Raw genomic sequence first — 56,385 nt, 5'->3', positions numbered from 1 at the left:
CTTCTTGGGTTTCGCCAACTTTTATCGGCGATTCATCAGGAATTTCGGCCAAACAGCCATGCCCCTTACCGCATTGACCTCCACCAAGGAACCCTTCAGGTGGAATCAAGACGCTCAGGTAGCCTTTGACTCACTTAAGTCTCGTTTTGTCTCTGCACCTATTTTGTCTATTCCAGATCCTGAACTCCAGTTCGTTGTAGAGGTTGATGCTTCTGATGTCGGGGTCGGCGCAGTCTTATCCCAACGGTCTCCTCGTGATGGGAAGGTGCACCCCTGTGCCTTCTTTTCTCACCGCCTCAGTCCTGCAGAACGTAATTACGACATCGGCAACAGAGAGCTGTTAGCGGTGAGATTGGCTCTGGGCGAGTGGCGCCATTGGCTGGAGGGAGCGGCGCAGCCTTTCTTGGTCTGGACGGATCACAAGAACTTGGAATATATTCGTTCAGCCAAGAGACTGAGCTCGCGCCAGGCCCGCTGGGCACTCTTCTTCGGTCGTTTTAACTTCACCCTCTCGTACCGGCCCGGGTCTAAGAATCTCAAACCCGATGCCCTCTCCCGCCAGTTCGAGGCCGATGGGAGAGTTCTACCCAACGAGACCATTCTCCCTAGGGGAGTGGTGATTGGGTCCCTCTCCTGGGGCATCGAGCGACGGGTGATGGAGGCCGGTCGAGGGGTGCAAGTTCCAGCAGAGTGTCCAGGGGGCAGGTTGTCGGTTCCGGCTGCGCTGCGCTCCGAGGTCCTTCGGTGGGGTCACTCATCCAGACTGGTTTGCCATCCCGGTACTCGGGGAACGACGGTAGCCATCCGCCGACGTTTCTGGTGGCCGTCACTGGCCGAAGATGTCAGACAGTTCGTGTTGGCCTGCCCGACTTGCGCTCAATGCAAGACATCCAATTGTCCCCCCGCTGGTCTGCTCCGGCCCTTACCCATTCCCTCCCGCCCGTGGTCCCATGTCGCTCTTGATTTCGTCACAGGGCTTCCCCGGTCAAGTGGCAACACCGTGGTTCTCACAGTGGTGGATCGCTTCTCCAAGGCGGTTCATTTTATTCCTCTTCCCAAGCTCCCCTCCGCCCGGGAGACCGCTCAACTGATGGTGGACCACGTCTTCCGGCTCCACGGGTTGCCGGTCGACGTGGTTTCTGATAGGGGTCCTCAGTTCACCTCCCGGTTCTGGAGAGAATTTTGCAGACAGATCGGGGCCTCTGCGAGTCTGTCTTCAGGTTTCCATCCCCAGACCAACGGGCAATGCGAGCGGGCCAACCAGGATCTCGGTCGTATGCTCCGCTGTCTGACATCCAACAACCCGAGTTCCTGGTGCTCTCAGCTCTCGTGGGTAGAGTACGCCCACAATTCCCATCCATCAGCGGCGTCAGGTATGTCCCCTTTTGAATGCTCCATGGGTTATAATCCTCCCTTGTTTCCATCACAGGAACCCGAGGCTGCGGTCCCGTCTGCTCTGGCCTTCGTCCAACGCTGCCGACGCACCTGGAGGAGGGCCAGAGGGGTCTTGGTCCGGACCGAAGGACGGACCAAAGCAGCAGCCGACCGCCACCGGTCCTCTCCTCCTACCTACGTCTGTGGTCAGCGGGTATGGCTCGCCACCAAGGACTTGCCTCTCCGGGTGCCTTCTCGCAAGCTGGCACCCAGGTTCATTGGTCCATTCCGCATTTCCAAGGTGGTTAATCCGGTGGCAGTCAGGCTCAGACTTCCTCACACTCTCGTGCGGGTTCACCCTGTTTTTCATGTTTCCAGGGTTAAACCTGTGATCCACTCTCCCCTCTCTCCTGCCAGCATGCGACCCGCTCCTCCCCCCCTTCTCTAGTGGATGGCTCTCCCACCTACACGGTGAGGAGATTACTAGACATACGTCGTCGCGGCAGAGGCGTCCAGTACCTGGTGGACTGGGAGGGTTATAGCGCAGAGGAGAGAAGCTGGGTACCCACACGGGACATCCTGGACCAGGCTTTGATCGCGGACTTCCACCGGCGACGAGGTGAGCCCCTTCCCAGAGCGCCTGGTGGCGCGGCTGGGGGGGGGTAATGTCAGGTTCCGGGTCTGAGCACCTGCTTGTTTTGTCTTGTTTATGTTTCTTTCCGCCGAGCACATGGGACAAACCTTTTTGACAGTTCTACACGTGCTCGGTCTCTACTTTTGGTTGCCCCGCCCTCCTTGTTATCCACTCATCACCGCACACCAGTTTCTACTTCTGCTAATCACACCCCACCGGTTTCCACTCTCGCTAATCTTCTCTCTCCCTTCTTATTCTCACTGAATTCCTAGGTTTCTTGTCAGTCCGTTAGTTTTTCTAGTTCGCCTGACTTCTGGTCTAGTATTTTCTTGTCGAGTCTTGTCCTGTCTTGTCCAGTTTGATTCGTGGCTAACTTGTACTGTCTGTCTAGGCTCCAGTCTCTTGTGCACCCTGCTTGGTGTCCCCATTCTCACGCAGATCGTTGCGCTGGTGGCTTCGAAGGGTGGTTCGAGTGGATTTACCAGATTCTTCCTCCGGGGTTGTTCACGTGGATTTACCAGAGTTCCCTACTGGGGTTGTTCGAGTGGATTTACCAGATTCTTCCTCCGGGGTTGTTCAAGCGGATTTACCAGATTCTTCCTCCGGGGTTGTTCAAGTGGATTTACCAGAGTCCCCTACTGGGGTTGTTCAAGCGGATTTACCAGAGTCCCCTACTGGGGTTGTTCAAGCGGATTTACCAGATTCTTCCTTCTGGGGTTGTTCAAGTGGATTTACCAGATTCTTCCTCCGGGGTTGTTCAAACGGATTTATCAGATTCTCCCTTCGGGGTAGTTCCAGCGGATTACCAGTTCCCCACCACTGGGGCTTGTGTGCTGTACTCACCGTGACTCTCTCCGTGAGTTTGGCTCTACAGCCTCACCCAGACTTTTGTGTTTCCCTCGCCATTTCCCCGGCCGAGCGCTCGAGCCCTTTTTCCCGTTGATTTTCTGTTTGCTTTACCCTGTTATAAGTTCTGTTTGTTCTGCCAATAAAGCTGTTGTGACCCTGCATCTGACTCCCGTCCTTCCGTCGTGACATTTTTATTCTTTCAAAATAATTGTTTGTGTCACCAATAACACCAATGACACATTTTTAATCAAAGGACAGATATATATTTTTAATTATTTGTATGAATAAAGAATTATTTTGGTTTGCATTTTTATGCATTTATTACTTAAATGCAAAAAATAAATGAAAAGGAAACGTTTATACACCATACAAAAGAGTTAAACATAGGGAGGGGGGATATGTGTTTTTTCAAGTACAAATGAAATTCCAATTAATTTAGAAAAAAAGTACAAAACTATAAAGACTTAAATAACAATCATCATTATAAAAAGGCGCTGAGTTGCATATTAATGGCTAAATCGGGTGGATTGTTTTATTTGGAAGCTTTTTACATGCCTGTAAAGCGTAAAGCGACCCATCTTGACTCTGCTAAGACTCCACCCATATAGCACTTTTGTGTCTGTTGTGATCCTATCTTTAGTGGCTATGATCATTTTGTGGTTGTAACATTAAAGAGATGAATCAAACAACTCTTTGTTGTAGGGTGCGTAAAACTACACAACGTTGAAATATTTGAGACCTGATTAATTTAAAGGTGAGAATGCTTTTTGACAGCCGTTGGCGCCCACTGCTGTCCAAAACATAGCCTACTGTCCAAAACATAGCCTACTGTAACATAGTAACATAGCACAATACTTCAGCTGTTGTGTTTCAAAAGTTTATTTGCTACACAGAATGCAAACGCACTGCTTACTGCATACAACAGAATGTAAAATAGTAATAATTCATTTATTAACGTAAATGTATCGCCTTTAAACGTGTGTTTGACTTCGTGCGACGCTGCTAACATCTCCAATCGACACGACATTAAGTACCGCGAGACCGAATCGAAACCTGTGCGTTAACCTTACGTGTATATGTTTAATTAAGCGAGATGTTAATTTACAGTTTTGTGTTCAAATGTTTAACTTTAAATGTAGTTTTGACATTTTCAATTAAGTTTGAATCAGTTTGGTCAAACTATTGAATCACAGATCAAATCAGAGAAGAAGCAAATCCTGTGCTTATATTTAATGAATTAATGTGCCGAAATAATTGTTCTTAGAGGATCTTAGAAGTCTGTTTCTGCTTCAACCTAAATAAAATATGAATTGCAAATTACACTGAAATTTTAAAAACATGATCTATTTATTTTATTGTAGTTATATTGAGTTTTTGTAGTTTTATTATTATTTTAAATTAGCTTTTATTTTAAGATTTTTTGTTTTTGTTAATTTTAGTTACATTTTTTGTTTTTGGTCATTTTATTGGGCTATTTTTTGTTTATTTTTATATTTCTATAAAATATTAACTTAACTTTAGTTTAGTTTATTGTTATAATTTGAGTGCCTTAAACTTATTTCAGATTATTTTCTTCAATATTTTGTATGTGAATTCTTATCTTATCATGACAAACATTATATCTTTGGAAAGGTCTGAGACTCCAGAAATACATATTTTATCACTGTTTCATAGAATCATTTATGTAGAAAGAGTAATTCATTCATAAATGACAAAAGTGTGCATCAAAAAATGGATATCCAGGAGGCCAAATTCAATATTTTGCATGTAAATTCTTGTCTTATCATGACAAACATTTTGTTCACAAGTCCCTGTCCATTTGTATTTTTTCATTGTGTCTGTTTATTGAAAAATATAAAAAGTGACGTCAAACGAAGCATTGGCAAACCTAGGTGGCCCCCTAGTGGATTTTAGTGGTAGAGCAGCAAAAAGACCCACAAAATAGTCAATTTTTATTATAACAAGATCAAACTTGACACAACACTTGGTGAGACTTGGGACTATAACATATTTTATTTTTAGGCTGAAACAAAAAATTAAAAAAAAAAAAAAAGATAAACATAATATTTGTATATATTCTCATAACACAAACTTAAACAAAAATAACAAAAGTCTACAAAAGTGTACGATTTTATCCAGAAAGGACTAGAAATGACCAAATCCACACAATAAACACTTTTAAAGGATATACAAATACATGCTAAAACCGCTGTAATGAGAAGCTTACACAAAGTATTCTGTCTGACAAATGATAAACTCAAATTACATTTAACCGGTGTTGTAAAAGGTATTTTAAGAGACACTGCATACTAACATGACTTTAATACATATAATTCATTTAATTAGTCATTATGCATAGATGTGTTAGCACTACATGGCAAATGCACTTCATCTGAATACGAAAGATGTGATTTCGTGGTCCGAACAAATTCCCCTTAAAGTGGTAAAAAGATTTAAAGAAACGTTTGCTATATTTTATATAAAAGTCACAGCTCTACAACTTACACAAAGCCACAAAATAGCAGCTATCCTGTATCTCCCGTCCTCCTTCATTCCCATCCTTCATTCTTCATTTTAGGTGGACAAATCAAATCAATACATTTCAATACTAACCCCAGATTGCCACGTGACTTAAAACTTCTAATTTTCTTTTCTTGTGCTTCATTGTTATACTGGGATTACACCAGGCAAGTAGAGCAACATAATTGTTTTCCAAGAACGTAGTATTGAGAAAATTGCAATATCATCATGTTTTCAGCCTTCTATTTCTCATAATTACATCTCTCTGAAAATGTCTATACAGCAATGTGGAAAGCGCTATAGAAATACTTATGAATGGAATATTTCACTTTTTGAAGAGTAAAGACAACACGTGCAGTATAACAGCATGTACCTCCGAGTACGCACCCTGTAGTTTTCCATTTCAAACACAAGCAGGTGTAAACAGGGCTGTTACGGTCTTGCAGTGCCAGAGGTCACGTACCAACCCGTGTTTTTGACTTTCATGAGGTTTATAAGGCACCAGAGTAAATCCATTACCAGTAAAGTGATACATCCGTTCTTCCTACTTCAACAAGAAGTAGAACAGATTTTTTAATGACAAAAACGTGATCGCACAAAGTTAAAAACACAAACACAGGACACAAGGCAAGTTAAAAAACAGCTTTATTAATACCTCTCGTTCAAAGAAATATAAAACGTTATTTCTCTATTTACAGAGCATAGTTTTTGCTTCAAACAAACAGAAACAAATCCTACAAATTGAAAAAATATCCCCCACTGTGACCATTCCATATTGTGTCAGCAGTAAAGAAAATATTCCTCTTCATCTTTCCATAATAATCTGTGCAAAGAAAGGATGCATATCAAACACACGGTGTCGCTGCTACATTAAGGCAACAATACACTTAGGAAACTCCTCGGTAAAGTGACAGTGGCAATAACATATTTAACTTTAATTTTCCTATAGAAAACTTTCCCATACCTCCCACACAACAAAAAAACCTCTTAAAAAATAAAGTTCAAAATCTCCTAAAATGGTTAGCATTGCACTGACAGAAAATTCAGTACCCTTCAAAAGCAAATCGATAGTTGAGAATAATAGTGAAATTATAAAAGCTTTAGAAGCAAAAACCTTCGGTCAACACAATCCACTAACTTAGATTCATGGAATATTTATGGAACGTCCGTTTAGGATTTGGAGTGTTGGTTATAGATGCTGTGAATCTACATGTGAATGGAGGATCAGTAGTTTGACAAAGTCCTCTCTACTCAAAGTGCTGCAGGGTTTTGTGCCCCTTGCCATAAAGACCTCTTCATTGGCATGGACGCCATGAAGACCTCAAAACAACTTAAAACTTAAATTCACTGCAAAGGGAACATACTGAAAGTGGATATTGCATGTTAAAAGCACAACATAAAATTCAGTTAAATTAGGAAAACGGCTCCTCATCACAGGGCACATTTGTGCGAGGTATGAGACGAATATAACTGTCTGAACTCACTGTATGCTACGGAGAACAACAATCAATAACAATAAAAAACTTTTCAAAAGAAGAAACAAACGTTTATCAGATCAACTGATAGAATTAATTTAAGAGACAAATATCCACATGATAAATGAACGTCAAACAGGGTCTCAATGGTTTTAAAACGACATTTGTCAGGAGTGACCCAACCAATACGAGGAGACTTGAAGTCAAATGGAATAAAAGTCTTGTGGAAGACCGGTAGGCCAGCTTAGTTTTGGTAGATCTTCTCACTGGTGGAGTAGTCATCAGTAGTGCAGGTGTGGGTGGCCATTCCTCTGTGGATGGGTTCAGGGCTGTTGCCCCCGGCGATGGTCAGGTTGAGCAGACTGGTGCATGTGGGTAAGTACACATGCTGGATGTGTTCTACCTCTGAGCGACACACCGGACATGACTGCAAACACAAAATCATTTCAAATAAGTCAATTGCTGTAATATATGCATTTCATCACACAATGTTCAGTTCGTTACAGTAAAATTCCTAGATATCATATTTTGGGAACACTTGGTACAATAAGGTTGTACTTGTTAACATTAGTAAATGCTTTAGCTGAGATAACAATGAGCAACGTAGTCTTTCAGCATTTATTATTCCTTGTTTATGTAACAGACACAACATTTGATTTCAAAAATGTTTTAGCACTCAACTCAACTTTATTTATAAATGTCTTTACCATTTTCATTGTTCCAAAGCAGCTGCACATGAAACATAATGACTATAAGTTACACAAGTAAAAAGAGAGCAGTACATGCTCAAATTGCATCATGCTGTAGAAGTATTGTTCATTGTTAGTTCATGTTAGCTAATGCATTCACTAACTGTAAATAAATACAACCTTATAGTAACGTGTTACCACTAGAGTCAATACAGAATACTTTTGACTATAGTAATTATACTTTTCTGTAGCATATTTACTATACCACTACGTGGTCCACTGCAGTTGACTAAAGTTAATTATAATAAATTGGATACGTCAGTATTTTATAAATGTAATCTACTTAATATAATTAATACTATAGTATATTGTAGTAGATATTAGGGCTGGGCAAACAAATCGAAAAATCTATTAATCGTTTTTAAAATGCGGTCGATTCAATATAGAATCTTAAAAGCTGTGAATCGATTTTTTTCTTTCATATTTCCGCAAGCACTGAACATTCATTGATGTGAATGTTATTGCTACTACTATCCACTAGATGTCACTTTTCTTTTTGCTGTGGGTGGATGTTACAACAGGGAGCATATCTTTGATTCATTGCTTAATTAACATGCCAGATGCGGGTGTGTCCTCGAATTTAACATCACCTTCACATAAAAGGCAGCGGTTCATATGATTGCAGCCTCTCTTTAGAGCTAATTTTGTGAAACTTTGTTTGTTATACTGTACCTTAAATGTAAAATAACCTGTTCCGTTTCAAAATGTGTTTAAAGTTTAATTTCATTTTATATTCACCATTGTAATGTGATATTTAATGATCTTTTTTTAGAAATATCTATAATTTGTATTAAATCTATAATCATTGACTCGGATCGAGAGCCTGTGAATCGGAATCGGAACATCAGAATCGATACCCAGCCCTAGTAGATATATTTTCCTATAGTGTACTGTGGTAGATATATTTGTAGATATATTTTCCTATAGTGTACTGTGGTAGATATATTTTCCTATAGTGTACTGTGGTAGATATATTTTCCTATAGTGTACTGTGGTAGATATATTTTCCTATAGTGTACTCTGGTAGATATATTTTCCTATAGTGTACTGTGGTAGATATATTTTCCTATAGTGTACTCTGGTAGATATATTTTCCTATAGTGTACTGTGGTAGATATATTTTCCTATAGTATACTGTAGTAGATATACTTTCCTATAGTATACTGGAGTAGATCTATTTTCCTGTAGTATAACATTGACTATACTACTAAACGTCAAACTACAATTCACAATTCAAATTAACTATAATGAATAGTACTTGTCAGTATTTTCTCTATTCCATCTATTTACTACAGCAAACAATACAGTATACTATACCATTCTGTAGTAAATGTACTTTTGTGTAGTACACTTCATCATATACTACACTACAATCTACTGAAGTTATCTATAATAAATAGATGAAATATAGAAAGTACTGATGTATACTCTTTACTATAGTTAATGCTACAGAATACTATAGAAAACTGGAGTGTTTATACTTTTCTGTAGTATACTATACTACCACATGGCACACTACAATTTACTAAAGTTTAACTATAATAAATGGTATACTTCAGTATTTTCTATACTTTTCCATTTATTATACAGGAAACTATAATTACTACAGTACACTAGTCTAATATTTACTATAATATGACATGGTATACTGACATTTACTAAAGTTAACTTTAATAAATAGTATGCTTTAGTATCTTCTATACTTTGTCTTTACAGTAGTTAATACTACATAATATTATAGTATAATACAGTATACCAGTATACTGTAATACAGTACTACACAAATAGTATACTATTTTTATGGTTTATCAATCTACTATAGTTAATACTACAGTACAATAGGCTACATTATACAACATTTACTATAATAAATAGCATGCGGTATTTCTTCATGTGGAAACATGCAGATTCTTTCACTACTATTTTGAACCATGGTATAGTAAATAGTATACTATGCTTTATCAATTCACTATACTATAGTAGAATTACTAAAAAGCGTGTACAGTAGTATAATATAGTAACGTACACTACAGTATTTCTTTATGTGGCAGTTAAGCAATAGCAGGGGTCTGCAACATCGGTCCAAGAGAGCAGCAGACTTGCCTGTGGCCTTAGTAATCATGAAGACACTGATAAGCTTGCGCAGGTGTGTTTGATTAGGCCTGGAGCTAAACTCTGCAGGACTGCGGACCGACGTCGCAGACCCCTAAGCTAAAGGAACATGCACGTTCTCTCACCTGCAGCTGCGCAGCACAGTTCTGACAGCAGACCATGTGTCCACAGGGGCAGAAGGCAGCGTCGATCTCCTCCTCGCAGCACAGTACGCACAGCAGCGCCTCCCGCAGTTTCTGAAGTTTCTCTTGCAGCAAACGACTCTGCTGACAGCCCCCGCAGTCCAGCGCCCCCTCCTGGTCGCGAGAAGGCGAACGGGACGACGGGGTGTGCTCCCCCGGCCTCGACATCATGTCCACGATACCTGCGTTGTACAGCGCACGCCTGGCATAGTCGTACACTTCCTTGGAGGTGCGCCGGATGTCAAACACATACTTCTTGCCCATGTTGATGTTCTCGTTGAGGAAAAGCGAAGCCAGGTGACCCTTGAAATCTCGGCTGTACTGCATCATGACGGCGTTTGTCACGGTATCACATCTGTTGGACGAAAAGACAAACGTTTCTGCCTGCTAGCATGACAGCTTGAGCGCATTAGCTGCTCAGTGACAGCGACAAAAGCAGAGATTATCCAACAGCATCCATTAGCGATAACGGGTTACTGGAAAGGTGCTGTAGTCATGGAAACCAAGGATGGTGACGCTTGTCAGAGATCAAGAACAGAGCACTCACAGACCGAGTCCTCAAATGACTTGCCAATGAAAGTTTATATCTGGGGCAGTAGAATGATGAAACAGCACCAGACGTCACGCACCGATATGCGTTTTAAGGTGAAATGTAAAAGAGCCAAGCGTGAAGTTTTATTACCGGACTTATGCAACACTGCTGCTCCGTTTCAGCTCAGTTAATGGGAACATATGTCACTACAGTACACTGACTCTATCGCTGGTATCTATTTGTTCTGTCAGTGTCTCTCAAGTTGGACACAGACTGTGCTTAGCCATCATAAAAACAAATGTCACAATGCCACATAACGTTAATAGACCAAAATATCATATCTACTTGATTATTGTGGCCACAAGAATTCGTGATAACAATATTATCACTTTGTCTAATGAAACAAAAGGTAAAATGTTGTCGGTCAAATTCATATTTAATTTATTTTGCTTTTTTGACCAATACATCTTTGATTTTGATATAAATTATGGCATGCTTTTTTGTGCGATTCGCTGCGTTCTCACATCTAGCAGAGTAAGCTAAAGTTGCTCTCCGACTCCTATGAAAACTATTATCAGAGAAAGTCTAAAACAAAAGATAATCCTGTACTTTTGTGAGAGCCGAACAAACAAGGACAAAACCTCTTGCTTTTGTGGCTCAATTCAAACTGCTGAACCGGTTCATTTCCACAAAGAAAATGCACAACAGCAAAAGAACATTAACAATAACCAGGCCAAGAGGAGTTTACTTTCTCTGTGATGAGGTCTACAGATTTTTGAGAAGGTCAGACAATGACAAGTGCCAGTCAGACAAGCTAAAGCAGGCTAGGTGCTTAGGCTCCGTTCCAAAACCAACCGAACAGCATCATCTCCAATACACTTCTATGGCATCATCCTAAGGATGGGGGTGAGAGAGGCTGTTGGGAGTGGGTGCCCCTTATTTTGACACACTGAAAGTGGTGTTTAAAAGCTGCTCGACTTCTTTAATTCTACTTTTCAGTACCGAATTAAACCTAAACTTTCTCTTGCTTTGTCTGCCATGTTGGATTTGTATTAAGCTCATCACAGTGCATTATGGGTTGTCTTGTATTGAGTTCATAAGGCACGTGGCACTAAGCAAAGCTTGTAAATAAGGCAGAAAAAAACAGCACTTTAAGAGACTTTTGAAGAATGTAATGCATCGTTGTGAATATATGCGAAATAATTGATCTCACCTGTAGAAGGCGTGAGTCTCCGTGATGGACCGGTACAGCCCACTGGCTGCCCGATTACTGATCAGCTTGAACAGCAGGACCACACTATCACTGGTTTCCTTGGTTACGGTTAAGTACACACTCTTTCCGGATTGCGTGGCAATTTGTATTATGGGATAAGATATCCTGCAATGAGGGAAAATAGCAAACATTATGCAATGGCAGCAATATCCCCATTCATTTACTCTCATTCAAAATAGGGACCTTAAATATTTTTCACCATTTTGGGGGTTCCCAAAGAAAGAAAATCATTTAGATTTGAAAAAACTTTTAACTTTCAATGTTCTGACCTGTTAACCATGGTGAAGTCTTCTCGACAAATGGCGATGCCCTCTGGTCCCACTCCAATAGCCAACCTCTGTCCTTCCGCGTCCCGCGCCCAGTGCCACTCCACCCCGTAATGCTCCAGCAAGGACACCAGCTGCAGGGCCTGGTATTCAACAGAGCCCTGACTCAAACCCTCCAGAGCCTTGTGCTTGGATATGATACTGCCAAAAACATCACAGAGATTCGTTGAGTCTGAGAGGAAAATGACCGGTTGGAAGGCTGTTCCTCTTCACAGATTTCTTTATAATTTTACTACTATTAATAATAATAATAATAATAACAATAAATCTATCCTATCTTTTGTCTTACATATATTTCTATTTATTCTTTTTTTCCAGTGGAGAATTTTCTTATAAACAATTCTGAATATTGTCTTCTAGGTTGATATTGTCAAATTATTTAATTGAGGCAGTCCAGTTGTGTTTTTTTTTGTGGATTCTGTTATGTTGGTTACCTTTTGTGTGTTTGTGTTTGTTAATATAACTTCAAAACTTTAAATAAAATATACAAAAATAATAACAATAATAATATTAATTATATTTTTTATAATAATAATAATTATTATTATTGTGATGTCAATGACTGTTATTATTATTGGTGTTGTTGTTAATAATAATAATTTTGAAATAATTGTATTAATAACAATTGTGTTATCTATCATTATTGTGATGCTTTCAAAAAGCTTACTCCTATAGATTTGATTTTATTGTTTGAATCGGAAATCACTGATATGATTAGTTGATAAAGAAAAAAGCAACTTTTGAGGAATACTAATGGGAAATATATCAATAAGAAATGGAAAAAAACACATGCTTCACAATTTAGGTTACATGGATAAAAATAAAATGAAGCTAAAACAAAGACAACACTAATAGCTAGTTATATATGGCACACAACTAACAAACACATTATGTAAGCCTCAAACAAGTCAAACAAGAGATAATGTTCACAAACATTTTTCTTGTATGTCTTAAGAGCATTATTTAAATATACTTCAATGATTCATGATTGTGTTTGATTACGTCACCCATTGTCTAACCTCAACAAGCTGAAAAGATGTACAAAAGTAGCATTTGTAAATATCCAAAAAGCATTATGAATACTTTGAACATCTAATCCAGAGGTGTGTGATGTAAACAGAGCGAGTACAAACAAGCTTCATGAGTAAGACATAATGCTAAATCTGCATAGTCTGTTTAATTGTTCAATGACAGTCTTATATGTACTTTGAGACTGTCAAATGGCTACTTGGAAAAAATGTAAGCCTTTAAAAGTCAGTAGCTCTCTAATGAATGGAAAACACAGGTATCAAGAGTGGGACAATATGCGTTTTGCCACCCCATGCCCCAGACTTCCCAAAATGACATGCCTATATCCATACCCATTTATCTTCTTATCAGACGACAGATGAAGAGACAAACCGTTTTACACCAGACTACTTCGCATTCTCTAACCTTTATGAGTTTATAACATGAACCATAAGATCTTCAATTTATTGCAAAAACACCCATAACAGAGTCAAAGACGAAGGACAAAGAGATGAATGAGATGTCTATGTACCTGTTGATGGTTGCTTGGTTGGGCTCGATGGCACACAGTTCAGTGTACCAGTACTTGGCCGTGTTCTGGTTATAGTCACCGAACTCTGCCTGCGCGAGGAGGGCGCTGAGCTCTTCGGCTTGTTCCGAGCACATCCGCAGATGTCCGCGATGCAGATCCTCTTTCACGTGCGTAAAAAACAGGTGTCTGGAAAGCAGAGAAAGCGAGAAGGTTAGTTATGGATGAAAGCAGGTGGCTGGTGGAAAGTGACGGTTCGGTATGAGCATGTCGACAGGTGGTTCAACACAAAAAAAGTAAGAGCACACAGACGGAGGCAGGTGATGGAGAACTTGAATTACACAGACGCACAAAAAGGTCTTTCATGCATTTACACATGCGACCAACAACTGTTACCAACCAAGCAACACGAGTCACGAAAGGATACCATTCCAAAACAGAAAGCGAGACGGTTAAAAAAAGGGAACAGTACAAACAAGAACTACCATTTCCATTTCAATTATGGTCACTTTCACTTCAAAAAACACCACAGGAGAACACGCTTGGTAGGTAGACATTTGCTCCTGTCTGAGTGACTAATGTCTCTTATCCGTGTATGAAAGACCTCTTGTGGCCTTTAACAAGCAGGCGTGTTGCAGAACGATAAACCTGCCGGCTCCTGCAACACATGTCTGTATTTGCCAGCAACACAGCAGTGCTAATAATGTGAACTCAAGTCAGTTGATCTCAACCTTTTGGCAAGTTTGACAAGTAGAAAGTTGTATATTTGTTAATCAAGTACAAAGAAATGTTGATATAGCTTATTTGAATTATTGTTTTGTCTTAGTTTCATCATTTGAAATCATCTTGAGGCCCCTGCTTCAAAAACACTGAACTGAAGGATTCTTGCTAGCCGTCTGGACGTCAATAAAACATTTTTTAAGAATGATTTGGTATAAACCAGCCTTTTCCTAGCAGAGCTGGTAGTCACAAAACTTAATTATTTGACATATCTTTATTGATTCCAGAAGCCTGTGGTATACTTCTTTTTTGTATGCGTACGCTCGCGTACGCATACAACCGAACGCACAGCCTTGAAAGTATACCGCTTTCGACTGGTGCGTACACATGGGTATTGAGTTGACGCATACGCATTGCGACATATTGCAATACCTCTCCGGGCCTACAGGGATCAGGTTTTCTTCTACCTTGAATCGATTCTCCCAGGACACTGTTGCCACCTGGTGGTTAAACTAATTACTGCAAGAAATGGAATGCGCATGCGCGACCTGCGTATACTTTGGAGTGAGGTAACAAAATTCCGGCGGTCTCTCGCGTCCGCGTATAAAGGAAACAATACTTCAGCTTTAAGAGTCAAACCACTTCCTGTTCAGCAGAACAGAATGATGTGGACTGACAGCTTTTAAAGTTATCTCTTAAGTTATTATAGTTTTGCTTTTAGTTTTATTAAAGGGATAGTTCCCCAAAAAATGGTCATGAATTACTCACTCTCTAGTTGTTCCAAACCTGTATACATTTCTTTGTTTAGTTGAACACAGAGAAAGATATTTGGACGAATGCTTGTCACCAAACAGTTCTTGGACCCCATTGACTACCATAGTAGAAAAAATTACCATGGTAGTCAAAAGTGCCCCCAGAATACATTCTTCAAAATATCTTTTGTAATTTCTCCAAGTTTGGTTATAAGCATTCTTCCGAATATCTTTCCCTGTGTTTATTAGAACAAATACATTTATACAGATTTGAAACTCGAACGCGAGTACATGACAGAATTTTTATTTTTGGGTGAAATATCCCTTTTAATATTTCAAGTTAGCTTTCAGTTTTCGATTTCAAGTTTTTGTCAATTTAGTTACATTTTACATAAAATTATAAGAATAATCCAAAACTAAAATTTATTAATTTAATAAATTATTTCAGTTAATTTCTGAGGGAACATTTCTATTTTTTTGTTTACTTTTTTTAAGCCAATATTTGATTTGATTTCAATAAACGGAAACATTTTCAAAGTTTTAATTTCAATAAACTATAATAACCTTGACTGACAGACAATTTTCCCCCACTGACAATTTCCTGGTTCATGAGTCTTTAAAGGCAAAGATTAACATCAACAAATGTAAAAATAGCGGAGAGAAACAAAACCGTCAAACTATCTCCACAAACCTGTGTAACAGTTCAACGTGCGAAAAATTCCCTTAAGCCTACTTTCTTTTTCCTGCAGCGTGCCTTTGAGATGGGGTCAGATACACGTAAACAAGACTGAGCTGGTTACACTATAAACCCTTAGGTTACAATACTCAACCACAGATCACAAAACATCAACTTTTACATGTCCTCCGTGTTGACGTTTTGAGAGCAAACGGGACTCATGTTTACCCCCAGCGTGCTTCTGTTCCCCCAGCCAACAGAGGATCATGACAACACCACGGTCTAGCCGGGAGATATTCCCGCTCAGCGACCGCACACATGCAATGACTTTCAATAAAAAAACAAACAGCGGCGTATCAGTGCTCCCCAAGACCGATAAACATTTACTTTGGCTGCTTTATCCCCCTCGCGCACTCTTTCAATCCAGAGGGGAAAAAAGAGATTGAGGTTGATTCACGGGCTAGACAAATAAACAAGACCTGCAGTCTGACAAAGGGAGTCTCGCCCGGCCTGACTAGGCACTTCCTGGGATGACATCATATTCATGTGATGAATTACCTGGCAGGCAAAACAAAGGCAGCTGATGGGAGTGGGGAGGGAGGGGGAAGAGTAGGGTTACTGGCGGTCAAACGCTCCAGGACTGGTGCGGCACCAGTTCAGTCAAGCTTGTTAGGCGACTTATTAGAAACACGCAGCTGCGCTGATGTAGCCAACTGGCATCAACAAGCCGTGACACACAATGCGCTCTTTCACTGCGATTGCACCAGTATTAAAAAGGAATATTGCCTAAAAATTTTCATGAACTACGATAAAAATCACAATTTTTGACTGACTTCAACCTCCATCGCATCCGAATAGCACCTGTCGGGGAAATCAAGGAGTAGTGCACGAAACAGGTCACATTTGTCTTACCAACTAGTTCCGTGCATGTGCAACCAGAACTCATGAGAAAGTTTTCACAGGGTGGTCATTTCATGTAAATAATACAAAAATGTATGATTATTGCAAAATAGATCCACCCCAAACCTATGGTGCTAAAGTGGATTGAGATAAAACGTTGAACAAATTAGCCATCTTGTAAAATTGTTACGTGTATATACATGTGCTGCTTGGAAAAGAAATCCACACCCATATTTTGTCATTTACTCGATGAAATCATTGCGTTGAGGTGTGGCAAAACTCCTTGAATAAAATAAGTACTCCACAACAAAACAACGAAATAAACAACAAACAAAATAAGTGCTAAGAGTGAAACTATGCTAATTCAAAGCTAGGCTAATCAAGTAGCAAATGAAAATAACCGACTGCACAAATATTCACTTCTTTGCTCTGACAACCCTAAAAATTCTTTCAAAAGTGAATCAGAATAAAAGATTTCAGAATAAAAAGCTCAAACAAAAAGATACTTTAACACTAAAATATTTAACACTTGATATGTAACAAAATTCGACTAGAATCGTCTGTACCTTAAACTGACAAGTAGGTCACTGCGTGATCTCAGAGTTTTTTGAAGGAGGCGTTTGTGTGGTTGAGGTTTGGGCTATATATGCTATGCATTTTCTGCGGAATTTTCTCCAATGTTTGGCAGCAAAATGAATATGACAGGACAATCTTCTAAATTACTAAAGAGGATTCAAGGACTGAACGATGAAAAATTGCTAAATTAAGTTCGAGACAAGTTTTATTTAAACCTGTAAAAGTGTCAAGATTACTTTAAACCAATTAGAAGTTAATTGCCGTGAGATTACCTTCTCTCTTTGCACTTTACCCTAAAGGACTTTGAATGCTATTTTTGCACTCGCTAATTCTTTCCTTACTAATTGTTTCATCTTAGTTACAGGCAGAGTCATTGTGCCAGACCCCCAAACATCTGGCCCCCGACAAAGAACAAAACATCCCTCTGAAATGAAATGTGAGGCTTCTGCCTGGAGATTGTAACAAAGAGGCCAATGCGCACAGGACTTTCTTTCTTGTCAGGCGCCATTTAAAACAATGTGGTTTCAGAGTTATTCAAATAACATTGCTCTGAGGCGTGTGGCGAGGGTTACTGCGAGTCAACGAACTCTAGTAAACCTTGCCTCCAGCTCCGTGCACGACAGGTAAACGCTTTGCTAAACCTGAATGACATCATTTGCCTAAACTTGCCCCACAAAAATTTGAATTGACATATTTAACGTTTGTTTAGCAAACGTCTCTGCTAAGGGACGTGTTCTGCATCAGATTTGCATATAATAATGGTGTGGTACACAAACCAAGATGATGTGGGCAAAACCCCCCCACGTAAAATTGTATGCACAGTCAAGCCAGCCTCATTCCTCAGTTCACGAGAAACGTAGGTTACTATAGTTCATTTGCTCGGGTGGTTAAACCTGTTCTGATGTTATTAGCGCCCGTGTCATCCAGTAAACAAGGTACAACGGAGCGCCAGATTTAAGTCGATGTTAAAGGGACAGTTCACTCAAAAATTAAAATTCTGTCATCATTTACTTACTCTCAGGTTGTTTCAAACCCGTTTAAATTTCTTTGTTCTGTTAAACACAATGAAATATATTTGTACGAATGTTAGCAATTTTCAGTTCTGTGACATCATCCACTACCATAGAACAAAAAAAAGATTAAATATTTTTTTCCTACTGTTGAACACAAAGTGAGATATTGAAGAATTTAGGAAAACGAACAGTTCTGGGGCACCATTGACTACCATTTAATTTGACCTACTATGGCAGTCAATGATGTCACAGAATTGAAAATTGCTAACATTCTTACAAATATATTTCTCTGTGTTCATCAGAACAAAGTAATTTATACAGGTATGAAGTGACATGAGGCTGAGTAAATGATGACAGAATTTTCATTTTTAAGTAAGTTGTTAAATAGACAGAAAAGTTGCAGAGCTATGCATTTAAATGCCTTTAAATCATTTGCACAGACATTTGTATGTACAGGTGCTGGTCATATAATTAGAATATCATCAAAAAGTTTATTTATTTCACTAATTCCATTCAAAAAGTGAAACTTGTATATTATATTCATTCATTACACACAGACTGATATATTTCAAATGTTTATTTCTTTTAATTTGATGATTATAACTGACAACTAATGAAAATCCCAAATTCAGTAACTTTATGGAGATGCAGATTTCATTTTCCAACAGGACTTGGCACCTGCACACAGTGCCAAAGCTACCAGTAACTGGTTTAAGGACCATGGTATCCCTGTTCTTAATTGGCCAGCAAACTCGCCTGACCTTAACCCATAGAAAATCTATGGGGTATTGTGAAGAGGAAGATGCGATATGCCAGACCCAACAATGCAGAAGAGCTGAAGGCTACTATCAGAGCGACATGGGCTCTCGCTGTGAAGAACCTTTTAAGCACCTTTATTTTTAAGAGTGTTGTGTTACATACAGGCGAGTAAAGGATTTTCATTTTTGGTTGAACTTTCCCTTTAATGTTTCGAAGCATGTGCACCAACTACCAGGCCCCAAAAAGTTGTTTGTGTATTACATTCGTACGTGTAAATATCCTCCTGTGGTAAGGTGATCAGCAGCTTAAGGGGACTGCTAATGACCTCGTTGTTGGGATTTGACGTGGGGTGAGAGTGACGAGAGGTTTGTCTCGGTTCATGCCGACCCTGAATAACACCCAAGCTCCAATTCTAGCCGACAACACCCAGGGCCCTGACTGTGAAGATAACAAGAGCTGAGATCATGGTGACGTGTTTTGCATATTTGGAGGCAGAAAGAAAACCAGCGGTTGCTTGTGTAAGAGTTGTGTGAATGTTTTCACGACATTTGAATAAGAACCAAGAAGCCACGTTTAAAGTATAAGTGCACGATTTAATCTTTCAAGTATTATTTGTGGCTCTTCCCAAGGACCAGAGTCGAACCTGCGGACAGATTAATGTTTAAAAGAGCCCTACTCTTTTATTTAAAGTGTGCTGTGCTAATGGCGCTGGCCTCTGTGGATCAACGGGATCATTGAGTGCTGATGAGAATGTTAAACACTTAATCCTGGCAAAAAAATACAGCGGTCTTTATGGCATGTTGTTCATGCCAGACTTGTGCAAGGACTAACAAGTGCATAATCATGAACTTGCAGCAATTGTCAGGGCGGACTACCAACAGACTATTTTAGCTTCCTCAAAATAACAAGCGTACACACTGAAAGCCACAATTTTTACACCACACACACCTATTCAATACAAAAAAGGTATGTTTTGAAGAACGTTGGTAACCAAACAGCATTGGCCCCCATTGACTTCCACTGTATGGATATTTCTCAAAATATCTTTGTTTACAGAAGAAAGAGTTATGAATGACGTGTGGATGAATAAATAATGACAGAATTTGCATGTTTGGGTGAACTATGCCTTTAAAAGGAGTCTTACACTATACTATCTGCCAAACTCTTCCTAGCAAGCAAAGCCCTTAATAGGAGTGTGTTCCCATCACTTTAATCTTGGAATCAGAAAGATAGCATGCGACACTGCCAAGAGTTTTTAAAGTGTCAGATAAGACTTGGCTTAATGCAAGTGTAAAAGTGTCTGATTTTGTATGCTATTAATAGAGCAGTGCAGATTAAAAAACAAAAAGGTCTGGGGCCTCATGTACAAAGACTTGTATTGATTCCATACTAAAACATTGCGTACGGACAAAGCTGTAAATGTGCGTACGCACAAAAAAACTCATGCCTGAAATGAAGTTGTCGTGGAGGAACGCACATTCTCACATTAATTTCACTGTTAGTACATCCGACCGTGAGCGTGAAAGCTGGCGTACGCAACGTTTTTGTGCGTACGCAGCATTGATACATGAGGCCCCCTGGTCCCCCAAAACAGCATATCCTAACACATGGTGAGAGCAGGCTTATGAGTGTTTGTGGTCAGAAGAAAGGGGGGTGGGGTTGCTCTGATCCTCAAAAGAGCTAGTAATGCTCTAAGAAAGATTAGGGCCTCAAGACTGGTGGTTATCTTTAAAATTTCCCTCGTTTGAGGATGTTCCAGCCTGTAATTAAAACGGAAACATGAATGTCCAGGCACTGGAATTGGGCTATGTTTGCCATGTAAATATTGCTTCTAACTGGCAATAAACCACGAGCGCTCTGCTTGGAGAAAATATGAACATCTATTTTTGGAGGATGCATTAATGAATTTGAGAGGCTGTCATAACAACTGACGATAGAAGCTAGGTTTCATTCAGTGTGCTCTGGGTCTTATACAAGCAGCCCTCCGGCATTTAGAGGCCTGTACACAGTTTAGGGCATCTTACATAATGAAAGGGACAGAGACAGAAAGGATGTGGAGAGTGTGAAAGCATGACGAGAGTTGCAGCCGTGGAAAAGGAGTCGAATACAGCAGGGGTCACTGCTAAGCCCCCTCTTGTTTCCGAATTTGGAAGGCACGTTGGATTTTTTAAAAATGGGCCAAGAGAGAAAGTAATGTATATTCATTATATTCAACCCCAAAACATTTCAACTAAAAGGTACAATGGAATAATCACAATAACATTGTGTAAAAACCATAGCTTTGAGACCAATTTATATATTTCAAATATATTATAACATCAAAACTGACCCACTTACTTTAATACATGTTCTCAGACTTTATGGCTCGGTTTCACAGACACGGCTCAGCTTAAGCCAGGACTATGCCTTAGTTGAATTAAGATATTTACGTCGCTTTTATAAAAATGCCTTAGATTACATTACTGGTGTGCATTTTGAGACAAAACAATGGCACTGATATATTTTAAGATATTTCTGGGCAAGTTAAGACAGGTCGCACATTCATTTTAGTCTGGGACTAGCCTTAAACCGTGTCTGTGAAACCTGTCCTATGTGCAAGAAATCACACAATATGCACAGTATATATAAAAAAATCCCTAAACTCTGCCACTGCCGCCATACTTCTTAATAAGTGATATCCTAGGCCAAATAAGCCCCTCTCCAGCTTAGAACAGTCTGTTCCTGAGAGGCATGTGTGCACACTCATGAGCTCTCTTTTAGTCATAAATCAACGCTTTGGTCCTTTGGAGCAGTACGGGGACACTTGCCCCCCCCCAAGGCTAAAAAATGCTTTTTTCAGATATAATATCAAACTGAGTACAAGTTGCAGATGCAAAATGAAGAAAGAACAACAGGCTTGATGTGCATTCACGACTCCACTGAAAACATTTTCGGTGGAGAAATCCAAGAGTTGTCAGGATGCATTTCTATGAGCTTGTGGTGAACACGTGCCAGAACTCACTAGCGGTTGATGCAACATGCAGTGGCAAACAGTGTCGAAGTAGGGGAAAGGTCATCTCACAAAGAAGGTTAGAGAACATGACCCTTGTGGCTGTAGGCTGGCACTCATCGCGCATGCATGTGCGTGCACACACACAAGAATCCACAACAGTGCCAAAGATGGAACAAAGGTCTGTTTTCATGCGACGGCAGACAGCAATGTTCCCAGAAATGCTAGGCAGCCGATCTGCCACTGGTGTCATTTCTGCATTTAGTCAATCATCACTTTTGTATTGTTCACAATGAGAAAGAGAAAGTATGTCAGTTAACTTTTTGTAAAAGCCTTTATTATTCCAGGACATTAAGTAGGCAGTATTTAGAGTACACTCTGCAGTATGCACTATGCCATTCTGATCTTTGCCATTGTGCCCCATGTTGCATAAGTCAACAGCGCTCATTGCTAGTCTACAAGCTTCAAGTTTCCCTCCATCAAATACTCAATCTCGGATTGCTCAAAGCTTTGATTCTCAGCACCAACACAAGAGCGAAGCTTCATCCACCACCACTATCTCAGATTTTCCTAACACGTCAGCTCTCACACTGTAAGCTGTTTTCATGCTCGTTTGGAACTCCATCCAGGGTGCCTGGCAAGACAGCTTGAATTATATTACATGTGGCGGCTCTAGGGGTGTGATGTCCCTCCACCCTGCATCAACAAGTCTTGTGGAAGTAAAGCACAACACGTGCAACTTTCAATTAACAGCCCGGGTTTCTCCCCAACATCCCTCAATAGCCCCCTCCACCTGTCAGTGACCCCCGCTAATCTCTCTCAGATCACCGGAAGACCAAGCAAACCGCCCACTGTACCAAAAACAGCCTCACAAATCCTGACAAAAGCACACTGTCCAGTAACTGAGAAACGGAAGCGAACGTACGCGCACATGCCACCCTGCAGAAGGGGCAGGCGGCTGTGGGAATGCCCGCAGGAGCTGGCAAACCAACGCATTTCACTTCAATGAAAAGAACCCAGCCGAGCTTGGAGTGAATTAAATGTCCGGGCTCCAAAAGGGAGCTGATGATTAAATAACAGCAACAGATACTGGTGGGGGAAAGGGTTCGATGTGGGGTCAAAAGCCGTTGCAGCTATAACCACTTCGCTGGATAGCAAATAATTATGCTAATGTAGGAGAACCAGGCGCGTGACATCAAAGTAGTAGAGAAAGTCAGAGGAAGAAGCTTGTTAACACCTGTACCAGCCTGTTTTTACAGACAGAAACACATTTCCTGGGATCAGCGTTCTGACAGAAAACTGGTGTCATTTCCATAACAAACACTGAAACTTGCCATTCAAATGATCTCCAGTAGGACGTTTTTGAGACATGAGCATCAGGAAGAAACTTCTGATGTGCTTAAAAAATTGTGGATGGTCGACACACACCCATCACAAGAAATTCCAGTTTAGAAAGGAAAGCAAAACTGTTCTATTTTCAGCCATTATTAAAAGGGAATGTTACCGGTTAAAGACAGTTAAAACTCTATCGTCTGCATTTGTGGCATACTGACTACAGAAATCATCAACTTGTTTGTAATCCAGTTACAACGACTCATTTACACCTGAAGTGAAATGGAAACGTGTGCTATCTGAGCTGCAAGTCTGAATTCAAATTCTTACTACTGTTACAGATGAATGAACAAGCAAAGTTAGACAGTAATTCTATCACTCGCGGTTCATGTTAACCCATATGATGTTTCAGTCCTTAGCGATAGCTTGTTTGTTACAAAAAACGAATGGCCCAAAATGAATCTGTGGTCATTAACATTCAAAGACTTGGCCCCCAGTAATCACTTACTGTAATACTGAATAAAAGAGCATGAGGGGTGGTGACTGCCAGCTCGGTCTCGGTGGGTTTGAGTCTATGAGCTGGGGATCACATTGCCTGCTGCCGTTCGCAGCACAACGACCTACAGTAACCCTCAGGGAGCGAGGTTACTATAGGACAAACCACTGTACTGGGGTTAAAAAAAACTTTACAGGCTACCGTGCACAGTATTGTGGTCTCTCTCTCTCTCTCTCTCTCTCTCTCTCTCTCTCTCTCTCTCTCTCTCTCGCTCTACAAGACTTCAGTTGATGTTTATCTAAAACCAGTATTGCAATATTTAATGTATAACATGCCCCAGATTTCTGCTGTTATATCTTAACACAGTCACGTTCCCTAAAACGGGCCAAAGCATAAGCCAGGCATGGAATTCACATTAGATACAGAGAATGGAGGAACAATGTTTTTTCCTTTAACTAATCTCACATAAAATATTCAAACACCCACATACTCTGTCTTCCGGCCTCTTTTCGTCGAACGTCATCTTTTTACTGTACTTAAACGGAAATGTGTTTTGGCTGCCCATAAACAACGCTTCTCTCATTGCTTCCTCAAACAACGATTATTTTATTCTCTGTAGTACGCATGTTGCCCACATGTGTTTGTTTGTACCTCGTCTGCTCCTGCAGAATAAGATGAGGCTCCACGAAAAACTTCACTCGCAGCCGTAGTCTGCAGGGCGTGAGGTTGTCCATCTGCTGCGAGATTCTGTTCCTCAGGTTCAGCCACAGGTTTTCTCCTTTGCTGCCAGAAAACTGCAGCCCGAAGTAATCCACCTCTATTATTCCCAACTTCCGACATACCTGTCACCAAAGAGAAATAGCAGCTCACTTATAACATCATTAAACGTTGCAAGGATGCCAAGTACACGGTCAAAAAGTCTATCATTTATTGGGACGTATTAATATTTGTCTTGTTTTAAGGATATTTTTACAGGGAAAAAAGAAAAATTCACCTACAATTGAAAATGGAAGACATAAAGACCCGTTTTAAGAGAGTCTTGACTAGGGCTGTCACGATTATTAAATAATCGTCTCATCGCGATTGTTTGACCTCATCGCGATGGTTTCAGATCATCGCAATTATTGCACATCTCTATAGAAGACACTAGGGGGAGCTGTAGCGTATCTGCATATTGCATATTTTAGTGTATATATTGTTACTAAAGCATGGTAATACTTGTAAAATGTACCACCACAACACAATCACTTTAAAAAAAAACTAAAACATATACAAATTACCTGCAGTACAATTTAATATTATTTAAGCAAATCTCAGTGTGAAAACCAGTCTACCAAAATTTCATTAACACACAAGTAAAATTTTATTGTAGTCTCGCAAGTGAGAAAAAAACAGACTAGAAGCTTTTCTATGACTGATAGCATTTTAATGGTGGCTTCAATTCACACCTGATCAATTTACTTTATTTACAAGTATTTGGTGGTTGTATTATTGACAGGTAAAAGCCTAAACCTTAAATATATGATGACCCAATTTTTTCCAATGTATTTCCAAGAAAAAAAACATAGTCTTGTATTCAGAACAATATGGTCGTTTCAATCGCTGAATCAAAAATGTATGAGAATTAAATGTCAAAGCTCAAAAACAGACAATTAATCGTCATAATCGTCAAAGCCCCAAAACAGACAATTAATTGTCATAATCGCAATGATTTATTAGACAATTAATCGTCAATCAAATTTCATAATCGTGACAGCCCTAGTCTTGACAGTGTGTTAAAGGGGTCATATGACATGGCTAAAATGAATATTTTAGTTTGTTTTGGATGTAATGAAAGTGAAAGTGACCTATTTGTCAGGTATGGTGACCCATACCCGAAATGTGACCTCTGCATTTAACCCATTCAGAGAGTAGTGAACACACGCACAGCAAGTCATGAACACACGTACACCCAGAGCAGTAATGTGTATACATGATTTAAGGTTCAAAACGCTGTATTTTCCACATACCGTGCATGTTTGTATCTCCTCTTTGCCCCGCCTCTCTGAAACGTGCAGTTTTTTACAAAGCTCATCGCTCTGAAAAGCGAGGTGTGCTATGATTGGCTAGTGAACCAGTGCGTAGTGATTGGTCGAATACTGCAAGCGCGTGAGGGAAATGTAACGCCTCTTACCATATTTGGAACATCAGGTTCCAAAGCAATTGTACTGACAGGTAGGCCCACCTTACTTGCGTATAAATTTGGGCGGTCGAAGTCAAATCATACCACAAACTGACGTAGATTTGTGGGTCTGTGGTTACACGAGGCGTTTCAGGCAGGTCTGGGTGAGCATTCGCTTTTAGATAGAACTTTTGTTCGACACTTTAATTTATGCAATTTTACATGTATAATACATGCATGGGCAACACACCAAAGACCCAGAAAAACACGTATTCGCGCCATATGACCCCTTTAAGTCTTCCATTCATAGACTTTATTTCACCTATTTTACAGGTATAGTGTAAAAACTGTAATTGATTTACAGTACTTGTACACCAAACACATTTCTTTCATGAAAAAAAATAATGTTGAAAAATTGAGATAGTCTGAATGAAAGGCAAAGTATATAATATAGAGCTTAATTATATAACTACAGAAATAGTGATCAATATGCAAATTAACTAACAAACAAATGGTTACTTTTTCAACTTTTTAACAAAACCATGGCTACTTTTCCTAATGTTTAAACCCGACACAATGCATCTTCAGTCATAACTTTGAGTGTGACTATGAATTTCTTATTTTCCAACAGTTTTATTTAAGGGAATATGCATGCGAGTACGCCATCCTCAATAGTCTCACAATTATTACGTAACCTAAACCGGTGAGCCACAAAAAATCCCTTGTAAAAGGGCATATATTTGTGCATGCAAGTACTCGGACGGAAATAGTCTGCGGATAAAAAAAAGTGAAAGGTTCATTCGACTACATTACGGTTCGTTTGCAATGACTACGCAAACATATTGTTTCTTTATTTTATAAATCGTAATTTGCATTTCTGTTAAACATTTTCAAAAACCTCTGATTTCAGTTATTTAGGTGTGAAGAGGTTGTACACCTCCATGCATGCATGAGTCAACCATATGAGCTGAAGAGCGAATGAACTTTAGTAACCTCGAGCTCGCACGCCGTCAGTCAGATCGCACATGCAAAGAGCACGCTATTGTTTTGAGTACTCAAAACATCATCATTTTCTCTTACATAATCTTGCAAGTTTAAACTATAACACTTTGTGTGTCTTACCAATCACAGCACGTTATTTACTTCGTTTTAAAAAACACTTTCATGTGGCCAGAGATGTCTTAATTTAAGTCTGACTGACTCACCAAACATCAACATGCAAAACCAGCCGTGCATGTAACAACTCTCAAAAAAGGATGCGAAATATCACCTCATTTCTTCACCAAAACAATCTCACGCCATCAAACATCTAATGACTGTATTACATCTCCATTGTGCCTCGTACAAACTCATTCATTCAGCCTCCACACTACAGGTTTTTTTCTTCTCTCTTTATATTTACAAACGGAATTGCGCGAGCATTAACCTAACACTATGTACATGTATAAAAGAACAGACACATCTCATTCACACTGAGACTTTGAAAACGATGTTACCTTATTCAGACAGTCCTCTCCGTTTGCCTTCGCGTCCACTTCTATCTCCATAACCACCGAATCCGGTCGAGTTACATGGCAAAGCATTTTTGGTCTTTGGTCTACCCGTCCTTTCTGAAAACCACTAAAAACAGCTTGCACTGTTGTCTTTCTAGACACCCTACATCAGCCCTCAATCACTTCCCTCGAGCCTTCTTTTGATCTCTGTCGCTCAGCGCATCTCTGCTCTATATTAAACGATCCAAATTTACACCCCGCCCACTTTCCACACCAGCCAATCATATGCCGTATAAGAGGCTCCAGCGAACGCTCTTACAGCAACAGAAGTCCTGACATGTTCACTTAGTAGTGAATACCCCAGACGACACTAGCGTCCCCTAGCGATGCTTTATGATAAGAACATTGATGTTTCGGTTTAGAGCTTAATATATAAGTAATTGATTGATTACGTTAAACCACACCTGTATCTAAATTGAATTCACTTCTTTTGTTTTGTATTTGTGAATTTGGTCATAGTGCCTTAAAATGTATTTATTTAATTTACCTTCTTTTACTCCATGAGTGCTTTTATATGTTATATTATTTGTTACACAAACACTGTAGGCCTACTGTGCACTCAGCTGTCTAAATTTGAAACCTGTAGCCTACACTTAGTCCTTATGATTTTAGAACACATTAATACTTTTTACTTTATACATGAGTCACCCCTGGCCAATATTTCTTAAGTGAGAATACGGCCGTGCGCCAAAGCCATGTGTTCTTGCCCAGTGCTAGAGGACGACTAGAGTAAGTGCCAGTACGATCCCGTCTGGAGATTATACTACGCATGTATGCATGTTTGCATCTCTCCCTTGACAAGTGTGTTGACACTGACAGTAAGACATCGCCTAAAAAGCCTTTCATAATGAATACTGAATGAATAAATAAAAGTCGCTGGAAGAAAAATGTGAAAGACAAACTTTGCTATTTTTAGCAATAGCCTCTACATGCACCTTCCAATCTAGTTCTGGATGTCATGTCGGACCTGACGCAGCCCACAGCGATGTGAGTTGATTTTATGGTCCTCAGAATGACCTTTGCAGCGTGAGATGGAACACAGACAGGTGCCCAGCGGTCCTGCACCTGTTTCCAGACTCCAATCACAGTTCTAGAGAAACATCACAACAGGAAAGTGCTTGAGGCTGCTTGAAGAGGGAAGAAACAAAAGTGAGATGCCAACACGGATCTTTTCTGCTCACCGTAGCCTGCCCACACACTGCCAGTTCAGAACTCACTATCCACAAGCATTCACAGCTAAAGATGACAACAGTCTGACTAAAGCTGGCTGCACAAAAAACAAAGAGAGTCTGAGCGTACATATGGCTGTCGATGTAAAAGTGCAGCTAGACCTACTGGACTTTTTATGAAATAAGTGCATTCTAAACACATCAGCGCAATAAAAACACGTGTTAAAACAACACATTTTGTATTCAGTTAAAGGGATACTTCACCCCAAAATGTAAATTCTGTCATCATTTACTCACCCTCGAGTTGTTCCAAATTTCCTGCTAAGTTTGTTGTTCTGCATAACACAGAGAAATATATTTGGAAGAATGTTTGAAACCAAACAGCTCTGCACTGTAAAAATTAAAGGTACTTTGAGGAACCATTTCGGGTTCTTCACATTGCCACACTGGCGGAACCCTCAGGGGAAACTCAAGGCACCGCTTAATGAAGGGCGGTTCTCTGAGGAACCCTCAAGGCTTCTTGGGGATCCCTTTTATTAAAATGGTCTGGAACCATCTTGGGTGCTTCTAGGCACCATTTCACAGTTTATATTTGCTATTCACAATATTTTAATAAGCAGAAATACTAAATCAAATACAACAGTTTATTGATAAACAACAAAAATTTACATTGAATAAATATTTACAGAATGGTCAATATTGAACATTATCATTCTAAATTCATGAAATCACATGTATAATTAATATTGTGTTGGTGATATTGTTATAAATGAAAAGTCTTTATCTTAACAAAACTAACCAAATAATTTGCCTTAATTTTAAATATACTGTACATACAGAAATATTTCAGGTACTTTCTACAAATGTACAATTGTAAAAAAGTCCAGCAAAAAAGTAGTCTCTCATAGCAAGGCCTACACCCATGGTAAAGTTGTAATTTGCCAAATAGCAAATCCTTGCGAGCTAGAGAAAACAATGCTGTTCTCTCCAAATGGGTTTCCTGCTATTACCAGGTGGTGTGAGGATCCATGTAGTCAAAGTCGAAATTATTTCTATAGTACATTTCACAATTTTGCATTGCTAAAGTAGATATGTATTTATGGCAAAAAGAGAACAGGAGCTGCGCCTGTTGGCCTTAGGTGTCCCAGGCAGTGCAAGGATGAGCATCAGGGTGGGCTGGGTCTGTTGGCCTTGGGTGTCCCTGGGAATAAGACATGGAGACCAAAAAGAGGGATTTAGATAACATCTCATAAAACATTACATTTAATCATTTAGCACATCACAAATTGCAATTGGTTTACAAATGTAACAATACACAAAATATTACAATGCCTGGAAGTCACTGCTTTGGTCTATGGTTAAGGAGTACAATAGGCTATTTATAGCAACAACTGTAATAATCCACTTTATTCAGATTTTACATTGTCAATGAGTATTTTTACATGTGCAAATATAACAAATAACATAATAATTAATATATCATAATAAATATAATACTTACATTTTTTTGCTGCTCAACTGGAAAATACTGAAAATTCTGAGTTAAAAGGATAAAAACAGAACTGAATGATAACAATATTTAATTACAGACAATTATGTAACATGGGTGGGGAAACCATTCAACACAAACATCATTAAGTTAAAAAAGAGCTATACATTCACTAAAAGTGAACATAATAGCTAAAAGTGGCTAAAAGTCATTGTTTGTCATTTAACATTAACGTTACCCATTTAACGTTAGCCACACAAGCTTCATCTTAAATTATTCGTTAGCATCTCGGCTAAAACATGCGCTGCCTACACTGTGTAAATAAATGGTTTAAACAGCCAAAAGCGGCCATACAATTAGACGTGTCAGAGTATACATTTATATAAATAGTATATAGTTAGTATATTTAAGTTATTTATATATTTTGACTTTACTTACATCCAATGGGACAGTCGAGAGGTTGTTGCGATCCGTTTTTTTGAATTCCCGCCTGTCGCGCGAGCGGAACAACACCGGTGAACACTCGTGCCACTCATGTTTGATCGCAGACGGATCGGCTACATCAAATCACAGTGAGAGCTATTTGTGAACTGACTGCTCTGTATGCTTTAGAGATGCTATTCTAATGCCGTATGCTCTTTGTCATAAGGTGATCGGTCTGCGCAGAGCTGGAAAACGTTAAACACACATTCCAACGAAAGCGCCACATGCATTGACGCTGCGACATTGGGCCAACAGCGCCACAGTACTGTGGATGGCGAGATTGCACAATAAACACAGAGCAGCTGCAGTTTGTTTGGATGGAAAGCACAACAACGTTTACATTTTCAAAAGATTTCAGTGACTTAGGATCTACTTATAGAATAAAAATGTTTATTTATAATATATTAATATAATTAATCATATAATACAAATAAGAAATATAAAATAATCAAAAGGCTTGCTGAAAATTTTCTAAATAACATTTAGCCTTTTCTAATCATGTGCATGATTTTAAATTGTGTTCACTTAGCAGGGGCCAAAAACCAAACTTTGGGCTATTCTTATTCTCATAAAACATCAAAATGATCAGACACTAAAAACCCCTATTTCATTCAGAATTTTTGGGGGTTCCTCTAGATACTGTCTTGTACAAGAGAGATTCTCCAGGAACCACTTACAAGTTTACAGATCTTACAAGAACCATTTTTTAGAATTTGAGTTCCTTCAATAACCCGCAAAGCACTTTGAGGTCCCATTGTAGTGAAAAGGTGACTCCAGAACTTCACAACTGAATGTGGGGTTATTCAAGAATCTTCTAGGTTCCTGGAAGAACCACAAAGAGTATAGATGGTTCCACCATAACCCTTTTATTGAGAAAAAGAGCTTTGGAGCACTTAAAATACAGTTTAAGGTTCTTTGAGTACACAACAGGATATTTGAGGCACTTTTTCTTTTTACTGTGTGGGGCCCTTTTGGCAAAAAAAACACTACGGAAGTCAATAGTGCCCCAGAACTGTTTTTTTACAAACATTCTAAATGTTTATTTTGTTTTCAACAGAACAGAAATTTATAAAGGTTTGGAACAACTTGAGGGTGAGTAAATGATGAAAGAATTTTCATTTTTGGGTGAACTATATCTTTAAGGACAACACACAAAAAAAATGTTAAAATAACAAATAACGTGTTAAATAGCATAACACAAAAGGTCAAAATGTGTTAAAGGTCTAATGTGTAATTTTTTGGAGGATCTATTGACAGAAATGAGCTATTTCTATCTACATAAACCCGGGTCCCCTTGCAAGGAATTCGCCATGTTGTTTCTACAGTAGCCCTAAACGGACAAACTGCTCTACAGATCACGTTCCTGCAAAGAAGCGAAACCATGACGACATCTTAGTTCTGTGTCAGCCGCTGCAGTGCTTCGAAAGGGAGGGGTGGAGTGAGCCGTTTTCGTGAGCCGCAATTTTCAACCTCGCCACTAGATGCCGCTAAATTTCAAACACTGTACCTTTAAAAGGTAACAACCTCAGCTTTCTTACCATTCACAGATATTTTACACTTACATAAAAAGAACATAAGTTCTGAATTCGTCTTCCCAAAAAAACACCCCCGCCCTTTTACATTAGGTATCAGGGTTATGTCATTGATTGAAAAGAATGTTTTCGAATTCAGGAACATGCCCTACATGGCTAAACCACACAAGGTGGTTATCTTTTCCAACTTGACTTTTAAAATAATCACACTTTTAAATGATGTATTCCTGCCATTCTCTGTGCTTATAAAAAATTACAAATATCCACCAACCGTTTCTGTGTTGTCCCCTCTCTGGGGTTTGGCTATAGGAGCATTATATGTATTTCTGCAACCAAATAAATCACTCAGTGTTAGATCTCTTTTAAGAAGGACAAAAGAGATCCTATAAACAATTATAATCTTAGAAAACATTACATCTAAAAAAATGTTTTTGAAAACTGCACAAAAGATGAAAATAAAGAAGTGTAGGTGATCAGCTGAAGAAAGACACACACGCAGCTACACATTCTACCAGCTTGAGTGTCTGATGTATCTGCTTTGAGGTGGGGTGTGACAGTAAGTGATTTCTACACACTGCTGTAAAAGCCCCAAGGGCCGTGTGAGATATTGCAGCCCACATGCACACAGACAGAGGTGCAATCTGATTCTTATCACTCAGCGTTATTTTGACAACCGGATGAGGCTCATCCTGACACAGCATCATATTTATGTGAAGGAAACACACTTGTATAAAAGAAGCCTGGGATCTGTCCCCACATTTACAAATTAGGAACCATTACTACCCCTTACATCAACATGAAGCTCAGAGGAACTCAGATGGTTTGCTCTTGATGAAAACTAATACATCCACTTCATGTGAATGGAATTTCAATGACAAACTCTCCTCTTTGTCATGACAGAATGCTGTTTCTCATTTAACAAAATACTAATGATGCATTACAACACAGGGCAGAATAACCACAAGATGCCACCTTTTGGGTTAATGTAGCTAGCAGATTTATGTTGAATTGATGTATTCCTGGCATCTCCTGTCTCTGTGTTTGAACTAGGATATATCCGCCAGCCGTAAGCAATTTTTAAAGTAACACACATCTAACAGATAGTAAAATGTTGTAGGAAATGACAGCAGTCTCTTAAACAGCTTTAAAGTCTATAATCAGCAAATAGAAGTCCTTCTATGGCCTGCTTGCAACCTATCATTCACTTTTGCTTAAATGTTTTGTGGGGTTTAAAGGTCTAGAGTGGGATTTATAGCGGCCACTACTGGTGAGTTTGAGAATTGCAAACAATCTCTCAGTCCGACTCCAAACACGATGGCGGACACCACAGTACTAAAAGATGCCATCGGCTGAGACAGTGTGTCTTCTCATGTCGATGCAGGGAAGAGATCATGCAGGCATTAGAAAGACTGTAGAAAGAGTGACGTTTTATTTATTACATAAAATAAAGGGTCTGTGTATGAAAAGAAGGCTAAACGTCAGGCAGGAGCTAGGACCTGCGTTACTATTATAAAGACTTTCCAGCAGAGACGCGTTAGGACCTGCGGCACTAAGGCTTTTAGCGGAGATACTTATAGTTAGATATCTATGGAGATTATACTTTCCAGCAGAGAGACGTTGGAGAGAAAGATAGTCTAAAAATCACCCCCAAGGAGGTTGCTTTGATTCGGATCAGTTGTGAGTAACATTGGTTTTTCTGTTTGTTAGAATATTAGCTGTGTAACGGATATCAGTTTTGAGCATCACTGGAACCAGTGTGCTGCTTGTACAGTATATACTCGTGTCGTCTTCTTATTTTATTCATTTGCATTATTATTTACGTGGTCTAAGCTTTGATAAAGCCAAGCATTTCATGCTTGCATTGCACATGTAGCCGGCAAGCTGCCTGACTCCTTCTCCTGGAGGGCATGGCCAGGTACATGGTTGGAGGGTTTTAAAATGTAATAAGATTAAAGGAATGAATGAGTATTGTTGTTATTGGAGTTATAAATTGTATTTTTTGTATTAGGTGTAGTTGTTAGCTGTTCCTCCTGTGTTTCTTTTGTTTTTTTCCCTTAGCTGGCCAGTATCTGTATGTATGCGCCTGCCGTCTGTTTCCAACATAGTGTTAGGCTATGGTTGTGGCGTGGCTAGCAGGGTGTATTTTTTTTTTCTATTTTGGTTTTATTTGTGTGTCCCTTCCCAGGCTCATATTGTCAGCCAACTATCCTACCCTTTATAGTACATTGACGCTTACAGCACGTTGACTATTCCTTTTGCATGATTTGGTGTGGCATTGATTTTGGTATGAAGTTTGTTTTTTGGTTTTCTGTTTGAAGTGTATTATGAGTTTGGGGGCTTTATATGATTTACTTTGGGTTTTTGGTTTTTGAATTGTTCTGTGCATAGGCCTGTGGACTGATCATCCCAACTTCAGCCCATGCAATCTCCATCAACAATCTAGAGCAAAGATGGACCCTTGTAATTTTGTCTTTCTTCATGTAAAGCTGCTTTGGAACAATGAAACATTGTGAAAAGCGCTATATAAATAAAACTGAACTGAATTGAATCACTGATGACAATGACCTCATCCTTTGTGAGACACCAGTAATACAACAAAACTGAGAGTGTGAGGTATCTGACACATAATTTCCAGAAGAGATGTCTCGTTATTATCATTAAGAACGCTGTCATCCCTGTGGTGCCCATCCTACTTTAGAGCCAGCTTTTGCTTTGTTAACTCAGAGCACCAGACTTGAGGTAAATTATGGAGCTGACTGCAAAAAGACAACAACCCAAGAAAAACAGAAACTGTCGGCCAATAAAAGTGTCTGAAGAATGTATATTGGAGGAAGAATGCTCAGACGCCATAGAGCCTACACTATCTGCTCTAGGATCATGAGTCCCTATTCATGTTTGTGTCTATATTTCAGCTCTAAATGGAAAGGGAGGAGTACACAGAGGACACTCCAGACTCAAGGGACTCTTGCTCTCCCACCAACTCTTTCTCTGTTGTTGGCAGCCCTGTGAACTCGGAATCCCCTAGTGACATACACACTGTCAGAGAAAAAGAATGGCTCTGCAGCCCCTTTGCTGAGACACACAAACAGGAAGTGGGACAGGAAAAGGCTTTTCTTATGTCCGCTCTTGTCTGTTGTGATGTGACCGATGGAGGAGACCAAACTCAGATGGATTTGCCCCTCTGGGAGGTGGACAGTGTGCTGAAAGTGGAACTGTGGAATATGGCAAAGTGGCAGCTGTCACAAGGAAGTACCCTGCTGGCAGAGGACGTATGGCTGTCTGGAGTGAGGGTATAAACAAATATTGTAAGATAAGAGACATTTATCGTTAGTTCAGTATTGTAAATGTGAAGAGTTTGGTTCCAAAATGAGAATGTATATAGTTTGGTTCCAAAATGAGATAACTCCATTTTCAAAAATATATTTTTTTATTGTGCATTCCAATTAATATCAACCAAACTGTAGTTGGTTTGTTTTGATTTAAGCCATGATAACTTAATAAAAAACATGATTTTTGAGTTATCTCATTTTGGAACCAAACTCTTCATATTTTGATTGCATTTGTGACGTGTAAGGTAATACGGTTTATTATGTTTTGTTACTCATAAGATTAATTCTCCCTCAATGTTTTTTTCTGCAAACAAGAATAACGTTTTTTCATGTTCAGTGGAGGTTTGCTATTACTTTTCTAAGCAATCTGACATATGATCAGTAGGGTATGCGTATATTTACGCGAAATGTATTTTTACTCTAAAACTCCTTTACGTACATTGAAAATTGCAAATTCATGCAAATTGTGGATTAAAATATGCAAACGTAAATTTCCGCCACATATCAGGATTTAAAGGGATAGTTCACCCCAAAATGAAAATTCTGTCATCATTTACTCACCCTCAGATTGTTCCAAACTATATACATTTCTTTGTTCTGATGAACACAAAGGAATCTATTTTTAAGAATGTCAGTAATCAAACAGATCTAATTCCCCATTGACTCCAATAGTATTTATGTTCCCTAGTATGGCAGTAAATGGGGGATGAGATCTGATTGGTTACTGATATTCTTCCAAATATCTTCCTTTGTGTTTAGCAGAACAAAAACATTTGATGACAGAATTTTCATTTTGGGGTGAACTATCCCTTTAAAAAATAAACTTAGCAACGTTTACACATCAGGCCCCAGAAGACTTGGGGATGGACACTTTAGACTATCAATGCCCTAGTGACAACCCAGAACACCCTAGCAACAGCATAGCAACATTAAAAAACTCCCAAAACATCTAGCATGCCTTTGCAATCACCCATAACAGATAACATTGTGGTTTTGCATGGCAAATTATATCATGGTCAACATTAATTGTGGTGTTTTAATTTTGTTGCAAGGTTCTAATGTACATAGAGACATTTTAGTAAGCTATGAGATATGGTACAGCATGGATTATCAGATTCATTTGTGGTTATTAGGAGAGTTCTATAATTCAGATGCATTTTACAGGAAAGACAATATAAGATGATGAATCACTAACCTCTGAATTTGCCAGTGGGATCTGAGGTACAGCAGTTACAGGATGTGGATCAAAGGCGGAACAGGAGAGAACAAACAACCACAAAGTACGAATTCATTTTTGATCAACTCTATATAGTAAGAAGAAGATGATACAGTATATATTTATCATTCAGAGTCAGGGGTTTCTCTGTCATAGTGCAGGAGACCTTAAAGGAGTCATTAATTAAAGCATCAATTTTAACCAGAGCTTTTGTTATATAAGAGGGAATCATATTCAAGCGAACATTCTGTAAGTGTAAGAACTGAAAACGCCTTGTTACTGAAATTACAACTGTTTTTGACACCGTGCCCACTGCCCAGTGAACGCCAGGTACTGGAATGCACCTATCTGTCATAGATAGGTTGAACACCGCCTCCACAGAAGAATATCAGCGACTACTTCTCTAGCCCCGCCCACTGGTTCGCGCATGACAGTACTGAAGTAACACAAGTTGTGCGGAACCAGATAGAGTGAGCAAGCAATAAACATGCCGTTGAATATCGCAACACAGTCGCTGCATAACCTTCCTTCGGATTCCGACATTAGTAATGTGTGGTTGAAGTTTATTTTTAAAGACGTTCCAGCTCACATGGGTAAAACATTGAGCGTTTGTTCGCTTCATTTCACCGCGGATTCCTTTGTGAACAAGGCACAAGTCGATGATGGATTTGCGGAGAGACTAAAATTAAAAAGCAGTGCTGTGCCGTCAATATTGGATCCGATAGGAATGGCGCCACAATCTTATGTGAGTAAAACATTTTTGTACTATGCGTCACTATTGCTTTGTTAGAGATCGCTTGATATGCCCTGATAGCCCTATTCACACGGGATTAGTATTACCTGGGGACCTCTAGTCATTTGTAATAATTTAGAGGTTGTCCGTGATCTCAATCCCGGGCAAATCGGCCATGTCTGTAATTTGTAAAGTAAAAATTCCCCCACAAATTGTCTACCATATTTTGACAAACACCGAGGTCCTGTGATAATATTAGTCCTGTGCGAATCGGCATCTCTGTGATTTGGCGGGCTCATATATATCATTTTTCAAGGTTTGATCCACCGTTTGGTGAATAATGGAGGCTGTTTTGAAGTGTTTTGATATTATTTCGGGTGCTGGGTCATATCCATACCTACCAACACTGTCGTTTTGGTCGGGAGTCTCCCGTTTGTTTATTTATCATGGAAACTCTCGTAACATTTGAGACCCGCGATCGCGGTGATCTTTTGTCCGGTTCGCGATCACGGGTCTCAAATGCTGACAGGTACGGTCATATATCATTAAACACCATACAACTATAGGCTATACAAACTATACGCAAAGCCTTGCCATCACATCCAGGAAATAAGTCAGTCAATTTGAGTAAAATCACAGGTTTCACTTATCCCGTGCAAATGCGCCACATGAAATACAGATGTGGGGAGGTAATTTCTAAATCACATGAGGTCCCCAGATAATACTAATCCCCTGTGAATAGGGCAAATGTAACCTAACGTCGCGTGTCTAACCAAATTCACAGAAGGCTCTAACTAAGTTTACTATGCAAACTGCTGTCCAATCATAGCAGTGGGCGTTTACTTCCAAGTCTTCAATGCGGCAAGCCCATTATAACCGAGCATTTGTTGAGCCAGCCTCAAAACCCGTGTAGAAAATAGCCTGTTACTTATTGATTTTGATGTTTTTTAATGTAAAAACTACGCAAACGTCATAATCAAGGCCAATTCACGACACCTTTAAAGGCCCAGGTTTAAAGGCCTTCACATAACAGACTTCTCTGTCATGTACAATATCATTTAAGCAATTAAATTATTTTGGGGAGAAATGCAGGCAAATTATACAATTTGATGAGAAATCATATTCATAGCCTGAAGTAGGCCTATAAGATGATGTGTTGTGTTTTTTTTATAAGCTGCAGTGAAAATAATGTCACGCTGTACCATACAGCTGCTGTGGTAAACACTCTGAGGTAATTAAATATATCTTGTTCTTATCTGCTGGTGTTACCAGTCAGTTCAGACTGTAACAGAGTCCAATGCGAGCACAATTTCCATTTCATTTGTCGAAGCAAGATCTTGCCCGAAATTCAAGCACACACGAGCTGAAAACTTTGACAATGAATCATGTGCTTTCTTTCCCGGTAAGCCATCATGCGCTTATACAATAAACTTTTACAAAGGTGACAAATGAACCTTGCTAAGTGACCCTACAAAGGAAGAACGCTCCGATAACCTTCGGTTTGTTTATCTTTAACAACTTCCAGTTGTTCCACTCAATTAGTCCATATAGATTAGAGATAAAAGCAATCTGTCTCACTGCTCATTGGGAGTTATCGGACAGCGCTGTTTGTACTTCACACTCCAGCGTGATGCCGTAGTTCGGTTTCACCACGTTACATTGATATGCCAATGTATCATCTCAAGGTGAGGTGAGTGCATCATCTGTCTTTCTAAATCTCTTTGATCCTCCTCCTAGGTTTCTCACGAATGCTTTCCCCCTCCTCTCTCTCTTTCTCTCTCTGTGATGGGTAATAGCTCAGAAAATCAGAAAAGGAGCAGGTTTAAAGGCCTTCACAGCAGTTTATCAGTCACTCTTCAAAGATGGACTCTCAGTACATCTCACATTTCACATGTACAGTATATTGAACCAGTGACAACATTATAATAATATTATTATTTTCCTGCTCTAGAAATGTATTTCAACACTTTTACTATATTAAAGTGTTTCATAACGACAGTGTATTATTCGTGGCAGGCCAGTAGTTGAAAATGCATTTAAAGAAACGCGTAATATGCATGTGTATGACGTCACCACTGTCACCGTCACCGTTTTATAAACTTTTTAGTCCCCTGAAATGCCACTGAACGGATAAATGAATATATAAAACCAACCTGAACTCACAGGAATTCGTAACTATTTTACACGGTGGCTAATTCGTATGAACTCATACATTGTGAATTGTACAAAAACGTACGATTACTAGAAAAAAGCAATACTGAAGCCCCGCCTCTAACCCTAACGTCACTGGTGCGAAAGCAAATTGTACTCAAATGTACGAATGATATTGGACAAATTCATATGAATTGGCCAGAATTAACCACCTAGTAAAATGCATTTTTTAAAGTTTTTTTCAACTTTTAGTTGAAAACGGTGTGTGAAGTGAGACAGGTGAGACGTCTTTTCCTAGCATGGAGATGCAGTTGAGAAATTGAAGAGTTTTATTTTCTAACCAGTGGGAAAACTGACAGAATTTTAAGTTGAACAATTATGTAAGTGAGCTGTAGTGATCCAAACAGCCATTAATCATTACGCCATTAACCAACACACTCACAAACATAGAAACAAAGGCTCGGAACAAAAAGAAGAAACAAAGCAGTTATTATTGAATCCATGTTAGACAATGCATATTGTGTATGACACAGAATTGACACTGCACCCTTGTTTGTTTTGTGTCGTTGTGTTCTCATGAAAATATAATACCACTCTTTGGACATGATACCATAGTATTCTGTGAAGTATCGCAAAGTTGTGTCTAAATACAAAAGTACACGAATACAATAATCACCATGTTACTCTTTTGTAAATGATATCGACTTGACTTGACTGCATTCATTGAATTACTTCTATGTTGTAATGCCTTATATTGGATATCAACTGATCGCAACAGCCAAATCATTTTTCCTGGCAAATATAAAATCTAACAGACCTTTGGTATTTCCTGTTTGTTGTGGTGATAAGTGTTTGTGTTTTACGACCTTTTCCTATTTGGGCTTAATATGCTGAGATGATTATTATATAACTACTGTATATGGATTTCCCTCCAATTTGCAAACACAGTGGCGCTATCAGAACACTGTTCTGTTTGTATGAGCTCCTCAACCAGCTCAACACATCAATATTGGCTTATCAAACAATGATTGTAAGGGCGGGACAATGTAATTTGACTGGCCAATGGCAGAACCTAAAATTCAGATGAGAATCAGATGAGAAGAATCATATATTGACTAAATATATTTAAAACGGTTTCTTTCTCCTACTCCGATTCGCAACTGAAAGCTTGAAATAATGACTTATATTTTGAGCTGTGAGGTCACATTTCGTTAGAAATGTCAGGTTGACATCATTTGACTTAAAAAATGGAAACGTGTCTTTTCTTTAGAATTACAAGGTTCTGACTTATTGTTTTATCAAAATTGAGTTATTCACGTATATTCTGTGACAACTTTTTTACATTATGTGATGTTTTTTCTTTATGTTGTCAAAGCTCATTCACTCAAAACTGCTCAGAATTATCTTATCTTATTCCAGGGCGACGATAAAAGTAACCTGCAATTTTGTGTTTCAATCAGAGATGGCGATAGAGCGGCAAAAGTTACGGAGTGCAGCATGAATAAATAGGGTTCAAATTTTCTAAATCAAAATAAATGAACGTAAACAAACCACTTTTGGAGACCTTTGGGAAGTAGCTAAGGAATTTATATGCATCTGACAAACGACGATCAGCCTAATGGCAGGATAAAGCAGAATTTAAGGATGACTTGAGTACTTTGAAGCATGGTTGATTCCAGCCGCTGAAGCATCAGGGGTCTCTTAATTAGCCTGTTAATCAGCTGTTTTGCATGAGAGAGACTAAAGCTGTTCGACATAAAAGAGTCGGCCGTTAAATTGCATCACAGAAGGAGGCACAATTAAATAAATAATAAACATTTTTCCGTGGTAGGAGAGACCAGAGCCCAAGTTTCAGAAAACAGACAAACAGACACAGAGAGGAAAAAGTGAAAATAGGACCTATGAGACCTTCTGAAAAAAAAAACGCAATGCAGGTAGACAGTAATGAAGTTTTGGTTAGTGACAGTATAGGGGTAAGTGTGTTGTTTTCTCTGAGGCTAACAAATACTAATCATTATCTCATTAACCTAGTAACCTATAACAGCAGGAGACATACAGTAAACAGTATACTGTTTTCTCAACAGCAACTGGGTTTCAATCCAATTGTGACGCTAATTTCACAATGTTACATGCAAATGCAATCCCTGAGAAGTGAATACAACATTAATAGTGCTTATTCCAAAAACGTGTAATCACATGAGGTGAATTGTATTATTTGGTAGGGTGACATCAGTAACTACAATGGAAACACATTTACCGCATACATAAATCAGAGCGCTAATCAAGGGACTAGAACATTATAAATAATCTGGGATGTGCAAGTTTTGCATATACAGAAAATTAGAAAATGGCTCTGTTTTGTGATGCTAGTACAGATTGCACACTTCACCTTTAAGGCTGTAAACAAAATAAAATAAGGTGTTAAAGACAGAAGTGAAGTGCGTGTTAAAAGGATTTATGGTTGAAGGCTTCTGAAAATACTTTTGGCATGGGAAATATGATTAGCTTGTTCGATGTGTTAACTTTTAATGGAACAATAATTGGATGCATGTGTTTACCGTTGATGGCTGGCACTCACAGAGTCCAGTCCAAATGGCTTTCTGTTGTGAAAGTGTTCTGGAATTTATACTGGCCACATTAGGGAACTCAGTTTGATGAAATATGCAAAACTTTTCTTTGTTCTTGGGACAACTCCCTAAGGCATGGTACAAAAGTCATTAAGTTAAATCTCAGGGGAAAGTGTTACATAACCAGAGATTATGGGAAAATCAATGCCTAACTCTTACAGAAAATTGACGGTGGTTCTACTGTACAATTATTGTAGTGTTTGTTGAATGATTATTGTTATGTCCTCTTGTAATAAAATTCTTGTAGAAAATTAATGTAGAAAAAATTATTTAGCCATGCAAACTTACACTGTGAAAAAATCCTGTTAAAAAACAGAAAAAAATCCCCCTCAAAAGGTTTTCTTTGTTTTTCTGTAAATGTTTGATGTTTTTTTTTAACCGTATTTAAAAAATAGACTGTACAAAGAGACAAAGAAAGCTGGGGCGCCAGACATATACCGTAAAAATAACACACTGTAAAACTTTGCTGTAATTTTGCATCAGTTTTGCCTGTAACTTACTGTACTTTGATTACTATATTTTCCTATTAGTACTGTTTACTGTTTGAGTTCAACTTTACTTTAATCAGAATTAAAAAACTAGAAGAGACTGGCCTCATTACAGGCATTCTGTCTTTGTTTTGTTTTCTAGTAAAAATATTTAAAACTTCATAAATTACAATACATTTATATAACAAGAAAAGTAGCCTAAATATATTTAGTATTGTTTACATGAAAAAAAATTAAGAACTAGGAAAGTTTATGTTTAAAACAAAATTGTAAATTAAATCTACAGTAAGTTACTTGCAAACCTGCTGCAAAACTACAGCAAAGTTTTACAGTGCTGTTTTTTTCTGGTAAAATGATATGTTTTTCCCTGTTTTTCTAGTAAATTTGCAGTCATTTTCTGTAATTTGAAGTTTGTTGAGCGTATTTAAAAAATACGTGAAAAATCTGTAAATAAAACAGTTTTTTGACATTTTGATCTAAGATAATAACAGTTAAAACTGTCAAATTTCAGGTTTTTACAGTGTAACCTTGTGGTGTATGGAGGACTAAACCTGCAAAAATTATAAATATATAAATGTATAAATAAATAAATATATAAACGAATAAATGTAATAATATGAAAATAAATAAAGGAATGAATGGTTTGATAAAACAAAATAATTCGTTTTAGCTATTATTGATCTTAGCTTTAACTTTTTTTTCATTTTTTAAATTAATTTATTATTTTTTGTGTCCATTTTTTATTATTTTTTATTATTATTATTATTTTTAGATTATTTTATTTATCTTTCCTTTTATTTTTTACATTTATACGTTTATTTATTTTTATATTTATTTATTATCGCATGTATTTATTTCCACTTTTATTTATTTATTCTTGAATTTATTCAATGAAAAGACACAGAACATACTATTAATCTACCCAACCAGAACGGATGATAACCAAGTCGCATCTAACTTCGCAAACTAGCTAATGTCTTGACTTGTTTTGGACTAACGTCACGTCACTCACTGATCGTTTGCTTCGTGTATAACGTTAAGTAACTATGTCGGGCGCACAATTAGCTAGAGAGTTACAGCATTTAGCCAATGAAGTCGATAGCCATGCATCAAATGACTGTGTGTCATTCAGATTAGATGCATTTATTGGGGATTTATTACAGATTGACGGCGAGATAAATGACAAAATTCTTCAAAATCTGTGCGAGTCAGGGGGTGCTAAGGTGGTGACCAAGTTCCGGTTTCCGGTTTTGTGTTCCACTGAAAGAGTCACATAAAAATTTCGACTGACATGAGGGTAAATAAATGATGACAGAATTTGTATTTTTGTGTGAACTACTCCTGTAAAAGAAAGGCTTTTTCATGTTAAATCTTTTTCTTAAGCCAATAGCTCTGATATGAGTTCTTATAAAGCTTGTTATTTTAACACATGAATCAAAACAAACTGCTACCCCAGGATCATGGTTCTTTATTGATTTAATAAGCTTCTCACTCTTCTCTCTCTCTGTCTTTTGTTAGGTACCTCTGCAGCCTGGACAGTCATTCAAGTTCACAGTCCTGGAGACTTTGGACCGCATTAAAGAAGAATTTCAGTTCCTCCAGGCACAGTACCACAGGTGAGCTCTTATGTGCCGATTTACTGATCTCAGCATGTGGAAAGGTTTTGATTATTTATGAATCTCTGCCCACAGGCTAATAACTGGCTGGATGTGTGTTGAATTAATGTTACTGTAAGGTAATACAGCAGTGTGACACTGTGATATCAACATTGTGAGGTGCATTTGAAGGCGCAATCACTCTGTTACGGTGAATAAATTGCTGGAGGGCGATTAAGTCGCTGTACTAAAATTGGTATTATTAGTATTAAAAATATCAGTTTTATTAGTATAGTATTTCTTCAACACTGTTCGACTTTGCTGCGTTAGGTAAAGCCACCATGATGTTGACTTGGTTTCTAAATGGTTGATGGCATTGAATTTTTTCGACGACTGAAATATTAATTATATAATAATTAGTTATGTTATATTACATAATGAATACTTCATTTTAAAACAAGTAAAAAGTACTACTACTATACAACCATATATATATATATATATATATATATATATAAAATAAATAATACAAATTTATTTTGAAATATTTTTAATAAAACAATATAATTAGACAACAAATGCAATTAAAACATTTGACACATATACGACTAAAATGTACCGATGTGATCACAATTTTATTCTTTTGTAGTCTGAAACTGGAGTGTGAGAAGCTGGCCAGCGAGAAGACCGAAATGCAGAGGCACTACATCATGGTGAGTTCAGTCGACCTCTTCATTTTTATATCTGCCCGCGCTTCAATAAACCTCCACCCTGGCATGCAAGAATGCTCGCATTGAAAAACGCGAAAGGGGTCTCGTGCTTGATTTCACGTTACGGGGTGTTTGGTTAACCTGAGGACACGCCAGCGGGATGGAGGTTGATGGAGACTACAACGTGAGAGGAAAGGTATGTGCGAGGCAGAAAGAGAGATGTGGATGGAAATGGCTACGGAGAGAAACAAAGATCGAGAGAGGACACAAGCACAGACTTGTAAATAATGAGGGGGAACAGTGATTCTGTGCTCTCAGTGAGCGGATAGCCCAGAAGGCTATATTTAGCCCGCTAGAACTGTCATGTACACTAGGACTTGTTTCAACAGCATGCGTTTATAGTTTAACACATTTTTCTCTCCCTGCTCTTTAATGCCCTAGACAGACTGCACGTTTTTTTTGTCTTTGTTTAGCGAATGATTTATTGTTGATGTGCATGAAATACTTTTGAGAGCTCATTTGAAATGGTGTGATTCAATTCTTATGGCGGTCTTATTTTCTATTAGTTTTGATTTATTCAGTGGTCACTATTGTACCAATTTTGTATTATTTGTGCAGTTGCATGATGGGAAATTTGCAATCCAGTATTGAAAGGAAAGGACACTATAACCCTTTTTTCTTAATTTGTCTTTTTTTCTTAATTGTCCATCAGAATTTAGACCATGAACACTGAGCATTTTACATTGAATAAAGTGAATCATTATTTTTGCAATGCCATTTTGCCACACTTTAAATATAATGAACCGACATCTGCTGCAAGATGTCGATGTGTTTTAAGAGTTGGTGTTTAGGAATTCCTTATGTTACGTGTGCGTGTTAGTCATCCTGATGTAGGCATTTCATTGTTCATTGTTCCCCTGAGTACGGTTGAGACCAAGGATGAAAAGATGTCTCGACTTAACATAAAAATGATCTGTCTGATTTAAACTGATGCACTCTGCTCTACTAAAAAACATTACTTCCACAGATTGCCTTCTCGCCTACAGTGAGAGAGAGAGAGAGAGAGAGAGAGAGAGAGAGAGAGAGAGAGAGAGAGAGAGAGAGAGAGAGAGAGAGAGAGAGAGAGAGAGAGAGAGAGAGAGNTGGAGAGGAGGAGAGAAGAGAGAGAGAGAGAGAGAGAGAGAGAGAGAGAGAGAGAGAGAGAGAGAGAGATCTGCAGCGAAGAGAAAAGGGGAGCGCGAGATATAGTTGATTCAAACACAGCAGTACCGAAAAAGAGGAGGGGCAGATGAAGGCTGATAGAGAAGATGAAGAGGAGGTGAGCCGACAGAGTGAGTGAGTTTAAAGAGACAGTCGGCCATGAATATAAGGTCAGAGATGATAGAAACAGATTTAAGAGATAGAGAAAAGGAGATGAAAACTGGAAGGTGGGAAAGATAAGACACATTAGAAAATAATGAGTCCTGTGTAGGATCTTTTTAGAAAATATGTATTCGCTTAAACACACTTTCAAGGAAATGAAATACACGGTGTATAGTAGATGTACTGTATCTGTCACCGTAGAATTGTTGATAACGTTCTGTAAAAAAAGAAATGACTTACTTACGGGTTATTTCAGCTAGAAAGAAAGTCATTCAAACTAGCACTTCCTATTCCATATTCTGTTCATGGGTTAGATCTTTCTTCATTTCATGATGAAGGCATGTCATTGTGACCTTCATGTAACAAAATCTGAAATATGTATTTTTATATAAATATCCAACCCGTGTGACATTAAAGTGCACGTAGATGAAGACACCCTGGTGTACTCCTCCATAAACTTAATGGCCTGAGTCAGATGTGTGTGACTGAAAGTAAGACCCTGTCCACACTAATGCGCATTGCTTTGAAAACACACCTTTTTCTCTCCGTTTTTGCCTTCTGTCCATCTTTTCTGTCCACGGAAATGACGCTTTTTTAAAATGCTCTCCAGAGCACCTTGCGGTGCAAACGTTTGTCCGTTTAGGGCTACTGTAGAAACAACATTGAGAATTCCATTTAAGGTGTATGTAGATAGATAGCTCATTCTAAGGTAATTAAAACATGGTGCTTCATTATGTAAGGTATTTATACACCTCTGAAGACAGAAGGACTTTTCACACTGCGCTTAACCCCAGGTTATCTTCATTCTAAACCCTGCTTTTAACCCCAGGTAAACGAACGTTTCACACTTGTAATTTTGAAGCGGGGGTTATCCCCGTATTTTTGACCCGGGGTTATGAAACCCTGCTTCGAAGCAGGGTTAGCACCGCTTTTGCAAGGTTAACCCTGCATTGTGGTGCCAAACGTGTGCAGTGTGCAACGAAGCGGGGGTAGAATGATAGGACCAGACGCTTGGCAACGGACACCCAATCAAAAACTGAACAGCGCTTACCTCATTTCACAAGCTGTGCACAGTCACAGAAACTCTGTGCGCTGTGTAAACAATCCTTTGCGTTTTTTATTTATTTGAGTCATTTACGTCTTAAACGAGTCTTAAAACAGTCAAAAATGGATTTGCGAGGCGTCTTTTTTTCCCAGTAGCGGTATTCGGTTATTTAAAGTGACCATGCACTATTTTTATTCAGTCATTTTGACACTGCAGTATTTATCCAATCATTTAGATTTTAGAATAACCTGGGGTTAACGATTTCAAGTGTGAAAAGCCCCCTATAGTTATGTATTATATTATATTGTGTTATATTGCATTTCTGTCATTAGATCCTCCTAAATATCACACACAGCCCCTTTAAGAGATTTTACACCTTGGCTTTACACCCGAACAAATATTTCAATTTGATCTCTTTGTGTACTAGGAGAATATATTGAGATATTACACATTAACATAAGAACAAATGGGAGATTTTGTCATAGCAATGTTTTACATAATATATTTGTTTGTTGTATTTTGGTTAATGGTATTCCTTTGCAGAAAATGATCATCTTGATAATTGTTACCTAATTACTTGTGGTTTGTATTCAGTTTGAAATCGTGTTTGATGAAATGGCATTCTGTAATTTGCTTCACCTATAATTGGGTTTGATATAAATTGGCAGACTGTGAATCATTGCTCCGGTTTGGAGTGCGGCCGATTCCGCATCCGCAATTTCTCCCTGTCTGTCAGGAAATTTGCCAGGTAACTAGTAATTCAGTATCGGATTTAAGATGAGCCAGAAACAGAGCTGACACTAATAGCCTTTGTGGCTGACGTATAATGTCACTTTAATATCAGTCTCGAGGAAATGTAATAAGATTTATGATTCAGCTCTTTAGGCGCTATTAAAGCAAATACATAAGTTCAATCTGTCATATAAATGTCGCTTTATTAGATGCCAGCAGCCCTTCAAAACCTGTTTATGACTCTTCTGTGGAACATGAGAGAAGATATTTTGAAAAATGTCTCCGTGGTTTGTTTCCATACAATGGAAGTCAATGGGGGACAGTGTTGTTTGGTTACCAACGTTCTTCAAAATATCTTTTTTTGTGTGTTCAGCAGATGAAATAGTCATACAGGTTTGGAATGACGCGAGGGTCCTGCATGCACAGGATATCTATATAGATTTAGGTAAGAGTCCAACTACTCGGTGGGATATGTGTACAAGAACCGTATGGCAAACAACTGCCGGGTTGAAGAAGGGGACACCTAGTACAGTTCGCCCCTCGTTAGATGGGCTAGGATTAATATACGCATGCACACACGCTCGCAGCGAATGTGGCAGGAGGAGAAGCTTTGTTGAGCCTCCGCAGTGCTGAGCCACGCTACATCCGCCACATGCCGTGCGCAATCTGCTCCAGACAACATGCATTCAAGGATTACGCGCACATACACACACATCCGTGATGTAGAATAAGAATGCAGTGAGATTGAGAATGAGAAACGGCGACACGGATATTATATGATTAAAATGCGTCACAGGCCGCTGATATCCAGAATAACAACACAATCGCAATAACATCATTACATCTCTAGTTAAATTCTGCCATTTAACTTTAGAATCGCATATCCCATATAGATTGCAGTGGTATAGACTTGTGAAATAAGGCGGCAGCCATGAATGGAAGCAAATGCATTTTTTCATTTTTGGGTGAACCGTACCTTTAACCTTATATAGACACTTGCATTTTCAAGCACCATCATTAGATATGATAATGCTTTAATCCTGAGATTAAACCACGGTGAAGGTTTGATAGAAGAGACTGGGTCAAAGACACACATCACGGACGGGTAATGGACTTTACTGAATAATAGAGACAGAAGGGATTAGGAAGCAGGAAAGATAGATAAAGAGAAATAAAAAAGGATGGCTGGAATTGAGCTCCTCGCAGAGCAACAGACAGTGACAGACCGTTTGAAAGAGAGACGACTGTGTCAGGTTTCATCTACATCAACCGCTCGGCTGCTCATCTGCCTGCTGAAATAGACTCAGAAACACATGCTGACGTCTTCAAACCCTCCGTCTTCCTCTGGTTTCAGCGAGTCGTTAGCGCGCATCAGGCCGCTGAGGTTTTAATTTGATTGATGATGATTCACTCCTGTTTAATTCATCACGCCGCTGACTGATGCTTATGCACTTGTGTTCCTACAGTACTACGAGATGTCCTACGGGCTCAACATCGAGATGCACAAACAGGTAAGAAAACAAGTCAACGCACTTTTCCACAATGTTTTGTTGTGTACATCTTAGGCTAGTAAATATGTTTAAGTATATTGTAGCGTTTAGTGCATGTGTAAATGTAAACCAGTCAACCCTGTGATTTTAATGTACAGTGCTGGGTGCTGATTGGTCAATAGCTGTGCCATAGTCACGGTATTTTAGACGTTTTGTTGTAAGCTTATTGTCAGGCACACAAAGAGTAGTTATAAGTTTGCTTAATACAACGTTTTAAATGAGGAAGCGTGATAAATTATCGGCCATATCTGTATCGGCCGATAAATGGTCATTTTTAATGTTGATGATATTTAATGATATTGGTCGATAATACAATTTAGGTATTTAGGCATCTCTAGTTTTAAATATAATTATCATTAAAAATAACCACAGTGAAAACAGTACTAAACTAGTTGTGTACTAAACAAAAAGTGTAATTAGAAGTGTACTTAGTTGCAGTATAAACAAAAAACTGTACTAAACTAGTTGTGTACTGTTTTTTTGTTTGTTTATACTGCAACTAAGTACACTTCGAAATACACTTTTTGTTTGGTACACAACTAGTTTAGTACTGTTTTTTTGTTTATACTGCAACTATACTACAAGTATACTTAGAAGTAATATCAGTAAACTATTAGTTCAGTAGTTTTTATACTTGTAAGTATACTTATACATCAAAAAACACTTTCATAAACTAAAAAGTATGCTACGTTAAGAACGCTAAGTTCACTTGTAGTATACTGTAGTTGCTTGCAGTACAAACAAAAACAATTGTATACTAGTTGTGTACTTGGTTTACTACTGTTATCTTAAATTTAAAGCTTAAATATACATTTATCAACTAAAAAGTTTAGTCCTAAGTAATACAGAAATATGCGTGATAATTTATCGGCCATATCTGTATAGGCCGATAAATGGTCATTTTTAATGTTATAGGTATCGGACGATAATACAATTTACCATTTTTCGTAGTACATGTTGTACGCTTCGTAGTACGCTTCATAGTACAGTATATAACTAGTTTAGTATATAAGTAGTTTAGTAGTTTTTTTTGTTTAAACTGCAACTATACTACAAGTTAACTACTATACTACAAGACATTATGTAAAACTGTGAAAAAAGTGTTTAGTAGGCTAATCAATCCAAAGAGTGAACACAACAACAAGCCAAGTATACTGTATTTCATAAATACAGAATACAATACACAGAACACTTCATTATAGGTTTAAGTATACCTCCATCAAAAGACTAAGTACAAGTATAGGCCAAATATTCGTTCATTTTAAAATAGTTATTATAAATAAAATGTTTTAAATGGGGATGCGTGATAAATGATCGGCCATATCTGTATTGGCCGATAAATGGTCATTTTTAATGTTATAACGATAATACAATTTAGGCCGATATAATATAGCCGTTAAATGATGAATCATTTCCACTGTTTGAACCACTTCAGCTGCACGCTGCTAACAGCTAAAATACAGTACAGTACTGTCTTTCTGTCATGATCATTCACTTACTGCTATTAGCAAAACATTGTTGATGTAGTATGTAGATATTTATGAATGTGTAAATTGTAGGAATTTTAAAAACGGAGGAGGAGGAAGGAGAGATTTCTAAATTTACACATTCATAAATATCTACATACTACATCAACAATGTTTTGCTAATAGCAGTAAGTGAATGATCATGACAGAAAGACAGTACTGTACTGTATTTTAGCTGTTAGCAGCGTGCAGCTGAAGTGGTTCAAACAGTGGAAATGATTCATCATTTAACGGCTATATTATATCGGCCTAAATTGTATTATCGTTATAACATTAAAAATGACCATTTATCGGCCAATACAGATATGGCCGATCATTTATCACGCATCCCCATTTAAAACATTTTATTTATAATAACTATTTTAAAATGAACGAATATTTGGCCTATACTTGTACTTAGTCTTTTGATGGAGGTATACTTAAACCTATAATGAAGTGTTCTGTGTATTGTATTCTGTATTTATGAAATACAGTATACTTGGCTTGTTGTTGTGTTCACTCTTTGGATTGATTAGCCTACTAAACACTTTTTTCACAGTTTTACATAATGTCTTGTAGTATAGTAGTTAACTTGTAGTATAGTTGCAGTTTAAACAAAAAAAACTACTAAACTACTTATATACTAAACTAGTTATATACTGTACTATGAAGCGTACTACGAAGCGTACAACATGTACTACGAAAAATGGTAAATTGTATTATCGTCCGATACCTATAACATTAAAAATGACCATTTATCGGCCTATACAGATATGGCCGATAAATTATCACGCATATTTCTGTATTACTTAGGACTAAACTTTTTAGTTGATAAATGTATATTTAAGCTTTAAATTTAAGATAACAGTAGTAAACCAAGTACACAACTAGTATACAATTGTTTTTGTTTGTACTGCAAGCAACTACAGTATACTACAAGTGAACTTAGCGTTCTTAACGTAGCATACTTTTTAGTTTATGAAAGTGTTTTTTGATGTATAAGTATACTTACAAGTATAAAAACTACTGAACTAATAGTTTACTGATATTACTTCTAAGTATACTTGTAGTATAGTTGCAGTATAAACAAAAAAACAGTACTAAACTAGTTGTGTACCAAACAAAAAGTGTATTTCGAAGTGTACTTAGTTGCAGTATAAACAAACAAAAAAACAGTACACAACTAGTTTAGTACAGTTTTTTGTTTATACTGCAACTAAGTACACTTCTAATTACACTTTTTGTTTAGTACACAACTAGTTTAGTACTGTTTTCACTGTGGTTATTTTTAATGATAATTATATTTAAAACTAGAGATGCCTAAATACCTAAATTGTATTATCGACCAATATCATTAAATATCATCAACATTAAAAATGACCATTTATCGGCCGATACAGATATGGCCGATAATTTATCACGCTTCCTCATTTAAAACGTTGTATTAAGCAAACTTATAACTACTCTTTGTGTGCCTGACAATAAGCTTACAACAAAACGTCTAAAATACCGTGACTATGGCACAGCTATTGACCAATCAGCACCCAGCACTGTACATTAAAATCACAGGGTTGACTGGTTTACATTTACACATGCACTAAACGCTACAATATACTTAAACATATTTACTAGCCTAAGATGTACACAACAAAACATTGTGGAAAAGTGCGTTGACTTGTTTTCTTACCTGTTTGTGCATCTCGATGTTGAGCCCGTAGGACATCTCGTAGTACTGTAGGAACACAAGTGCATAAGCATCAGTCAGCGGCGTGATGAATTAAACAGGAGTGAATCATCATCAATCAAATTAAAACCTCAGCGGCCTGATGCGCGCTAACGACTCGCTGAAACCAGAGGAAGACGGAGGGTTTGAAGACGTCAGCATGTGTTTCTGAGTCTATTTCAGCAGGCAGATGAGCAGCCGAGCGGTTGATGTAGATGAAACCTGACACAGTCGTCTCTCTTTCAAACGGTCTGTCACTGTCTGTTGCTCTGCGAGGAGCTCAATTCCAGCCATCCTTTTTTATTTCTCTTTATCTATCTTTCCTGCTTCCTAATCCCTTCTGTCTCTATTATTCAGTAAAGTCCATTACCCGTCCGTGATGTGTGTCTTTGACCCAGTCTCTTCTATCAAACCTTCACCGTGGTTTAATCTCAGGATTAAAGCATTATCATATCTAATGATGGTGCTTGAAAATGCAAGTGTCTATATAAGGTTAAAGGTACGGTTCACCCAAAAATGAAAAAATGCATTTGCTTCCATTCATGGCTGCCGCCTTATTTCACAAGTCTATACCACTGCAATCTATATGGGATATGCGATTCTAAAGTTAAATGGCAGAATTTAACTAGAGATGTAATGATGTTATTGCGATTGTGTTGTTATTCTGGATATCAGCGGCCTGTGACGCATTTTAATCATATAATATCCGTGTCGCCGTTTCTCATTCTCAATCTCACTGCATTCTTATTCTACATCACGGATGTGTGTGTATGTGCGCGTAATCCTTGAATGCATGTTGTCTGGAGCAGATTGCGCACGGCATGTGGCGGATGTAGCGTGGCTCAGCACTGCGGAGGCTCAACAAAGCTTCTCCTCCTGCCACATTCGCTGCGAGCGTGTGTGCATGCGTATATTAATCCTAGCCCATCTAACGAGGGGCGAACTGTACTAGGTGTCCCCTTCTTCAACCCGGCAGTTGTTTGCCATACGGTTCTTGTACACATATCCCACCGAGTAGTTGGACTCTTACCTAAATCTATATAGATATCCTGTGCATGCAGGACCCTCGCGTCATTCCAAACCTGTATGACTATTTCATCTGCTGAACACACAAAAAAAGATATTTTGAAGAACGTTGGTAACCAAACAACACTGTCCCCCATTGACTTCCATTGTATGGAAACAAACCACGGAGACATTTTTCAAAATATCTTCTCTCATGTTCCACAGAAGAGTCATAAACAGGTTTTGAAGGGCTGCTGGCATCTAATAAAGCGACATTTATATGACAGATTGAACTTATGTATTTGCTTTAATAGCGCCTAAAGAGCTGAATCATAAATCTTATTACATTTCCTCGAGACTGATATTAAAGTGACATTATACGTCAGCCACAAAGGCTATTAGTGTCAGCTCTGTTTCTGGCTCATCTTAAATCCGATACTGAATTACTAGTTACCTGGCAAATTTCCTGACAGACAGGGAGAAATTGCGGATGCGGAATCGGCCGCACTCCAAACCGGAGCAATGATTCACAGTCTGCCAATTTATATCAAACCCAATTATAGGTGAAGCAAATTACAGAATGCCATTTCATCAAACACGATTTCAAACTGAATACAAACCACAAGTAATTAGGTAACAATTATCAAGATGATCATTTTCTGCAAAGGAATACCATTAACCAAAATACAACAAACAAATATATTATGTAAAACATTGCTATGACAAAATCTCCCATTTGTTCTTATGTTAATGTGTAATATCTCAATATATTCTCCTAGTACACAAAGAGATCAAATTGAAATATTTGTTCGGGTGTAAAGCCAAGGTGTAAAATCTCTTAAAGGGGCTGTGTGTGATATTTAGGAGGATCTAATGACAGAAATGCAATATAACACAATATAATATAATACATAACTATAGGGGGCTTTTCACACTTGAAATCGTTAACCCCAGGTTATTCTAAAATCTAAATGATTGGATAAATACTGCAGTGTCAAAATGACTGAATAAAAATAGTGCATGGTCACTTTAAATAACCGAATACCGCTACTGGGAAAAAAAGACGCCTCGCAAATCCATTTTTGACTGTTTTAAGACTCGTTTAAGACGTAAATGACTCAAATAAATAAAAAACGCAAAGGATTGTTTACACAGCGCACAGAGTTTCTGTGACTGTGCACAGCTTGTGAAATGAGGTAAGCGCTGTTCAGTTTTTGATTGGGTGTCCGTTGCCAAGCGTCTGGTCCTATCATTCTACCCCCGCTTCGTTGCACACTGCACACGTTTGGCACCACAATGCAGGGTTAACCTTGCAAAAGCGGTGCTAACCCTGCTTCGAAGCAGGGTTTCATAACCCCGGGTCAAAAATACGGGGATAACCCCCGCTTCAAAATTACAAGTGTGAAACGTTCGTTTACCTGGGGTTAAAAGCAGGGTTTAGAATGAAGATAACCTGGGGTTAAGCGCAGTGTGAAAAGTCCTTCTGTCTTCAGAGGTGTATAAATACCTTACATAATGAAGCACCATGTTTTAATTACCTTAGAATGAGCTATCTATCTACATACACCTTAAATGGAATTCTCAATGTTGTTTCTACAGTAGCCCTAAACGGACAAACGTTTGCACCGCAAGGTGCTCTGGAGAGCATTTTAAAAAAGCGTCATTTCCGTGGACAGAAAAGATGGACAGAAGGCAAAAACGGAGAGAAAAAGGTGTGTTTTCAAAGCAATGCGCATTAGTGTGGACAGGGTCTTACTTTCAGTCACACACATCTGACTCAGGCCATTAAGTTTATGGAGGAGTACACCAGGGTGTCTTCATCTACGTGCACTTTAATGTCACACGGGTTGGATATTTATATAAAAATACATATTTCAGATTTTGTTACATGAAGGTCACAATGACATGCCTTCATCATGAAATGAAGAAAGATCTAACCCATGAACAGAATATGGAATAGGAAGTGCTAGTTTGAATGACTTTCTTTCTAGCTGAAATAACCCGTAAGTAAGTCATTTCTTTTTTTACAGAACGTTATCAACAATTCTACGGTGACAGATACAGTACATCTACTATACACCGTGTATTTCATTTCCTTGAAAGTGTGTTTAAGCGAATACATATTTTCTAAAAAGATCCTACACAGGACTCATTATTTTCTAATGTGTCTTATCTTTCCCACCTTCCAGTTTTCATCTCCTTTTCTCTATCTCTTAAATCTGTTTCTATCATCTCTGACCTTATATTCATGGCCGACTGTCTCTTTAAACTCACTCACTCTGTCGGCTCACCTCCTCTTCATCTTCTCTATCAGCCTTCATCTGCCCCTCCTCTTTTTCGGTACTGCTGTGTTTGAATCAACTATATCTCGCGCTCCCCTTTTCTCTTCGCTGCAGATCTCTCTCTCTCTCTCTCTCTCTCTCTCTCTCTCTCTCTCTCTCTCTCTCTCTT

General features: G+C 38.5%; 1 protein-coding gene and 1 long non-coding RNA gene across 2 annotated transcripts; both read right to left on the bottom strand.

The window, feature by feature from the left end:
• Positions 1–6,005: 6,005 nt before the first annotated feature.
• On the bottom strand, positions 6,006–27,644 carry mylipa (myosin regulatory light chain interacting protein a). The gene is made up of 7 exons (XM_057355263.1): positions 27,434–27,644; positions 24,428–24,618; positions 13,567–13,752; positions 11,970–12,167; positions 11,641–11,805; positions 9,839–10,250; positions 6,006–7,279 (listed from the first exon to the last, which is right to left on the bottom strand). Exons 1-7 carry the CDS (start codon positions 27,518–27,520, stop codon positions 7,097–7,099), a joined length of 1,422 nt encoding a protein of 473 aa, XP_057211246.1. The 5' UTR covers positions 27,521–27,644; the 3' UTR covers positions 6,006–7,096.
• A 1,741-nt stretch (positions 27,645–29,385) lies between these two features.
• Positions 29,386–30,653, bottom strand: LOC130567490 (uncharacterized). The gene is made up of 3 exons (XR_008964588.1): positions 30,587–30,653; positions 30,161–30,196; positions 29,386–29,860 (listed from the first exon to the last, which is right to left on the bottom strand). It is a non-coding gene; the product is annotated as an uncharacterized LOC130567490 (long non-coding RNA).
• Between the last annotated feature and the right edge of the window lie 25,732 nt (positions 30,654–56,385).

Source organism: Triplophysa rosa, linkage group LG16 (assembly GCF_024868665.1).
Source record: "Triplophysa rosa linkage group LG16, Trosa_1v2, whole genome shotgun sequence".
NCBI classification, from domain to species: Eukaryota; Metazoa; Chordata; class Actinopteri; order Cypriniformes; family Nemacheilidae; genus Triplophysa; species Triplophysa rosa.
Note: the sequence above shows the minus strand (reverse complement) of the source record. Positions and strands in the feature narration are given on the sequence as shown.

Coding starts and splice junctions, on each gene's coding strand:
- mylipa (XM_057355263.1), bottom strand. CDS start 27,520: ATGCTTTGCCATGTAACTCGACCGGATTCGGTGGTTATGGAGATAGAA. Junction 12,168..13,566: donor AACCAAGCAACCATCAACAG/GTACATAGACAT, acceptor TGTTTTTGGCAG/TATCATATCCAAGCACAAGG. Junction 11,806..11,969: donor GACTTCACCATGGTTAACAG/GTCAGAACATTG, acceptor CCCTCATTGCAG/GATATCTTATCCCATAATAC.